Source organism: Peromyscus eremicus, chromosome 3 (genome assembly GCF_949786415.1).
Source record: "Peromyscus eremicus chromosome 3, PerEre_H2_v1, whole genome shotgun sequence".
In the NCBI taxonomy this organism is placed as follows: domain Eukaryota; kingdom Metazoa; phylum Chordata; class Mammalia; order Rodentia; family Cricetidae; genus Peromyscus; species Peromyscus eremicus.
In genome coordinates this window covers 20,595,910-20,667,998 of record NC_081418.1, presented here as the reverse complement: position 1 = coordinate 20,667,998, position 72,089 = coordinate 20,595,910, and positions in this window count along the sequence as shown.

The following is a 72,089-nucleotide window of genomic DNA, read 5'->3' as shown; positions in this document are numbered from 1 at the left end:
ATAGACTTTTGAATCATGCCACTATTACACTATGTCTTAATCAATGTTCTATTACTGTGAAGAGACACCATGACCATGGCAACTCTTATAAAGGAACCCTTTTAATTGGAGCTTGCTTACAGTTCAGAACTTTAGTCCATTATCCTCATGTTGGGGAGTATGGTGGCACACAGACAGACATGGTTGCTGAGAGTCCTACATCTGGATCTGCAGGCAACAGAAAGGAGAGAAACACTGGCCCTGGCTTGAGCATTTGAGATGTCAAAGTCCACTCCCAGTGACACACTACCTCCAATAAGGTCACACCATTTCCAACAAGGCCACACCTCCTAATAGTGCCACTCCCTGGTAACCAAGCATTCAAATCTATGAGCCTATGTGGGCCATTTTTATTCAAACTACCACATTCCACTCCCTAGACCCCATGGGCTCATAGCTATATCATAATGCAAAAATGATTCAGCTTAACTTCAAAAGTTCCATACTCTATAACAGTCTCACCACTGCTTAAAAGTCCAAATTTCAAAGTCTCTTCTAAGACTCATGCAGTCTCTTAACTGTAACCCCCTGTAAAATCAAAATCAAAAAGCAGATCACATAATACAAACACACAGTGACACAGGATACACATTACCATTCCAAAAGGGATAAAGGGAGCACAGTGATGAAATATTGGACCAAAGCAAGGCCTAAAACCAGCTCGGCAAACTCCCAACTCTGGATCTCCATGGAGATCTTCAGATCTCCAACTCTTTTCAGCTTTGTTGACTGCAACACACTTCTCTCTCTTGGGTTAGTTCCACTCCCTGTTAGCAGTTCTCTTTGGCAAGTATCTCACAACTATGGCATCTCTAACATCTTGGGTTCTCCAAGGAAATCCAGGCTTCACCTCCACAACTTCACATAATGACGTCCCTGAATCTCCAGCCAGGGATACCCCTGACACACATCTGGCCTCAGCAGCTTTCATTAGCCATGGAAGGAGATTCCATAAACCCTTTCTTGTATCCTTGACTCTGAAGCTAGAACCATGTAGCCAAACCTGCCAAGTTCTTCTACCTGCTGGGGCTAGAACATGGCCCTTTCATTCACACACATGTTTACCAACTCTCTGATGTAGATGGTTTCCTTCACTACCTGAGCTTGATTGTCCTGGAACTTGCTCTGCATATCAGGCTGGCCTTGAACTCAGAGATCCACCTGCTTCTGCTTGCTAAGTGCCGGGATTAAAGGTGTGCAATACTATGCTCAGCCATAAGTTTTTCTTTAATTCCTTTTCACAAGTTGGAAGTTTAGCTGGGCTTGCCTTGAAGTCACCCCACCCTTTATTATATTTATTACCAGGCTTTTCTTTAACTGTTTATCTCCTTGAGCACAGGAGTTAGCACCCTTACACTTTCTGGTGCCACTTTTCTCCTCAAACTGTATGTTTTGTATTTTTCCTTATTCAGCTTGCTCCTTTTCATCGTAGATCTGCATAAGACTGGCGACTAATAACCAAGCAACACAGTCAGTACTAGGCTGTTTTTAAATCCCCCTTCACTGCCATTTAGTTCAAAACTCTTCAATTTAGCCAAAAAAAATTTGACAGATTTTTCTTGGACAAGGGCAGAAAGCAAATATCTTGTGATGTTCTTCACCAAAATATCACAAGAACAGTCTCTAATAAGCCAATTTCTAATATTCTCCTCTGAAACCTCTTAAGCCACAAAAGGGTGGAGTTTTTATGGCTGTTCTTGGTTGTCAACTTGACTACATCTTAAATTAACTAAAATTTAAAAATGGAGGGCACACTTGTGAGGAATTTTTACTTAATTTGAAGTGAGAGATCTACTTCTAATCTAGATCTTTGAGGTAAGAAGACACAAACCTTTAATCCAGATCTTGAGGTAGGAAGACACACCTTTAATCTGGGCCACACCTTCTGCTGAAAGCCTATATAAGGACATGAAAGAAGGAAGCTTTTGCTCTTTACCTGCATGCTCTGGCTTTGCTTCACTGGCATTAGAGCCTACTTCTCTGGGATTCCAGCATACACTGAAGACTAGCTGAGATATCCAGCCTTGTGGACTGAAGAACTACTGGATTCTTGAACTTTCCATTCACAACAAGCCATTGTTGAATTAGCTGAACTGAAACTTAGCCATTCTTATAAATTTCCTATGTATATTATATGGTATAATATGTTTTATATATATAGTGTGTGTACATATGTATAAAGAGAACTTATTAGAACACACACACATATATCTATATCTATATCTATATCTATATCTATATATATAGAGAGAGAGAGAGATAGAGAGAGAGAGAGAGATAGATAGATAGAGAGAGAGAGAGAGAGAGAGAGAGAGGGGGAGAGAGAGAGAGAGAGAGAGAGAGAGAGAGAGAGAGAGAGAGAGAGATTAATTCTATAAATTCTGTTGCTCTTGAGATATCTTGCCTGGTAGATCAGTATTGCTGCATTCAAAGTCCCAGGCTGGGTAATACCATTGGTATCTTTTCTCCACCAGCAGCGTGCATAGCACCTTCTGGTACCATGAAAGCTACAAGCAGGAAGGAAGTTTCTGACATGGTTTGAGATTTATTTATCTATGTCCCTTCAGCAATAGGGTCTTACCTTGTAATAATGTTGGGAAACCTAGGGCACTGGCAATAGCCTTTGTTGTTTTGGAGAGCTATGGAGACTGCCTGGTCAATAACTTGTAGGGAAAGATCCCATGCCTTGTACTGTGATTTTCATTTCATAGTCCATGTCTTCTAGAAGCAAGAGAATCCATCTGTGCCAGGTAACTCCATTCAACACACACCTCTTTTAGTTGTGTTTTGAAATTATAGTGTAGTACAGTGACTAGTGGGTTTCCACAAGGTTTTTCTAGGATCCTAAGTTTTGACAACCCACCCACTACCTGCAGTTCCTCTCCCATCTCTGCTTAATGTTTTAACTTTCAATATTTCCCCCTCTTCTTTCATTTCACATATATTCTACTATCATTCCACTTATTTTTTTTAAGTTGGACTATGGATATGTATCCTTGTGCTTTTTCATATGCCGCCCCCCTCTGAGTTAGCTCTCCTCTTCATCCTTGACTTCCCCATACTCCCACATACACACATCCCTGCTTAAGCCTTTCACCTCCAGTATTCAGCCTCATTATTCTCCTTTAACCTACATTTACCATTCCCTCTCTCTTAACATGCCCCTCTCAAAAAATACCTCTTTCTAGTTTGCTGACTTCCACTTATGCTCCAAGTTAAACACAAAAAACAATGTTTTGAAGTTAGAATCCACGTATGAGACAAACATATATTTGTCTTTCTGAGTCTGAGTTACCTAACACAGCATGATTTTTCCAGTTTCATCCATTTTATGATTTCATTTTTCTTTACAGCTGACTTATTCCACTGTGTATCTGGACCACATTTTTCTTAGTCGTTCATCTGTTGGTGAGTATCTATTTCATTTAATTGATTTCATTTCCTAGTTATTGTGAATAAAGCAGCAATAAACATGGATTTACATGCAAATGTGTTGAGTATATGCCCAGGGGTTACACAGCTGGGTCATATGGCAGCTCTATTTATAGTTTTGTTTTTTGTTTGGGTTGGGGGTTTGCTTTTTATTTAACTTCAAACTGATTTCCAAAGTCATTGACTAATTTACACTCCCACCAAGGGTGTATAAGAGTTGCCCTTTTACCATATTCATGCCAGTATTTGTTGTCATTTGTATTCTTGGTGATGGACATTTTGATTGGGATGAGATAGAATCTTAAAGTTGCTTTAATTTTCATCCCTATAATGACTAAGGATGTTGAGCACCTTTTATGTGTCTTCTAGTCATTAGCATTTCTTTTTTGAGAACTTTCTGTTTAGTTCCATTTGTTTTTAAAATTGGGTTGTTTATTGCCCTAATATTTAGTTTTTTAAGTGCTTTGTATATGCTAGACACCCTCAGTCTGATCAATAGCTGGTAGAGATTTTTTACCCATTCTGTGGGCTGCCTCTTCATTTACTTCATTGTCTTCTTTACTGGACACATGTTTTGTGAACTCCCATCTGCTGGTTGTTGGTTTCCTATGTGAATGGGGTATATTCAGAAAGTGCGTATCTGTGTTGTAAATTAAGGCATGCCCTCTACTTTCTCCTCTAGATATTTCAGGGTGTTAGGTCTTGTGTTGAAGTCCTTTGTCTATTGGACTTGAGTTATACACAGTGAGACATAAAATCTAGTTTTATTTTTCTGCATGTTGGAATACAGTTTTCCAAGCACCACTTGTTGAAGATGCTGTCTTTTTCCCCCAGTGTGTATTTTAGCATCTTTGTAAAAAATCAGTAGATACTAGTAGTTGTTGTTGTTGTGTGGGATTATACCTGCATTTTCAGCTCTATTCCGTTCATCGGTGCATCTGTTTTTGTGCTAATCCCATGCTGCTTTTGTTATTTCAGCTCTGTAGTATAGTTTAAAAGGGGATATGGCAATAGCTCTATGGTATCATTTTGGTCCAGGTTTGCTTTGACTATCGTTGGTCCTTTGTGCTGCCATGTAACTTTTTGGATTGCTTCTTCTATGTTTATGAAGAGTGGCATTTTAATTGGGATTGCATTGAATCTGCAGTTGGCTTTTGATAAGATGATCATTTTGAAAGTAAAGCTAATGAGGACACCAACATCAGAAACTACAAAGGCAGCTCTTAACAATTATAACACCCGAAAAGGTAAATGTGCCATATAAAAACATTAAAAGATTGAAAGACGAAGCAAGGCACAGATTTGGGTCAACACAGGATTGATAGCCTTGACGGGTCAAGAACTATTTTTACTATAAATAAAAAGCTAAACAGGAAAGGATATGATATTAATTATACTTTTATAAGGAAATTTTACACAGCCAATAAATATATGAAAGGAAGTTAACTGTTGTTACCAATGAAAAACAAATTCCTTTAAAATATTGGTTACTGAGTAGGATTTTTTTTTACTTTTTTAATTTAAATTTTATTTTATGTATATGAATGTTTTGACCGCACATATGTCTGTGCATTGTGTGTGGGCCTGGTGACCACAGAGACCAGAAGAGGGTGTCAGATCCCCTGGGATTGGAGTTACTGAAGATTGAGCTACCATGGAAGTTTTAGGAATCAAATCCAGGTCCTCTGGAAGACCAGACAGTGCTCTTAACCACCAAGCCAATGTTCCAGTCTCCTGTGCACTTTTTCAATGTATAATAAATGATGTTATACTTTGGGTTCAAGCACTATGGTTAATAAATAGGGATCAAAAATTAAAAGGTACAATCCTTTTAACCAGAACTTCTATTTCCAGGAGTTTATTCTAAGAAAATAACCAGACACATTTTCATATCCACAAAAGTGAAGACATTCAATACAAATTGTCTATAATAAAGAAGCATCTAAAACAACCCTCGTTCTATCCCATAGATCTGTCCTTTCTATATAATCCTACTCTAGCAAAAAAGGGGTTTGTGAAGACACCACTGCTCAGCCACTGCATGAAAGGCCTCAGCTCTACTTGAACTTGCCAGAACCAGTCACATGACTCTGCTGAGAGCTATGTCCTTCCCTGCTTAGGAAAAAGAAATCCAGATGTGGTCAGCTTTCGAAATATTTGCCATAAGTAACCATTAAAAGTGATCTGGAAAAAATTGTCTAAAACCCATTATTTTGGGAGAAAAACATTTTTGGAAAATCCATTTATTTGGACATAAGAGAAATAAGACAGGGGAAACATGCATATACATATATACGAATTGCAAACTATACAAGGATTTATATACTAAAATCCAGTCATAAGCATGTTTGAGCGATGGGATTACAGGCACCTTAGGTTGTTCGACTCAAATTTAGATGATACTGTGGAGCTCCACAAAGTCTGCTGTGTCACATCAGATTTTACACCGTGGATTAACTGTTCTGAACCTCTTAAATCTCCCAGTAACTGACAGATATTTTATCACCCTTTTTACACCCTTTTTAATGGATAACAACCTAAATCAGAGTGAGCAGTTTAACCCTATAGTAGTCGAAGAATGGTATCATGAGAGTCTACCAACTACAGATAACTGATGTCTGTTGTTTTCTTAATAGGCACAGCAGAGCTTCATTTTTTATATCCTAACAAAATCTTTTTTTAATTTAATTTTATTTTATTTTACAATATAATTTAATTCTACATATCAGCCACGGATTCCCTTGTTCTCCCCCCACCTGCCCCCTCCCCTTCCCCCCAGCCCACCCCCCATTCCCATCTCCTCCAGGGCAAAGACTCCCCCGAGGATTGAGATCAACCTGGTAGACTCAGTCCAGGCAGGTCCAGTCCCCTCCTCCCAGGCTGAACCAAACGTCCCTGCATAAGCCCCAGGTTTCAAACAGCCAACTCATACACTAAGCACATGACCCAGTCCCACTGCCTGGATGCCTCCCAAACAGATCAAGCCAATCAACTTTCTCACCTATTCAGAGGGCCTGATCCAGTTGGGGGCCCCTCAGCCATTGGTTCATAGTTCATGTGTTTCCATTCATTTGGCTATTTGTCCCTGTGCTTTATCCAACCTTGGTCTCAACAATTCTCGCTCATATAAACCTTTCTCTTTCTCGCCAATTGGACTCCCAGAGCGTCTATTTTTCCTGGGAGACTTTGCTTCTTCTTGTTCTAGAGCTTTCAGGTATGCTGTTAAGTCACTAGTATGAGATTTCTCCAACTTTTTTATGTGGGCATTTAGTGCTATGAATTTCCCTCTTAGCACTGCTTTCATAGTGTCCCATAAGTTTGGGTATGTGGTGTCTTCATTTTTGTTGATCTCTAGGAAGTCTTTAACTTCTTTCTTTATTTCTTCCTTAACCCATTGGTGATTCAGTTGAGCATTATTCAGTTTCCATGAGATTGTAGGTTTTCTGTAGTTTTTGTTGTTGTTGAAATCTAACTTTAAACCATGGTGTTCTGATAGAACACAGGAAGTTATTACAATTGTTTTGTATCTGTTGAGATTTGCTTTGTGGCCAAGTATGTGGTTGATTTTAGAGAAGGTTCCATGGGGTGCTGAGAAGAAGGTATATTCTTTTTTGTTAGGATGGAATGTTCTGTAGATATCGATTAAGTCCATTTGGGTCATCACATCAGTTAAGTTCTTTATTTCTCTGTTAAGTTTCGATTTGGGAGATCTGTCCAATGGTGAAAGTGGAGTGTTGAAATCTCCCACTATTAATGTGTGGGGGTTTTATATGTGGTTTAAGCTTTAGTAATGTTTCTTTTACATACGTGGGTGCCCTTGTGTTTGGGGCATAAATGTTCAGAATTGAAACTTCATCTTGATGGATCTTTCCTGTGATGAGTATGTAATGCCCTTCTTGATCTCTTTTGATTGATTTTAGTTTGAAGTCTATTTTTTGGATATCAGGATGGCTACACCCACTTGTTTCTTAAGACCGTTTGATTGAAAAGTCTTTTCCCAGCCTTTTATTCTTAGGTAGTGTCTATCTTTGAATTTGAGGTGTGTTTCTTGTATGTAGCAGAAAGATGGGTCCTGCTTTCGTATCCATTCTGTAAGCCTGTGTCTTTTTATAGGTGGATTAAGTCCATTGATATAAAGGGATATTAATGACCAGTGATTGTTCATTCCTGTTATTTTTTTGGTGGTAGTGTGTGTGTACTTCTCTTCTTTGGGGTTTACTGCTGTGGCTTTATCTATTGCCTGTGTTTTCGAGGGTGTATCTGACTTCCTTAGGTTGGAATTTTCCTTCTAGTGATTTCTGTAGGGCTGGGTTTGTGGATAAGTATTGTTTAAATCTGGCTTTGTCTTGGAATGTCTTTTTCACTCTGTCTATAATGATTGAAAGTTTTGCTGGGTATATTATTCTAGGCTGGCATCTATGGTCTCTTAGTGTCTGTATTACATCTGTCCAGTTCCTTCTGGCTTTCAAAGTCTCCATTGAGAAATCGGGTGTTATTCTGATGGGTTTGCCTTTATAAGTCACTTGGCCTTTTTCCTTTGCTGCTCTTAAAATTCTTTCTTTATTCTGTACATTTAGTTGTTTAATTATTATGTGGCAAGGGGACTTTTTGGGGGGTCTAGTCTGTTTAGTGTTCTATAGGCTTCTTGTATCTTTATAGGCATTTCCTTCTTTAAGTTGGGAAAGTTTTCTTCTATGATCTTGTTGAATATATTTTCTGTGCCTTTGAGTTGGTATTCTTCTCCTTCTTCTATTTCTATTATTCGTAGGTTTGGTCTTTTCATGGTGTCCCAAATTTCTTGGACATTTTGGGTCATGACTTTGTTGGCTTTAGTGTTTTCTTTGACTGATAAATCTATTTCTTCTACCATATCTTCAATGCCAGAGATCCTCTCTTCCATCTCTTGCATTCTGTTGGTTATACATGCATCTGAAGTTCCCGTTTGTTTACTCAGATTTTCTATTTCCAGCATTCCCTCTGTTTGTGTCTTCTTCATTTTTTCTATTTCCCTTTTTAGGTCTTGGACTGTTTCCTTCATCTGTTTCATTGCTTTTTCATGATTTTCCTTCAGGGCTTTATTGTTTTCTTCCAGGGCTTTATTATTTTCTTCTACTTTATTTGTCCTTTCCTCTAGTTTTTTATAGCATTCTTCCCATTTTATGTTTGTCTTTTCCTCTATATAAGCCTCTACCTTCTTCATGATGTTATTCATAAGGCTGTTTTCTTCTGCTTCTTCCAATTTTTGATGTTCAGGTCTAGATGTTGGAGGAGGGCTAGGTTCTGGTGATGCTGTATTGCTCTTCATTTTGTTGTATGTACTTCTGCCTTGACGTCTGCCCATCTCCTTGTGGTTCGTTCTTGGTCTTATAGTGCACTTGGTCTAGACAGAGCTGACAGATTTAGGAAGTCTCTCTCTCTTGTCCAGATGGGAAGTCCAGGGCAGGATGGGAGCTCTTGTCCAGATGGGAAGTCTGGGGCAGGATGGGAGCTGGGGGCCGGTCTCTAAGTCTCAGGAAGTGGCTGGGGTCTCGGGTGATGATGGGCATGGGGGCAGGGCATGAATATTGTAGGGTCTGCCGGGGGTCTTGGAGAAGGGGATCCTTCCCGGTAGGGGTGGGGTAGAAGGGATCCTGCCCAGTGGCCAGAACCTGAGGCCAAGTTGGGCAGGTCTTCCCCGGAGTGGCTGGTGCCCAGGGATGGGATCTAGGCTGAGCCCAGGCACTCACCTCTTGTCCAGAAGGGAAGTCCGGGGCCCTAACAAAATCTTTTCATCCCAGCAGACCAGGGTTCCTGGAGTCTTGCCAGGTGAATCATAGCTCTGGTCTGAGGTTACTCAGGAGACGCATTTCTGAAACAATCCTGTGTGCTTGGGAAGAAGTCCTGAGTCTGCCTGTTGAGTGCGTTGCTGTCCCTGTACAATCTCTTTCTTCCTGTTCACTCCCTTTTCTGATGTATCTTTTTCTTTGTGGACAGTTCTTCAAGATGCAACTAGGCCAAAGTCTCCACCCCTTTACCTTTGCAGCTGGTCCTTCCTGGGCTCTGTGCCTGCCATCCCTCCGTTCATCCTCCTTCCTGGATGCTGATCTCCATGGACCTCAAGTTCAGCTAAGAAGCCTCCTTACATTGAACTCACCCCAGGCAGATTTTTACATAGTTCTGTGTCTCCCTGCCTGCACTCATACAGTAGTGATTTTGTTTTATCACATTCCTTGCTTATATTCCCATCTGAGCAACATCTACTGATTTACCAACTAAGCCTCAGCAGAGCAAAGCCCACTCTCTGTCCTTTGCTTCTTCTCATAGTGTGGCAGCCATGGTGCACCAAATGATCAGAACCCTCTGGTACCACTGTCCAGTCGCAAAGAGGCCAAGCTTGCCCAGCTAGTGACTGATTGATGCAGAGGGTTGGTGTTGGTCCATCGTGTGGGGTGCAGGATTCTAAAATGCACCTTCTCTTTTTCAGCTCCGTTTCTGTGGCTGCCAATGCAAATGACCATAAACACCATGGGTTGAAACAATGGGAGTATATTCTCCCACAGCTTTGAGACCAGAAGTGTGAACTTGAAATGGTGGCAGGCATTGGCTCCATCCCAAGGCTTTGAGGGAAAACCCAATTTACGTTTTTCTCCCAGTCGCTGGTGTCTGCCAGAAGTCTCTGTTGATCCCTAGCTTGTAGATATATAATTGTCTTCATATGTCCCCCCCCCATACTCTGTGTGTGTGTGTGTGTGTGTGTGTGTGTGTCCCTGCCTGTGTGCACCTGTGTGCCTGCATCTTACTACAAAGACACTTGCCATTTGACTTAGGGCCAATGTTATTTCATTCTGAGACCTTAGACTAGACGCACAAAGACTTCTTTTTCCAAACAACGTCACATTCACAGGTCTCAGATAAATGTATATGGGGCAAGGCAGAGGTGAAAGCATTCAATCCACTATGTTCAGAGACTTCAGGACAACCTGGCCAAAACTTTCCCAGAGACACACTGTGATTAGAGACCTGCCTGGCTAATCACTGTCCCTCCCCTGTCTCACATGTGGCAGGCCTTCGTGGTTCCAAAGATTCTACCTGTCTATTCTCACTCTTTTTGTTCTTTGTATTTCCTTTAATAAATCTCTGCACGTCTGTGCAATCCACCGTGGTGATTGTTCTTTCAGAGGCCTAGGATTTGTCCCAGATACAAGATCTGATGCATGCTTAATCTGTTTCTTACTGGACATTAATGCTCATCCTTCTTCTTTCCACCCTTGAGTACAGGAAGAAATGGGGTTTACTGTATGCACTGGCTAGGTTTTTGCCAACTTGATACAAGGAAGAGTTTTATAGGAAGAGGAAACAGCAATTGAGGAACTGCCCCCCATCAGATTGGCCTGCAGGCATGTCTGTGGTATATTTTCTTGACTGATGTGAAAAGACCCAGCCTACTGTGAATGGTGCCAACCCTGGGGCAAGTAGACATGGGTGATATGAAAAAAACAAGCTGAGCAGACCACAGGGAGCAAGTCAGTAAATAGCATTCGGGTTTAGTTCCTGCCTCAAGGTTCCTGCCCTAGCTTCTATCAGTTACATGGAACTGTAAGATGCAATCAACTCTTCCTCCCCAAGTTGGCCTTGGTCAGTGTTTTATCAGAGCAACAAAGATACAAACTAAAACAATACACAATATTCCACATTTTCTGTATCATTGTTCCTTTTTTGTGGTTGCATAGGGCAGTCTTAGCATGTTTTTCCCATTTTCAACGTGTTGCCAGATTGCTTTACAAAAACAGACTGATGTACTTGATAAAGTTTACTAGTTCAAACCCTCCTCCTCCTCTTTCCCTCAAGGAAGGACATCATAAGACGACTTGAAGAATCAGGAGCTAGTGTATCCTAAAAGTCAGTAATATGTAACTTGGACCCTTTCTTCTTACCAGTACCACTTCATTCTTAATTCCTTCTCATGTGTAAGTGTTGCAACATCATAGTTAACACATTACCATAAACACAAAAATTGACAGGCCACAAATGTGTCCATCTGAGGGATGCAAAGAATAAAATCATGCTTTATGAATGGAATCCCAAACCGTTTTGCAACCACAGTAATAAATGCGCTTCAGAACATATTAATGCACTTCAGCTGGTAATTGCATTTGCCATTATCAAGTGCTCAGTAATATAGTGCTTAGCTGTTCTAAAGTCACTCAGGTATGCTAAACAATTACACATGGATCTGGGGGAATTGCTGTATTGAGCTTTCCTCAATTATAGACCTGTGTATTGTTTTCAGGTATTTTCTACATCAAGTCCATGAGACAAGAGCATCTTATTTCATTTTTTGGAAAATTAATGCTTTTGATTGACAAATCATAATTGCATACATTTATGGGATACAGTGTCATGTTTTGATATATGTAAACAATGTGGCATGATTAAATCAAGGTAATTAACATATCTATCATCTTACTTACCTATCATTTTTTATGGTGAGAATTTTTAATTTGATCTCTTATTTTGAAATATATAATATATTGTTATTGCCTATAGTTGCCCTGCTCTGCAAACTTTCAAGCCTATTCCTCCAGTGCATCTGAAATGTTGTTGTCTTGATCAGTGTCTTGACACTCACTCCGTCCCAAACACTTCCTCTCCAAGCTCTAATTGGTTAAAGTCCACACGTAAGTGAGACCATGCAGTATTTGCTTCTGTGCCTTGCCTGAGTCACTAACACAATGTCTCTGGGGGCTCAAATAGCTTCCTTTATAAAAGCTGACTATTATTCCACTGTGTGAAAGGCACTCCATGTTTCATTTTTTTATCCTCCCATTCATGGATGGATATTTAGGTTGATTCCATAGCTTTGCTACTTTGAATAATTTTGCAGTGAACGTGAGGGTGCAGATAGTCCCTTTGAGGTATTGATTTCAGGCGTGTGTGTGTGTGTGTGTGTGTGTGTGTGAGTGTGTGTGTGTGCGCGCGCGCGCGTGTTAGCTAGAAATGCAATTCTAGGTCATTTGGAGGTACCATTGTTAGATTTCTGGGAAGCCTCTCTTTTCCATAATGGCTGTACTAATTCACTTTTACACAAGGACACATGAGCTCATTTTCTCGGTGTCTTCCCTAACACTTTCTACCACTCCTCTTTTTCAATATAAAAGGCACCCTAATGGCTATAAAGGTGATGTCTCATTGCAGCGACTTCCTTTTCTCTAATGATTAGCCAGAACTTTTTCATATTAAAACCCTATTAGATGCTGGTCTGTCGGTGTTTTCTTACGTCCATTAGTCATCTCTTCATTTTACTGAATCCTCACTTGCCCACAGCTTTTTCAGTCTGACGTGGTCCGATTACTCTAGTCCTGCTTCTCTTTTGCCTGTACTTTAATTTTCTTTTGTTGTTGTTCCAGGGTCTTGCTATATAGGGCAGGCTGACCTAGAACTTATGATCACCCTGCCCTTGTCTCAAGTGCCGCTTTGTGGGAATGTGCCCCAATATCCCAGATCCACCCCCATAGTGGTGTATGTTTGTGCCTTTGTCCAAAACCCAACTGACTGTGAATGTGTGGATTTATTTCTCAGCTTTCAAGTGTCCATTACTGGCAAGTGTGCCTGCTTTGAAGACAATGCTGCCTTGTTTTGATCCTTATCACCTTATGTTTGGAAATCAGGAAGTATGCTGCCTCTATCTTCATTTCTTTTGCTTGCAATAGTTCTAGTCACCGAGGGTGTTTTATGGTTCCCCAGGAATTTAAGAAGCCAGTTTTGCAATTCTGTTAAAAATATCATTGATAAACCAGTTTTGGTTTGGTGTACGTCTGGAGTCCCCACACTCAGGAGGTGGAGGCAGGAGGACCAAGAGTTCAGAGTCACTTCAGCCACATAGTGAATTCAAGGCTGGTCTGAACTTCCTGAGACTCTTACCTCACAAAATAAACACACAAAGCCATTCACACTTTGACTCACATCATACTGAACCTGAAGATCCCTCCGGGTGGCAAAGCCCTTGTCCAATCCCTGACAGGATTTTTTTTATTTGTGTTCTCTTCAGCTTCTCTCATCGATGTGTTATAGTATAGTGTGGTCTTCTTGACTGAATTCACACCTCAGTCTTTAGTTTTCACTATTATAAACAAGATGGCTTCCTTAATTGAAAATAATCTCTTCATATCCCTTTTTAAAGTGATTCATCTGCTTTCTACCCACTTAGACCCAAAGCAACTCCCAAAGGTGCGGCTTTGTCACGTCGTTTTGTGCTTGCTTAGGTTGCGAGCAGGAATTTTTCCTCTGCCCCTGGCTGCTTTGGCTGTCTGATGGCTTTGCATTCTTGTGCAGTCTGAGCCTTTTCTTTGCCATACAGCTTCACCAAGGGTCTTGTCCTACTACTAACGGTCAACTGAACTCTCGCTGTGTTTTGTGATTTTGATGCAAAATTTGCTTTTGTACTTTGCACCCTTTGACTTAGCGTAGCTACAGTTGCTTTTAGAAGTATTGTCTTTTAACCCTCAAGGTTGAGATGAAAACTGTTTTATACTTCAGCCTTACAGCACTAGGGAGTTCTGAGCATGACTGTCATTGCTTATGCCATGTGGGTTTTTAGATTTTCACATGGCCATCTTTATTTGTTGCTGTCATAAACAAATAATTTTTCACTTTAGCCTGAAAAACTCCCCATAGCAATTCTTATGAAGCAGGCATAGTGCTGGTGATGGTTACTGTTAATTGTCGGTTTAGCAGGATCTAAATCACCCAAGAGATGGTGGTGGTGATGGTAATGGATGGTGGTGGTGGTTGATGGTGGGTGGTGGTGGTGGTGGTGGTAATGGATGGTGGTGGTGGTGGCAGTGGTGGTGGCGGCGGCGGCGGCGGCGGCGGCGGTGGCAGCGGTATTTAGCCTCTCTGTCTGTGCCTGTGAGACACTATATTGATTAAGACTGAAGAAAAATGAGAAAGTGGGCTGAAGTGTCATGTTTATTGCTCTCTGCTTCCTGTTTGTGGATGCGATATGACCAACGGCTTCAAGCTCCTTATTTCCCTGCCATGATGGACTATATCCTAAAACTGTGAGTCAGAATACGCCTCATCCCCCTTCCATCGCCTTCCTCTGGGTATTTCATTAAAGCAACTAGAAGAGAAACTCAGACAATGGTGATGAACGTCCTTAGATTTAGTTTGTCTGGGGAAGTTTTTATTTTTCTTATCTCTAAAGGACAGTTTTGCTGGGTAGCCCTGATTGCCGTCTTGTTTCCCTTCAGAACTTTGCATGTGTTGCCCTAGCATCTTCTAATTTGAACATTTTCAGTGGAGAAGTCCCCTAAGTCATGCTGGATCTCCCTTGACCGTGATAGTTTTTGCTACTTTGTTGTTGTTGTTGTTGTTGTTGTTTAGCATTGGGCTATGATGTGCTTGGTGAAGTTCTCTTTGAACTGAGTTTGACAGCTGACTTCTGAAAATTCTGTACAGGTCATTTTCCTCTCACAATCTGGGAAATGTTCAGTCCTTATGGCTTTAAATGTGACTTCTAGTGTGGGAGTCTCCCAGAGTCCAGCTCCTACCTGTCAAAGGGTTCTTGGGGGGAGGAGAGGGGAATAAGGAAATGATAGAAAGATAGAAAGAGATGATAAGAAAGACAGAGACACAGGATAGCTTCGGGAGGGCCCTGGGTCAATATCCAGTCACCCAGTGGTTTATTCCAAAGGGCCTTTTGTACAATGCCAAGGGGCGAGGCAAAAGACCTCTCCCTATCAAGATCAAAACATAACATACAGCCATGTGCAGACACTTCCAAACACTTGGTAACCATGCCCGTGGCCAAATCATCCCACTATGGGTAAAGAAAGCTCAGATTCTCTGACCTTGAGTAATTCGGGGCCCCACATTCTAGCCCTTTACCCACCTTTTCCTTCTTTATGTGAAGATTGGTTCAATTATTAGTGCCCCATAATAGTCCTTTTTCATTCCCTTTCCTTTTGCTTCTCTGGTCCAGAATTTTCATAATTTTTTTTCCCTCAAGTACCTTACATATGAGGAGATGATAATCTATTCCAGCCTTTTCAAGTATTGTTTGGAGACAATAGACTTTTGCTACTTAGTTCTGCCTGGGGGAGCTGGCTGGTAACAAATAATCCTTGGGGTTGAGTTCTACTGTTGTGCTGGATTGCCTCCTGTGCTTTGAGGTCCAATGGGAATATTGGCTCTTCTCTATCATCTGGTGAGACCATTCAGACTTTGCCATCAGATATTATTGCTGACTGGACTTTGTGACTGCCTCTGATCAGGAGTGTTTCCCATTGTCTTCCTTATCTGGGAAGCATGCTCTTTGAAATCTGTAGTTGGTGAGAGCTATGTCATGGGCCTAGAGGTTATGTAAGGTTTCTGGGGTTGCCTCTTGACCACATGGAATAAGCACAGTTAGACATAGTATTCTATAGATACGTGCCAATTATGGTTTGCTTCTTGGCCTAGAGTATTCTTAAGCAGGACACCAAATTTGACTGGGCTGCTATGAAAGTGGGGCCAGTGGCATTTTCTATGCCTAATCTCTGGTCTGCAGTTGCTTCCTGACATGAGAAATCAAGAGCACCAGGGCTTGGGTAAGCTGTGGGCAGGGCCAGTGACCTCTGGGTGGATAATTGTTATCTGCAGTTGCTTTCTGGCCTTGGCAAGACTTAACATGTGAGTTGGATCTGTGTTGAATCCCATCTGGACTAATGTTAGAGCTGATGCTCCTGCCACTTGTACTTGCTGACCCTGTTACATCTTGATGTAAGGGAGACTTTATAAGAGTGTCCCAGTCATCAAGGAAAGCTGGCTAGACTGGAGCCTAGAAGTTCCATGGGTGGTTTCCTAGAGCACAATGCTACTGGCTAGTTTCTCTCATGCAGCTGCACCATTGGCTAGGGTGCAGAGTAACTATCACGATCTGAACTCTCATTCATATGAACTCTGCCTTCACTGTCTGTTTCTAATTGTTCTTGGGTGGGCCAACCTTTCCAGGAATCCACAAATGTCTAGTGGTGTGAGATAGAGGTGGACCCCCGTGAAAGATCCATCGTGACAGACGCTGGGGCAGCTGAGTGCCTGCCTACAGCTCCTTGTTCCTTGGTAGGAACTGTGTCCAGGAAAATCTTCTGCCTCATGGAAGGATAAAGTGTTCAGAGAGACCTGTTCTTGCTATCATTTGAGCATAGGCTTCTCTCCTACAGTTCAAAGGGCAGCTTGGCTTCACTCCTGAGTCAGGGATATTCCAAGTTATATTCTTGCCTAGAGATAATTGCCAGTTAGATTCCAAGTGGATAGAGGTCTGGAGCCAGAAAACCTCTATTCTTCTGTCTTACTGACATCATTCTCCTTGTTGATAGGGATTTTAGAATATAGAAAACAATCCTTATATTACAAATCTGTAACACAACTGTATAAGTTATATAAGTCTCAAAAAAGTTGTATTAAATTAATTCCCTTCCCATATTCCCCATTTAAAAAATATTTTCCTGGGCTTATTTTAAGGGGAAAAGTTAAGGTGTTTAAGTCCAAGATGGTTTTCATTATTTACAATATTTTTTTTCTGGGGTTGAAGAAATGTTGTGTGGGTAACATGCTTACCTTGCAAATGTGAAGATCTGAGTTAGAGGCCAAAAACTCACATCCAGCTGGTCATGGTAGCATGTGTCTGTGACTCTTGCTCCTGTGCTGACATGGGAAACTGAAGACTGGAGAATGTGGCAGCTCACAGGGGAGTTAGCCTGGCATATGCAGCAGCAAATCTTCAAACAAAACAGAGAGCAAGAACTGGCACCCAAGGGCTTCTTTTGTTCTCCACACATGCCCAGTGGCATGCATATATCCACATGCACACATTAATGTACATGTCATATGTTGTGGGATGTTTGTACACTGTGAAGAGGTGTTGCTGTGATTGGTGTAATAAAAAGCTGAATGACCAATGGCAAGGCAGGAGAGATAGGCAGGACTTCCAGACAGAGGAAGAGGATAATTGAGGAGCGTTGAAGATGCTGGGAGAGAGATAAGAAGCATGTGGTAGAACATAGGTTAATAAAAATATGGCTTAACTGAAGTTATAAGAGCTAGTAGGACAAGCCTAAGCTAAAGCCAAGCTTTCATAATTAATAAGTCTTCCTGTTATTATTTGGGAGGTGGGGGCCCAAAGAAAAATCTGACTACAGTCACACACACATATATACACATACACAATTTATCTTTTTTTTTTTCAATTCAAGGCAATCTAGGTTTGAATACTCCTAAGTGACAGTGACCATTGTTCACTCTGACCAAAGCTTTGTGGTACAAATGCTAAACTCAGACCGCTTATAGATGAAGTGATCACTTCAGTCACAGCCCAAAATTAGTGTGCCCATGGAAAATGATTCAAACGGAAATGAACTTCTAGAGTGTAACAGCATGATCTTGATTGGATAACCCCACAGTCCTAGTCTATCCTATTCATTCTTTTGTTTATGTTTAGGAAGGAAAAAAAACCTTAAATGGATCGTATTCATAAACGTCATTCAAATTATTTCTAAAAAACTTGATCTTTTTTAGACACTATTCCACATGCTTGAAGTTTCGATGTATGGAAATATGTTTAGCTCAGGTCTGGGAGCAGTGTACCTCAAACACATTTCAAACCTTAGTGCCCTGAGGGTAGATGTATAAAAAATCCTGAGAGCCCTAACTCAGTGCTTTCCAGTAAAGCAACCTCCTTGGGTGAAAAAGTCTGTTCATACCAATCAGAAGGTAGAACTTAAGAACTCTTTTAGGAGTCAGGGGTTCCATTTACAATCCCATGAGTAAGCTGAAAAAATCTGCCTCAGTAAGTTCCACTACTATAAAGTCTTGGTTGGATCACAGTAGTGCCCAAAGAGTCAAAATGTCAGCTGACACCCTCAAGCTCTCTACCCATTCAACAGATATGGCACTCCAGGCAGGACTCAAGTAGCAGACAGGTTCTGTGGTAGAGCCGGCTCTTGCTTTGAGGGAACAAATAGAAGTGTTCTAATATAGATTTTCTTATACTTAGCATGCATAGGAACTGCCTGAGGGTCTTATTAAAATACAAAATTTGATTCAATGGGTCTGGGTGATGTGTGAGGGACCAGCCCCCACCTTTTACAGGGTTCCTATGAAGAGGAGAGAGGAATAAGAAATATTAGGTAGAATGATAGGCCTAGCCAATGAGAGGAAAGACAGATACACATGATAGCTTCCAGAGGATCTGGGTCAATACCCAATGGCCCAGAATTTTATTCAAAAGGGCTTTTTATAACAATGCCACAGCGTGAGGCAAAAGAGCTCCCCCTTGCTAGACCCTTCCAAACACCTAGTACCCAGGCCCGTGGTCCAATCATCCTCTTATGCAGCCCTGCTGGGTAAAGCAAGCTCAGATCTCACTAGGAAACCTCTATGGGCTCCCACAGTGATGCTAACACCTTGGTCTATAGATCACACTTAAGTATCAAGTTTTTTGCAGGCACAGGGAGTTATACTTGAAGGGGAAGCTCAAACATCAACCCTCCTTAGGGAAGACAGACTCAGCATAGCCATAGTTAGAGGTCTGCAGCAGAATGCTTGGTTTCAGAAAGGAAGAAGGGACAAGAGAAGGACATGGAAACTGCTGCAAGGAAGGATGCTTGGGAAACAGCAGCAGCCAAAGCATGTGTCCACACCCTGGCTAGCTGCAGATGGTGAGACATTCTTTCCCGTTCGTTTATCGGTATCTGGGGTATTCAAGTTTTGCCGTGGTTCTCACAACAGTCATAACTGAGTGCCTGAAAGTGAACCAAATACGTATTCCTAAACCTGCTTAATAGACCCCCCCACCTTCGCTTTTCCCTAACGTGTCACTTCTTTATAACCAACAGGATGGCGAGGGCACAGTGGCTGTTCACCAGCCTCCACAGGGTCTGTCTTTCTTCACCGCTCTCAGCTGAGCTGGGAGAGTTCTCTGTAGGGTAGTGGTGAGTAAGCAAGAGTCTTGTGTGCTCGGATGGTCCTGACCCACGGTGGCTCACCTAGGTACCACTTTACAACTCCCATCGTCACATCAGCAGAACCACAAGCCCTGTGACAGCCGAAGGGGAAAGCACCATTGTAAAACTGAAGACAGCTGCTTCCACAATAGAGCTAATTGCACGCTGCATCACAGATCCAAATTAGTAGTGAAAACAGTTATAAAAACCGACAGACAGTGAAACATGACTCACTTGGAAGCTGCTGCCAGCCAGGCACACTGTCCTTGGCCACTGTTCAAAAACTCACACCTGCATTTTTTGAATAGTAAACACAGAAGATGTAATTACCAGGAAAACATATGCCGCTTCCCCAATGTGACACTACTATTTTCTTCCTTGCAACCATGAACGGTGTGATTCTAAACTGACCACAATACCTATTGACTCCCAGGAGGGTCCACAGAGAAGCTGAACCCAGCAAAGGCTTGGGATGAGTTACCATCCGCATGTTAGAGACGGTCTTTAGTTTGTACAGTTGCCAATGGTGGGTTGTGCCGACAAGAAATTTCTCAGTGTCTTCTCAACAATCAAGGAAAACTTCAATTTTGATCCATGAGAACTAGCCATTCCCAGGTGCACACAAATGTACGACTCAGCTGAAATACTCAAGCAGCAGTGAGTTGGGGCGTCTTCCCTGGCTCTCTTCTCAGCTATCCAGTAAATTGCTGTCTCAATAAGAAACAGATGGTCCCAGAAGACTTCCTCTGTTCCTGCAGCCTAAACACATTTCTGCCTTCTCAGCTACAATTTGCTGTATAGTCTCTGGGTTCCCTGCATGGTACACATGAGTCCCACCAGGTGCAGCCAAAGGGTGACACTTTCTCCCTCATAGTAGGTAGGTGGTTAACAGTGGTAGAAAACTCCTTGGTTTCTGGTCAACTAAGAATAGGTAATAACCCTTGGGAAAATATGCTTTGGACAAGTTGCCCAAGATAATTCTTCTCCATCGAAAATAGCCCAGAGAAGCCAAAGGGTCAGCCACCCTAAGCCAAAGCATGTGGTGACTACAGTGTCCTTGGATATTTTTGCATATGCAAATTGTGATGCACTGTCTTTACCAGCAAAATAGAATTTCATTTTGAGACAAATCACAGAGAAGTTCTTTAATGTCTAGGTGACAACCCTGCCTTTGGAATGTTCGAGCTTTGCCTAATGGAAAATTGGCATTGGTGATGAGGTGTGAAGCTACACATTGACTAATCCTGTTTCCTCCTGCTCAACTAATCAGTCAAACATAAACAAGTCCAGAACCACTTCTGAGGTTTCTACTGGATTTTTCAATATCTAAGATTAAGCACACACACACAAAATAATACATAGTGTTTCTTCATGTACAAGATGGCAGGGGATTATATGAATACTTTTCATGTCATATTACTAAGTAAGATGCTTATATAAACAAAAATAAATAAAAGTCCTATTAGTGTTAACTTGAGAATCTGAGAAATTTGTATTCAATTCTGAATGAGAGGCCTGTGTTTCATGTTTATAACTTGTGGTTATCTCTCTGAATCTCCCTATCTTTAAATTTTTATTTTATTATTATTTATTTAGTTCTTGCTTTTTCGACACAGGGTTTCTCTGTGTAACAGCTTTGGCTGTTCTGGAACTTGCTCTGTAGACCAGGCTGGCTTTGAACTCACAGAGATCTGCCTGCATCTGCCTCGTGAGTGCTGGGATCAAAGGTGTGCGCCACCACTGCCCGGCTTGAATCTCTCCAATGTCCTGGTGGGACTCATGTGTACCATGCAGGGAACCCAGAGACTATACAGCAAATTGTAGCTGAGAAGGCAGAAATGTGTTTAGGCTGCAGGAACAGAGGAAGTCTTCTGGGACCATCTGTTTCTTATTGAGACAGCAATTACTGGATAGCTGAGAAGAGAGCCAGGGAAGACGCCCCAACTCACTGCTGGACATGGCAGCCTAGAATGAGGGAAAGAGTCCCAAGCACAGGCAAAAGAGTCAGAGACATATCTACTCCCACTATTAGGAGCCCACAAGAACACCAAGCTACAAAACCATGTAGAAACCTAGCGCAGTGGAAATGCCCTGGAATCTAGAAGAGTGATCCTGTCTGCATTCCTTTGCCTGGGGTGTATTTGAGCAGCATTTGGAACAAGTACTGAAATAGTCCAAGTTCAAGGCTGTATATGTGACTCTAACCGAATTAAGAAGCCTAGACTTTTTATGGAGACATTTACCGCCAAAGTAAAAACATATTAAACTGCTCTAGAAAGCAGTGGCTTTGGGATCAACCTCATTTTAAATAACTGAAGCATGTGTATTCTCTCTCACTAACCAGTGAATGCTAACTCAGATCACATCTTTGTTCAGTCACATCAATATTCTTTCTCCAAGGTTGCCTTGTTTGACATACCATCTGTCAGTCAGTTCCTCAGTCATCTTAATGAGTCGCCTCCCCTTAAAAAAAAAAAAGTTTATTTCTTTGTCATTGCATGTTTTAGGGTGTTTTGCCTGGGTATATGTCTGTGTACCACATGCATGCAATGCCCACTGAGGCCAGAAGAGGGCGTTGAGTTCTCCCAGAGCTAGAGTTACAGACAGTTGAGATAGGAATTGAACCTAGATCCCCTGGAAAAGCAGCCAGTGCTCTTAACCACTGAGCCATCCTTCCAGCCTCCTTCCTCCTTTTTATTGTTGTTTTAATGGCATTTGTTTTGTGGATTTTAGATGTGTTTTATGATGCCTTAAAATGAATTCTAAGAAAAAGAGTGGAAAAATACAATATTTCCAAAAATCTGAATTTATTTCCCAAAATGTGGAATGTGTAAGTAGCAGTTAAGAAGACAGAGGGATCATAGTTGAGCAGGATAAGGCAAAAGAGGGAATGGAGCATGGAGAAGAATAGAAGAGAAGCAAACTATTGAATATTCTGAGTGGAGGAGTTGGAGATGTGGGTCAGCAGTGGAGAGCTTGCAAGGCTGTGGTTTCCATTCTCAGTGTTGTAAAAAACCAAAAAGAACAAAATACAATGAAGTGAATGTTTGCCTTCCGTGGAGACAGTAAGCCACACAGTAAAAGTGGTAGTGTGGCAATCAAATTTGTTAAGCATCTGGGAGTAAGGAAAGCCAAGAGCTGGAAATAACAAAATTGATTGTGCAGCTTTTAGAATGGTGAACGAGCAGAGAGCCCGCAGCAGTAATGGAACTAGAGGCTAGTTTACTTGCATTCATAATTCAAGCCTTGATAACCTTTTTAGTGATGTTGAGTCCTTGGGATTTTATGGAGAAAAGAGTAAAAAATAGGAATAAGTTCATTATCACACATACTCATCAACATTAAAATTTTGAGACAATTTACTAATTAAAACTGTAAATGGTACTATTTTAGAATGATTTATTAAGTCTCTATAGTGAAAACACAAATGGAATTTATTTTGGGAATACTTAATGCAGGTGTGCAGTTCCTGGTCCATGTGTGTTGGCCTCACTTGATCAAAGAGCATCTGAGTTTGTGAAGATACTAATGTATATTATTCATTTTTATCTCAAGTAATTTGGTGAAATGGGGTAATTAGGACTTTATGAAAATAGTATTTTGTGTTTATTTATAAAATTGTAGACATGATATCAACAAACTTCAGTCAGACTGAAACACAGCAGGTGCTTACATCAACTGGTGCATCATGATTCTACTGCTGGAGGAAAAATATGTTTTTCTGGAACTGAAGTGTTTACATTAACCTTATAGGAGATTTGTTATACAAGAAATTGGGAAACAAAGGCACAGGCTAGTAAAGGTAGCAGAAGACTATGTTTTCTAGAGGTCTTTTAAAATATAAGAGACTGTGACTGTGGAGGATTAAAAATGATGAATTTGAAATATAGGAGCTAGAGGTAAACCACCACATTTGGATAAAAACAAGAGAATAAATAGAAAGTAGCTGGTAGACAGAAGCAGTGGACAGACAGTGAACATTATCAAAACAGGTGCTATGTCATCCAGCAGAGACTAGAGGGGAGAGAGGGAGAGAGAGAGGAGGGGGGCAAAGGTAATTCTGTCAAATCATACTAACAACATTCAGCAGATCAACTGAGAAAGAAGCCACGTGCTGGATTTCCCACTGAGAGTCTCTCCGTCAGGGAGTGGCTGGCTTTCCTTTCCCTCTTCAGGCATTTTTATAGCATGAGATAAATAATACTAAAATCTGTTATCATGGATCTCAAGGATGCAGTGCTTTTAAACATCTTTAGTTGCTTACTGCCCCCCTACGCCCGCCACGTGCCATCACAGAGCTGGGGTGAGGAGAGCCTGATGGAGGACACTTGACATAAACATGATAAAGTCTAAGGTAATGGAGGGCCTCCTCAATTCCATGGTCTTCCTTCAGCAAGCTTCAACAGCACATGATGGTTTATCAGTACCATGTATATTACAGCATATGCCATGCACATAGTCTCTCTCTCACACACATACACCTATACATATACAACAACAACAGAGATCATGATAGTCTTTGGCTTTAAAACATTTCTTCACTATTGTCTCTGGGCTTGTGGGGAGAAATGTACATGGTAATAGGTGGATTGATGGATGAATAGATAGAAGATGGGCAGACAGACAGATAGATATCTGTCAGATACATACTGACTTCTTTGTACTTAGTGCCACTCTTCGGGTTACTACAGCTTTACATGGTTTAAAAGTGTGTTTAATTTATATGTATATATAATATATAAATTTTTATATAGATAATACATACTTATATATGTATATAATGAGTTGTAAATATATATTCCTGGTGAAGTGTTGAATTGTTTTAATAAAATCCGATCGCCATTACCAAAATTACATTAAATCCAGGAATTTGACAAGAATTTATTTAAGAACACACACACATACATGGTCTGAACTATTTATTCCTTCCCCTCCCCATTCATTCCATCTGAACATCATGTATTATAAGCATTTTATGTCATCATTGAAATCATTACTCTCAGAGGTTATAAAATAATTCAACAAATTATTCAATTATTCCCATGCTCCTAGAAATTTTAGTTGTAGGGCTATTTTGGCATTATTTCATTTATTGGTTTTGTCGTCACAACACAGGAATGAGCATCTCTTCTTGTGTCTTTGTCCACATGAATTGCCTAACTTAACCAAAGAGCCTCTGGGTTCATGAAGACACTGATGACCATTACTCATGTTCTGCCAAAGTTCATAAAAATTTCAACTCTAACAAACCACATATGAATGTGCAACTATTATGGCCTCCCTGATGATTGCATTATGCATAATGATAAGCATTACCAGGTGTTTTCTTCAATTTTGCTAATTTCAGAGGAAAAATACTTCTATCGTTATTTAATACATCTTTTATTGGTACTTAGATTAATCATTTTTTGTTTTATTCTCCATTTCCGTGTCTTCAATTATGAATCATCACTCCTTTCTAGTTTTAAGACAAGGTTGAAATGAAAGAGATGTTTTGATGGGGGGGCATTTTGGGGTTAGGGAGAAACCTGATGCCAGGGAAACTCCCAGGAATCCACAAGGATGATCCTAGCTAAGATTCATAGCAATAGTGGACAGGGTGCCTGAACTGGCCATCTACTGTAATCAGATCATAATCACTACCCTAATTGTCATCAGAGATACTCTATCCAGTAACTGATGGAAGCTAATGCAGAGATCCACAGCCAAGCACTGCGCTGAGCTCCGGGAGTCCTCCTGAAGAAAGAGAGGAGAGATTGTACGAGCCAGGGGGGTCAAGGTCATGACAGGGGAACCCACAGCGACAGATGACCTGAGCTCATGGATTCTGCATGTGTGTGACAGTTGTGTAGCTTGGTCTGTTTGTAAGGCTCCTAGCAGTGAGATTAGGACCTGTCCCCAGCACTTAGCTGGTTTTTGGGAACCTGTTTCCCATGCTGGATTACCTTGCCCAGCCTTTTTGCAGGGAGAGGAGCTCAGTCCTGCCTAACTTGATGTGCCATGCTTTGTTCAAGCCCAATCAGAGGCCTGTCCCTTTCTGAATAGAGACAGGGTAGGAGTGAATGGGGAGTGGGGCAAATGTGAGTGGTGGGGAGGGAACAGAAAGAGAGGAGTGGGGGGGTAGTCAGTATGTAAAATAAATGAAAAAAAGTTAATTAATAAAATAAAAAGATAAGACGACAAGGATGATGTGTTTTCCTTCTTTATACACAAAGACCAGGGTGATGGACTCTCCTTGATTCACAGAGTTCTGTGTCCATGATGTCTACCTATCCTTGCCATTTTTGGATATAAATATTTGATTAATTATGAAGTTTACCTTTACTCTCATTTATGATTATTTTTGTGTTTGAGAATATTTTATTTTTACAAAGGTATATTAATTATTTTCAATATTGCTTCCCTACTTATTCTATTAATTTTATTATGAGAATGCCATTATACATACTTAAAAAAATTAAATACTTTTCTCTTTTAAAATTTGATTCCTTCTTATGCTTAATTTTTTGTGTATAATTTCATGTATATATGAGTGTGTGTTTATATGTGGGTGACCATGCCTGTGTGTGAAGGCTGGAGATATTGTTTCTCAGGACGTCCATCTACCTTTTGTTTTTTTGACAGAGTTCCACAGTAGAACTAGAAGCTCACAGATCCAGGTAAGCTGTCTGGCCAGCAAGTCCCAGGACCTGCCTGTCTCTGCCTCCCCTGTGCTGGGATTACAATTAAGTGACAGCATATCCAGCTTTTCTTACATGGGTTCTGGGGATTTCAATCCCTGTGCTTGCAAGTTACCAGGTAAACTATCTCTCCAGCCCTGTGAATATATTCTTCCTAATAGATTTTTGCATTTTATAAAATCCAATGGAAGTTTTTATAAAAATTATTTTAAATCCATGAATTCATTTCTTAGCATGTCATTAACTGAACAAGTATTTCTTGAATATGTACCATGAGAGAGGTGCACTTTGGAAGACTACAGTGTGGACACATGCAAACTTCTTGCCCAAGAAGCTAAGTTCTGACTTGCTACCCAGGGACGTCAAGTGCCTCTCAACATGTTATTTGTAAGCCATGCTTTCCAGACATTAGTAAGTTATTTATTTTGGAGGAGAATGACTATGCAGATAGATTCCATCATTTCTAGTTGGAGCTAGTTAGAATTTTACAGTATGTCTGTTTTCGCACAGCATCTCAAGTGCCTTACCCAGTGACCCGGCATGGGAAGAATAAAACCAACAAATTAAACATTGTTGACTATATCAATTCATATTTTGGTCAAATATTTAAAAGTGGATTTTTTACACCATGTTTTTCTTGTCATTTTGTATTAGTTATCTATTACTGCATACTAAATAACCCAAATAACAGCTTAAAACAATTAGTATTTCATAATTTCTCTAGGTCCCAAATTGATCATGGCTCATCTGAATCTTCTTCAGGCTTTTTCAAATGTGTTTACAATCAAGTTGGTTACCTGGTGCCTGTGTTCTCATGATGGTTCCACTGGTTGAAAGATCAACTTCCTTGCTAATTCACATGGCTGCTGGCAGGAGTCATTTCCCTACAAGCTGCTGCCTGGAGGTGACCCTCAATACTGACCACAGGGAATCTCCAACATAGTAGGTGGCTTTAATAAACAAAACAAAAGAGAGAGTCTGCTAGCATGAAGGGAACCATGGTCATAGATGTCAGAGGATTGTAGAATTTATCTCTAAGGATACTACCAGGTAAAAAATCTAAGAACTTTCTTTCATGGTTCCAATATAAGAGTAGGAATAATGTTGTAAGGATGACCAGTGTGTCTATCACAGAAAAGAACTGCTTTCTAGTGTGAAAGACCTTGTGAGAGCTGTATCCCAGCTAAAGGAGAGCCATCTTCTCCACCCCAGGTTCCTCGAAACTTAGCACCTCACCAAAGTGATAAGTGAGGCCTGACTCTTGTGAAGTGCACAACTCAAAGAGTCATGCCTACAGATGGGAGTAAATTATGACATGCCAGAATGTTCTCCCCTCTACAGGCCACTGCCAGGCCCCAGGATGAAAGTACATGGGAGCTGCAGGAACTTCAAGACCTGGGTGGTCTCTGAGTGTGGGAGGCCAGCCATGGTCAAATCATCCCTTTATGCAGCCCTGCTGGGTAAAGCATGCTCAGATTCTCGGACCTGAGTAAGTTCTCACTAGGAAACCTCTGTGGGTCTCTACAGCTCCTACTTCTTAATATATTAAAGGGCCCCTCAGACCCCTCAGATAGACTGTGTCATCCTTCTTCCCTAATCAGCCTTAACCATCATGGAGATACACTTTCCATCAAGCATATTCTCTCTTACATTGGCAGCTAGCAAGAAGAACTTTACCTGTCACTGACTATCAGCCTCTGACAGGGGAAAGTATCGACCTTAACTCAGCTCTGACTCAGGTCCCTACTAAGAGCTTGCAAGTATCTGGAACAACCACAGCAATCCCTAAAGGAGTAGAGGATGACCAAGATGGAATGTCCTTTTTGGATGGGTCTAAGATGTCTATTACAGCCTTAGCTATGCCAAGCCCTTTTTTAAATCAATAAACTCTTGATGCAAAAGCATCAAGTAAATCAGTAAACTCCTGATGCAACAGCATCAAACAAAGACTCCCTTAGCTTCACCAAACCATGGTTCATCAATATCAACAAATTAACATAATTCTAGTATGAATATTGTCATAGATATTTACAATTCTTATAAACTTACATTCTCTATAGGACTATTTACACTTTACAAACTTTAGCAAACATTCAAAAGAGATCTCTTAACAGAATTATTTACATTTTCTTCCAACAAGACAGAGGGTACATGAATCATGAGTCACCACAGCTAAAATTGTAGGTGAACTCAAAGCTGTTCCATTTCTGAAGTTCAAAGTTCAAAAAAGTCAGTTTGAGTAACAGTCTTAGAGTTCCCCTGGAAGTTTGAAATCAGAACCTAATTTGTCAGCAGCTCTGATGTCTTTGTATCTGGCTCCCTTGGCCCCAGGATTCGGCAAGTGCTGCTGCCAGGGGCCTGTAACACTCAAGGTGGTTCTGTCCCCCCTACCCCCCACCCCCAGCCACCTTCCCCACCAGGCCCTCCCAGCCATCCTAGAGCTGGTTGTGGCACACTGCCAAGGTGGAAGTGCACCCAGTGGCGGCCAGTTCCTGGCTGGGGGGTGGGTGGTCCCTTTGCCCAAATTCATTGCAGCTACCCTGAATACAACAATTCAACTAAGTTCAAACAATCATCTCTGAAACTTTCATTCTCAGTTACAACAGCATTTTATGGCAGTCTTTCCCAAGGAAGCTTGCCTTGGGATGAAGGTAGTTGCCAAGGTAACTGAGCTGCTATAGAGCTCTTTGGAAAGTTGTCTGCTCCTCCCATCTCTGGACCTGCCTGCCTAGAGTCCCCAGCATCCTGAGGCCCTGAAGGCTTTCTCACACCTTGTGCTGCACAGCTGAATGCTGCCCTGCTGCTACAAGCTATGGTTCCCAAGCAGCCTTTCCAGGTCTAGGAGGAAACCCAGTTGCTAAGAGCTGTGTTTCTCAAGCAGTCCTTCTGGGTCTGGGAGGAAACCCAGCCATAGTCAGTCACAGCTGCTGCACCTCCAGCTCCATTTACATTCACTCCCACTATATTACACTGGGTATCTGGCTGTTCAATTATGGAGAACATTTGAAATCCTTGCACCTCCTTCCCTCTGCTAGCTGCTTCTCTAATACTAGCTTGAAAGGGAGATGCAGGACTAGCAGCAAGGGTTTGTCATGTTCTGGGAGGTTTTTTGCACCAGAGCAATTATGGGCAACTTTGCCATTCTGATAGCCAACTCCCCAGTTAAGTCTAATTCCACCCCTACAAAAGGAAGAGGAGTATCCTTCTGAGAAGGAGAGACCTGAAGAGCCTCCAGTTTTTGACAAAGAGAAATTATTAAGTTTTTCAAGCCCTTCAGTTTCTCCCTTGTCTCGTCCCAAGACTTCTGTTCTTTAAACTTGGCTTCATGACCAAGAGGGAACTGACACTTGTAAAAGCATTCTCATCTGGTGGCAGCTCTGGCAGAGTGGAGGGTTTTGTTCTGCCCATATCTACCTCAGGGAAAACTCCTGCTGCCACTCAGGACTTAGATCTAAGCTGTCCTGAACTAATGCTCCAGGCCAAAAGCTTCCATGGGAATCTTTTCTGGCCCATGTTCCTCATAATATTGTTGTGTTTTAGCTCTGATTCTCCCCCAGGAGTCTGCATCCAGAGTCCCATAGTTGCGTGGCAGCAGTGGTACATACCTTTAATCCCAGCACTCAGGAGGCAGAGCTGTGAGTTTGGGGCCAGCCTGGTCTACAGAATGAGATCCAGGACAGGCACCAGAACTACACAGAGAAACCCTGTCTTGAAAAACAAAAACAAACAAAAAAAGAAAGAAAAAGAAAAGAAACAGAATCCCATAGTCAGAAAACCAAGGACACAGTTCCTCTATGAACTCCAAGAACCTCTGAACTTGTTAGTATTCTACCTTAACTCCCCTAGTTTTCAAACTTTCTACAAGTGAATATACAAACATCTGCTTACTGTTTCCTGCCCCATATCAGCTTTTCTTTCTCAGACTGCTAAGTCTGCAGTGGCTGCTTATTCCTGGATGCCATTTTCAGGTCCAACACTAGAGAAATTCTACTCTTACTCTAAATTTCTTCCTATTAAACCTACACAATATCCATATACTTAACCCTATTTTTTACCTAATTTTATAGATAGAAATTGAGAGAGAGAGAGAGAGAGAGAGAGAGAGAGAGAGAGAGACCTAGACAGAGAGATACTTGTTGCAGCCTAACTTTTCTATATACAGTTTTTGCTCCTGAAGGATAAAATACCACCACCTTAACCTTAATACAAAACTGGACATGTCCAGCTGCTTCTGTGGTGCTTCCTCCCCCATGTACTTCCTCTGCACCCAAGTTCCTAGTTCTGGCGCCATCTGTGGGAGGCCAGCTCCCACCTTTTTAAAGGGTTCCTATGAGGAGGAGAGGAGGAGAGGAGGATAAGAAACTTTTAGATAGAAAGATAGCAGGGAGGAGAAAGACAGAAACACAGGATAGCTTAGGGAGGACCTGGATCAAAACCCAGTGGTCCCTTCTTCCACTTCAAAGGGCTTTTTATAACAATGTCAAGGGGAAGGGCAAAAGACCTCCCCCTTGCTAGACCAAAGCACACCACACAGCCAAGTGTAGACCCTTCCAAACACCTGGTAACTATGCCCGTGGTCAAATCATCCCCTTATGTAGCCCTGCTCGGTAAAGCAATTCTTAGACCCTGAGTAAGTTCTCACTAGGAAACCTCTGTGGGTCTCTACTTCTGAGGAGGAAGCAGCACTGAAGGAGACCCTCAGTCAGATGTGGAAATAGAAGATGAGGCTTCATATCCATAGGTGCAGAAAACATCAAACATAGCCACACTCCTAACCAGGGTAATACAGGTGAATATTCAAGCCATTAAAAGAAAAAGAAGAAACAGCAATTGACATCAATGGGGTTTCTACATCCAGAAATACTATCTTCCAAAAATACAGGTGTAGCTAAAGTTTTCTTGCCTGGCCCACAGTCAGGACAAATCTGTCTCACCTGCCAGTCCCACAGATGCTCAGACCCAACCAAGTAAACACAGAGACTTATATTGGTTACAAACTGTATGGCCGTGGCAGGCTTCTTGCTAACTGTTCTTACAGCTTAAATTAATCCATTTCTATAAATCTATACCTTGCCACGTGGCTCGTGGCTTACCGGCATCTTCACATGCTGTTTCTCATCATGGCGGCTGGCAGTGTCTCTCTGACTCAGCCTTCCACTTCCCAGCTTTATTCTCCTCCTTGTCCTGCCTATACTTCCTGCCTGGCCACTGGCCAATCAGTGATTTATTTGTTGACCAATCAGCAACACACTTGACATACAGACCATCCCACAGCATACAGGTGAAGCACTTTCCCTGGTAAACAAGAAGTGAGGGAGTCAGCCGCAGTGGATAACCTGCAAGAAGCATTATAGAGTAAGGCAGTCTGTACAGCATGGGAAAGTCATATATACTTGAAGAAAGGAAGGGTACCAATGGAGCAAGAAATGAAAGTTAACTGGTTTGCTTGTGATTGCTTTAAATAAAACTGTTTAAGTCAGTGTGTTAATTACTTTTTGGTTGCTGTGACAAATAGCATGCATAACCAAGGTAACTTAAAGAAGAAAGAGTTGATTTGGGTTTATAGTTTCAGAGAGAACATGCCTAATGCTGAGGGCAGGATGGTAGCAGGCCACCTGAGCAGGAAGCTGAGAGAGCATATCTTCAAACACAGATCCAAAGCAAGATGGGAACTAGGTAAGGCTAGGCTATGAGCTCTTAAAGCCCACTCTAGGTGTGTGCTTCTGCCAGCGAGGCTGCCCCATCTCCCTAAACAGTTCCCCCGCACCACCTGGGGACCAAGTGTCCAAGTACTTGAGCCTATGGGGGACATTTATCAAACCGCTATGTTAAAAATGCATTGTTGTAAGAAATAAAGGACATCAATATCACAAGAGATGGAGAAAATTTGGGACTAATTTCTCACAGGCACCTGATCTGACCCTTCACTGTGGTGTTCTTTGAAAGTAGCTTATACTACTTAAAAGAGAATGTTATATGGGACTGGGGAAAGGACTCAGCAGTGAAGACTGTGTGTTGCTCTTCCAGAAGACCCAATTTCACTTCCCGGCACCACATTAGCACCACAACCATATATAACTTCCGCTCCAAGGGATCTGCTACTCCCAGCCTCTTTGACCACCTACACTTACGTGTAAACACACACACACACACACACACACACACACACACACACACTATACATACACTTAACTAAAATAATTTTAAAATTCCATTATAAATTTAGTGCAGCCATTACATTTTTTAGAATAAATAAAAATTATATATTAACTTATTAAACAAAATGTAATTAATCATAAAATTAAAACCAAAGGAGTCAGAAAATAGGGGACATAAACAAAAGTAAAAGCAATAAAAAGAAGTTACAATTATAGTAGATTTCGATTCATCTATGTTAAAAGTCTCCTTATATATGATTGGTTTAAATATATGATTGAAGACAGAGATTATTGAAATGGTTTAAAAGCAAGATCTAGCTACATTGTATATCTATGAGAAATTAGTCTTAAATATAAAGATTTACACAGATGTAAACAGGAAAGGTGTAGAGAATGGCATTCCATATGTATACAGATTGTCAACAGGAGGCAGGAGCAGCTTTGTGGATTTCAGATTAAGACAACTTCAAAATCAGGAAGGTCAGCAGAAATAAAGAAGAACATTACATCATGCAAAGGCTCTTTCCCCAAGAAGACATAATCCTTAATGTAGATTATATTTAACAAAGAATTCAAAATACGTGTCACAAAAGTAATAGAAGCAGACCATTTTACGATTATAGCCGAGACTCCTGTGAATAACTTCCAGACAAAGCAAGAAGAAAACGCCAGCATGACACACCCTGAACTTCAGAGCTGTCCACTGCTCTCATTGGTTCCTCTAGACGGCACTGTCAGCAGGAGCAGAATGCCCATTCTTCTCAAGATCGTGAAGAACTTCACAACAGGAAAAGGTTTGGGGCCAGAGAGAACTTGAAATCATACAAAGTGCATTCTCGTAACACAATAGAAATCAATAATAGATAGCTGAAAACATAACCAAATAAATCTATTGCCATATATAATTTTTCCCCAAACACCTAGTATATTGACCACACTTAAAGGAAGGTCCTACAAGATAATGTATACAGATGGCAAAGATGTAAGAATACAGCTTCAACAATAGCCATGAAAATTTTCTATGCTAATTATGACACAATATAGAAGTCCTTAAACTTTTTGATTTTAGGATCCATTGGGATTCTTTTAAATTATTGATAACCTCAAAGAACTTTTTATTTGTATGGATTATATCTACTGGTACTTAGGATATTAGAAACTAAAGAAGTTTTAAAGATAATTGTTTATTCATTTTCTTAAGTGACAGCAATAAACCTCCACTATTTTAGTAAAATGCATTTAAATGCAAAATAATCATTTTCAAAACCACAAGAATTTAATAAAAGTGGCATTTTATTTTTGCAAGTCTCTTCAATGTCTGGCTTAGCATAATGAATTCTCACATACCCTTTAGTAGCTTGTTATCGATTGTTACTTTATATATGAAGAAAATCTAGCCTCATACAGATACTTAGTTCAAAAAAGAAATATGGTTTTTATTGCCTTTTGAATATTTGTGGTTATTCTTTGATATCACACCAAAACTCAGCAAGTGGCAGTTTTACAAAGAATCCTTGCAGTAAGAAATCTGCAAGTGTGTCCATGAACTAGCCCTGTTCTTTGTATTAACATATTACAGCCAACATTTTGCATGTTGAATGAACCTTTATTCATCTTTGCTTTTCTAACACCATGCATTGGTCATTTGGGAAACATCGCCCTCCTGGATCACACAGAATTTCCCGAAGTTGACACATTTCCCAACACAGCATCACAGTCATTAATATCACACCACTCTTATCAGAAAAGCCTTTCAATATTGGGGAGCTGTCAAGCTCACAGTGGCAGATAGGAATTTTCCAAAATTCTAATTTTTGCTTGATAGCTTAAATTTTATTGTTGGCAACAAATACTGTCAGTTGTTTTCCTTGAAGTGACAAGTTCACTTTGTTCATTTTTGACAAATGTCTGCCACACACCTAAGTATGAATAACCATAGTTTGTCAGTCATTCTTTCAAGTAAAAATGACTTTCAATGAAAAGGAAGGAAAAAAAAAACCTAGCTAGTTCTGCTCTCAAGTACCTGTACAGAGCCATACTGTGCTTCAGGGTACAGCAACGTAGTGTGTACCTACACCCCCCGTTTTGTCCACTCAAGAATTGAGATTGATCCAGATTAATAATTATTGCTCCTTTATCCAGGCCATTCTGAAGTGACACTGGCTTTTTTCCCTTGTGTGTACACAATAGTTTAAAAAAAAAATACGTCTACTGGCCAAGTCTGATGCCACTGACTCAATCTGAAGTAAGTCACACTGCTTTTTCACCATGGCTACCCATCCATCAGTTCACATGCTAACCAAGCGAACTGCAGATAGTACCTTAGTATTTTATAAAATACCATTGACCCAAGGGTATCCTTAAAGGTTCTAGAGGATTCCCCAGCGAAGCTCAGGGACCTTGAACATTATCCTGTAGGGAGATCAATGAGGAGACTAGATGGCCTCTGTCACCACTGTAAGTGGATGGTGACCCTGAAGAAACTTACTATGTACACTTGGCTAAATTGAGATACTGAGAATGAAATAACCTTAGTACACAAAAGTGGGTTATTCTAATGATATCAAAGAAAAATTCCAAATAATCAATATAAACTAGGAATTGATTCAGGCTCTCTATAGATCTGGGGATTTTGCAGGTGACACTTGTGGAAGGCAGTAGCTAATATTGACTGTATTTTGCTTCCTATCATTGACTGAGATGGTGTGGAGAGCATGCAGCATTTTTAGGTGGAATGTGAGATCACCTAACAAAGGAGCTGAGACCTGCACAGGTCCTACTCTTCTGATTATACACAAAGCTAGCATTCAATGCAACGTTAGCAGCATTTGTTTTGATGAAGAAGTTGGTTTTCAGTATTCATATGTAGTTTGTTCATATATGTTGGGCAGGAATACCAGCTGGTTTGGCACAGCAATCACATGTTGTGGAGATGTAACGTCTCAGGAAGTGAGCATTGTAGGTGATAAAAAGACATTTTCTGAGAGTTTGAGTCCATTAGAACAAGTAACTTAGGCAGAGAGCAAACGACGTTTCTTATCAGCAAGTGTTATTTGGGGACTGTTAACCAACCATACCACAGCCACCTCCCACAGTCTTCACTCTTCTGAATTTGATGGGAAAGATCAGCTTTTAAGGGGTGAAGCAAAGGCAGTAGTAGACGTAAGCAGAGTTAAAAAGTCAGGTTCTTTTCAGACTATCTCTGACAAGCTTTCAGCTGGAATGAAATGTAATTAGCAAGTTCCATAATGTGGTTTGCTTCACTTAGCTCTTCATTGGCCGTCTAACAAATTCTATCAGTTAACTTGTAAAGCAGATGTATCTGCTGCGCCCTGGCTGAGCCCATTATGGAAGGCAGCCTCAAGCAGGTGCAAGCCGCACAACGGGGTGGCCTTTAATTAGTGGGCCAGCCTTCGACTTGGCAGCAATGGACATGCATCATTGTCTAGCGGCTCCCCTGTGAAGACGGTTGAGAAATGTTTCATGTGAGGGATAAAGAAGCCGAAAGCCCAGACTCAAATCCTAAAGGTAAGTATTGATGTTTACTTTATAATCTTCCCACAATGACCTCAAGTGTCTTGTGGGGACTGAGACAATATTGAATGCTGATGACTCCTACCAAAATATTAGCAGTGACTATGAGATTTTTTTACTAGGTTTTTTATGTTTCTCTACTCTTATATTTTACCCACACTACTTTTACTTAAAAAAATTAATGTGAAAAAGATGAATAAAAACAAAATCTGAGATCATCCCAAAGGGAAAACTGAAAAGATGAACAACTAATTATTTAAAACATATTTTATTCTGTTCTGATTTGGTGAACACAAACCCTACATATTATGTGCTGAGTTTTATGGATACACAACACAATCTGTATTTAAGAACTCAATGACAAGACATGCAGAAATGACAGACCGAACACTGCTCAAAGAGAGTTGAGCTGGAGTGGGATCCCCAAAAGGGGAGAGAGACCTTCCTGGAAGAATTAAGGAAGTCTTCACAAAACTAAAGGGTAAACCAAATGCTGGTGTTTTAATTAAACCTGTGGAGATGTTTGCAGGAATAAAAATCCAAGGTAATTTTAAAAAATCTCATACTAAGCATCTGGTTCTTATAATTCAGAACACATAGGATCACCATTCATAATAGTTCCCAGAAATGCACAGAGAAATGCTGAAATTCTAGGTATTTATCACACTATCATATTAGTTTATGTTTTGTTTTATCTTAGATAGGGTCTCACTATGTAGTTCTGGCTAATGTGAAACTCACTACATAGACCTGACTGGCCTCAAATTCACACAGATCTACCTGCCTCTGCCTTCCAAGTGTTGGGCTTAAAGGTATGCACCACCACACCCAGCTGCTAACATATCAATTTAATATTAAAATTCTTTATCACTGCTCATCAAGGTGCTCTGAGTCTTATCATAGTTTCTTGTTTCAGAAAGTTTTCATTTCAAGATTGGTAGACATATGAACAACTATTGTGATTTTTTAATGCAAAACCATTGGCCCAGATCACATGCAAAGATCTTCACTAATATTTTCCTGTGAGATGAATTTCCATGTGTATAACATATAGAGATTTTCAAAATGACTTTATGTGTTATATGTTCATTTTTTTATACCCTATGACTATTCAATCTTTATCTCCAATACACCTTTGATTGCCCTTATTAACACATAGTAGTTGTATGGATGAGGGGGGTTGAATGTTATATTTTCACAACATATCATACATCATGAGTTGATGGTGTCTGTCAACCTTCCAATCTCTTTCTACTGTCCTCCTCTTCCCTTCCATGTCCTGGTCATTCCTCTTTGCTTTTGGATGAACTGCTTTATTTTGTTTAGTCTTTACAGGTGAGAAAAAAAAAAGTTGACACTTGTCCTCCTGTTTGGCTTGTTTCACATTTGATGTCCTCTAGTTCTGTCCCTTGCCTGCAGCTGATATAATTTTACTTTTCTTTTGGGCTGCATAATACTCCACTGTATGTATTAAGTTTGGGTAAAAATGGTGTGTATACATATGGGATATATATATCATATGTATTTATCCACTCATCTGTTGATGGACATGTAGGATGTATATATAGAGAGAGTAGTCCTTTTCACTTGGGAAGGATGACATTTCATTGTGGCTGTCATTTGTGTTTGCCTGATGTTAGTGATGCATACTGAGCATTCATCTCTGTATCTGTTATTTATACATTATACTTTTGAGAATTGTCTACCCAGATCATTTCCCCACTTTATAGTTGGGTTGCTTGGTTTCTTTCTTCTGGCTCAACTCTCTATTATTACACTGAGTGAGAATAATGGAATACACATTTCCATCTTGCTTCTGACATTTTTTGGGTTCCTTCCATTCAACAGAATGTTGACTATGGGTTTATAGAATGTAGCCATTATTATATTGAGGTCTCTGTATATTCAGGATATTAACCACCTGGAATCTAGTAATTCTACTGAAGATTTTGTCCCATTCAACAGATTTTTTTTTCTTCACTCTGATGACTATTTTCTGTACATAAGCTTTTAAATTTTGTCCTCTTACTGAAAATAGATATTTTTCCTCACACAATGTATCATGATTAAAGTTCCCCCACCTCTACTCCTCACAGTTTCTCCCCATAACTCCTCCAATCCAGATCCACTCCCTTTCTGACTCTCATTAGAAAACTATCAGGCTTCTAAGGGAAAATAATAAAACAGGTGGTGCACGCCTTTAATCCCAGCACTCGGGAGGCAGAGGAAGGTGGATCTTTGTGAGTTTAAGGCCAGCCTGGGCTACAGAGTGAGTTCCAGGAAAGGCACAAAGCTACACAGAGAAACCCTGCCTCGAAAAACAACAACAACAACAATAATAATAATAATAATAATAATAATAATAATAATAATACAGAATAAAATATGATTAAAAACAAAGACAAACAAAGAAAAGGAAACGAGCCTGAGAGAAGGCACAAGTATCAGAGATCTACTCAATCAAACACTCTGGAATCCCATAAAAACACTAAACTGGAAACCATAATACATATGCAAAAGATCTGATGCAGATCTGTGCACACCCTGTGCATCCTGCCTCAGTTGCTGTGAGTTCATATGAGCTTTGCTCATGTTGATTTAGAAGGTGTTGTTTTCCTGGTGTCCTCCATCCCCTCTGCTCTTAGACTTTTTCTGCATCTGCTTCCCTGGAGTTCCCTGAGCCCTGAGGGGAGGGATTTGATGGAAACTTTCCATTTAGGGATGAGTGTTACAAAGTCTCTTACTCTCGGCATAACGTCTTGCTGTGCATCTCCATATTTGTTCCCTTCTATTGCAAGAGGAAGCTTCTCTGATGATGGCTGAGCAAGGCACTGATCTACAAGTGGAGCAGAAGGTCACTAGGGATTACTGCCAGTACAGCCTGGGTTGTTTGGGGATTCTCGGGGGACCACTTTGGCCAACAACTCAATTAGGTGTAACCCAATCCCAGAACTGGAGGCTTCATTTGAGGACAAAGGATGGCCAGTAGGGACTTTGTCCCCCCCATTTGGCAGTTTCTTTTATATCCTCCTCACGTATGTATATCTTTGAAAGCTTCAACTGTACTAGATTTCCATACTGTTATTCAATTGTTACCTAACTTGAACTGTCTCTCACCATATTCCTTCCCTTGTCCCCCACTCCCCTAATCCTTCTCACTTAATCATCCCTTCCTGGCCCCCAATTCAACCTTAACTGTTCTATTTCCCTTTTCTAATAAGATCTATCTGTGTCCCATAGTTCCATACTCCATACCTAGCCTCTGTGGTCTAAAATTATAGCACGGTTATCATTGACTCTTAAGTTAATATTCACATTTAACCTATACCTACTATATTTGTCTTTCTGGGCCTGGTATAACTCACTTGTGATGAATTTTCTAATCCCATCCATTTACCAGCAAACTTCATTTTCTTAATGGCTGAGTAATACTCAATTGTGTAAATGTACCACATTTTCTTTATCCATTCTTCTGTAGAGGTACATCGTTTGTTTCCAACTTCTGGCTATTGTGAATAGAGTAGCTGTGAACGTGGTTGAGTAAATGTCTCTGTGGCAGGCTGAAGTATCCTTTGGGTATATGTGTGAGAGTGGTATAGTTGGATCTTGGGAGTAGATCAATTCCCATCTTCCTGAGGAACAGCCACACTGATTTCCATAGTTACTTTCCCAGTTTGCATTCCCATCAGCAGTGAATGAGTGTTCTCCTTACTACACATGCTCTCCAACATGAGCTGTCAATCGTTTTATTGGTCTTAGCCATTCTGACTGGTTTAAAAGGCTACCTCAAAGTAGTTTTGATTTGTATTTCCATGATGACTAAAGATGTTGAAAATTCCTTTGTTTCTCAACCATTTAATTTCCTCTTTTGAGAATTCTCTATTTAGATCTGTACCCCATTTTTTAATTGGATTGTTTTCTTGATTTCTAGTTTTTAGAGTTCCTTACATATTTTGGATATTATCACTCTATCAGATGTGCAGTTAGTCAAAAATCTTTTCCAGTTCTACATGTAGGCTGTCACTTTGCCCAAATGATGGTGTCCTTTGCCATGCAGAAGCTCTCAGTTTCATGGGGTCCCTTTTGTTGTTGACCTTAGTTCCTGTGGTAAAGAAGTTCTGTTCAGAAAGACTTTTTCCTGTGCTAATAAGTTGAAGGCTGTTCCCCACTTTCTCTTATCAGGTTCAGTGTGCCTGGTTTTATGATGAGGTCTGTGATCCATTTGGACTTGAGTTTTGTGGAGGGTGATAAGTATCTATTTGGATTCCTCTACATGCAGCACTCCAGTTTGACCAGCGCCATTTGCTGAAGATGCTATCTTTTTTCCAGTGTGTATTTCTGGCTTCTTTATTAAAAATCAGGTGTTCATACATGTGTAGAATTATGTAGTTGGTTTTTTTACTCTTTGGGGGCCCACCACCCAGCTCCCAAATAAATACACAGAGATTTATTCTTTTGAATGCCCGCCCTTAGCTTAGCTTGTTTCTAGCCAGCTTTTCTAACTTAAATTAACACATTTCTCTTTAACTACACCTTGCCTCTGGGATTTTTTTTACCTTTCTTTATTCTGTATGTCTTTCTTCCCTTCTTACTCTGTGGCTGGCTGTGTGACAGGGTGGCTAGCCACTGGTGTCCTCCTCTCCTTCTCCTTTTCTCACTCCTCCCTCTTCTCTCTTTTTCTATTTATTTTCTCTGCCTGGCAGCCCCACCTATCCCTCTCTCCTGCCTAGCTATTGGCCATTCAGCTCTTTATTAGACCAATCAGGTGTTTTAGACAGGCAAAGTAATACAGCTTTACACAGTTAAACAAATGCAACATAAAAGAATGCAACAAATATTTACATCATTAAACAAATATTCTACAGTATAAACAATTGCAACACATCTTACACTAATATTCCACAACAGATTTATGTCTATGTCTTCAATCCAATGTCACTGATCAACGTGTATGTAATGTGCAATACTATTCTGTTCTTATTACTATAGCTCTGTAGTACAACTTGAAATCAGGGATAATGATACTTCCAATATGTTTATTATTATTATTATTATTATTATTATTATTATTGTTTTAGCTGTTCTGGGTTTTTGTGTGTGTGTTTCCATATGAAGCTGAGAATTGTCCTTTTCAGGTCTGTGAAGAATTGTGTTGGAATTTTGATGGGGATTGTATTGAATCTGTAGATTGCTTTTGGTAGGATGGCCATTTTTGCTATATTAATCCTACTGCTTCATGAGCATGGAAAGTCTTTTCATCTTCTAATATATTCTTCAACTTCTTTCTTCAATGTCTTGAAGTTTTATCATACAAGTCTTTCACTTGCTTGATTAGAGTTACCCCAAGATATTTTGTATTATTTGAGGTTATTGTGAAAGGTGTTGTTTTCCTGATTTCTTTATCAGTGTCACTTATGTGTAGAAGGGCTACAGATTTTCATGAGTTACTTTTGTATCCACCTACTTTGCTCAAAATGTTGATCAGCTGTAAGAGTTTTCTAGTGGATCTCTTAGGGTCACTTATATATACTATCATATCAACTGAAAATAAAGATACTTTGACTTCTTCCTTTCCAATTTATATCCCCTTGATCCCTTCAGTTCTCTTATTGTTCTAGCTAAGATTTCAAGTACTATATCAAGCAGGTATGAAGAGAGTGGGCAACCTTGTCTTGTTCCTGATTTTAGTGGAATTGCTTTGAGTTTTTCTCAATTTAAGTTGATGTTGACTATGGGTTTTCTGTAAACTGCCTTTATTATGTCGAGGTATGGCTCTTATATTCTTAATCTCTCCAGGACTTTTTTTTATCATGAAAGGGTGTTGGATTTTGTCAAAGGCCTTTTCTGCACCTAATAAAGTGGTTGTGTGGTTTTTGTTTTTCAGTTTGTTTATATGGTAGTCTATATTTATCAATTTACATATGTTAAACCATCTCTACATCTCTGGGATGAAGCCTACTTAATCACAATGAATGATCTTTTTGATGTGTTCTTAGATTCAGTTTGTAAGGATTTTATTAGGTATTTTTGGATCTAGGTCCATAAGGGAAATTGGTCTGCAATTCTCATTCTTTATTGGGACTCTATATGGTTTGGGTATCAGGGTAACTGTAGCCCTACAAAATTATGTGGGCAGTGTTCCTTCTGTTTCTGTTTTGGGGAATAATTTCAGGAGTATTAACATTAACTTTTCTTTGAAAATCTGGTAGAATACTATACTAAAATCATCTGGCTCTAGGGGTTTTTGTGGTTTTTTTTTTTTGTTTTTGTTTTGTTTTGTTTTGTTGGTTGGGAGATATTTAATGACTGTTATTTCACTGGAGGTTATAGATCTGTTTAAATTGCTTATCTGACCTTGATTTAACTTTGGTAAGTTGTATCTATGGATAAAATTATATACATTTATTTTAGATTTTCCAATTTGAAGGAGTACAGGTTTTTTAAGTGTGTCCTTATGATTCTGTGGATTTCCTTGGTGTCTATTGTTATGTCCCCCTTTTCATTTCTGATTTTGTTAATTTGGATATTCTCTCTCTGCCTTTTAGTTAATTTCAGTAAGTGTTTTTAAACCTAATTGGTCTTCTCAGAGAACCAACTCTATGTTTCAATGATTTCTTTGTATTTGTTGTTGTTTCTATTGATCTCAGCCATGAGTTTATTTCTTGCCATCTACTCCTTTGAGGTGTGATTTCTTCTTTTTGTTCTAGATCTTTCAGGTATTCTGTTAAATTACTAAAGTAAGATCTCTTCATTTTTTTTTTTAATGTAGGCACTTGGTACTATGAACTTGCCTCTTAGAGCTTCCTTCACTGTGTCCCATGAGTTTGAGTATGTTGCGTTTTAATTTTCATTCAATTCTAGAAAGTATTCAATTTCTTTCTTGATGACTTTTCACTGAATAGTGAGTTGTTCAGTTTCCATGAGTGTGTAAGTTTTCTGTTATTGTTTATATGCAACTTTAATCCTGGTCTGATAGGATTTGGGGAGTTATTTCAATTTTCTTGTTATCTGTTGAGACTTGCTTTGTATCTGAGTATGTGGTCAATTTTGGAGAAAATTCCTTGAGGAAGATGTTATTTTATTTTATGTTTGAGTGAAATGTTCTGTACATACCTGTTAAGTCTATTTGGTTTATAACTTCAGTTACCGCCAGCATTTTTCTCTCTAGTTTTTGTCTGAATAACCTGTCTATTGGCAAGAGTTGCATATTGAGGTCTCCCACCTCGGTGTGTGACGGTCAATATGTGATTAAGCTGTAATAGTGTTTTTTTCTTTTTTTTTTAAGATAGATAAAATGTTTTCTTTAATTTTACAAAATGCAAATGGACTAGATATTGTAGCTATACTTCTTGCTTGATAATTGTTTTTTAATAAATATTTTTATTTTATAATTAATTTAATTTTACATATCAGCCACGGATTCCCCTGTCCTTCCTCCTCCTACCCGCCAGGCTTCCCCCCAAATCCACCTCCCATTCCCACCTCCTTCAAGGCAAGGTCTCCCCTGGGGATTCAGCCCAGCCTTGTAGATTCAGTTGAGGTAGGTCCAGTCCCCTCCTCCCTGCACCAAGGCTGAGCAAAGTGTCTCAGCATAGGCCCTAGGTTCCAAAAAGCCAGCTCATGCACCAAGAACAGGTTCCAGTCCCACTGCCTGGGGGTCTCCCAAACAGTTCAAGCTCATCAACTGTCTCACTTATCCAGAGGGCCTGATCCAGTTCCATGGGGGCTCCTCAGCTATTGGTTCACAGTTCATGTGTTTCTACTAGTTTGGCTATTTGTCCCTGTGCTTTTTCCTATCATGGTCTTGTTTCTTGGCCTTTTGGCTAAGATCAAGTGTAGTAGTGGGTTGTTTTTTTTTTTTTTTTTCACAGATTTGGTTGCCCTTGTATTTGGTGTAGAGATGTTAAGAATTGCAACGTCTTCTTCCTGGATTTTATTTATTTGATGAGTATATACTGTCCTTCCCTGTCTCTTCTGAATAGTTTTGGTTGGAAGTCTATTTTGTCAGATATTAAACCAGCTTGGTTCTTTGGTCCATTTCCCTGGATTATCTTTCTTCCATCCTTTTAGCTTGAGGTGTTATCTATCCTTGATATGAAGGTGTGTTTCTTGGATGCAGCTGGATGGATCCTGTTTGTGGATCCACTCTGTTAGTCTGTGTCTTTTTATTGGGAAATTTAGACTATTGGTGAGAGATTATAAATGAGCAGTGTTTGTTGATTCCCATCATTTTGTTGCTATTGTGGCAGTGGTGTGTGTGTATGTGTGTGTGTGTGTGTGTGTGTGTGTGTGTGTGTGTGTTTCCTCTCTTTTGATTATTTATTTCCTGTCCTTTTGGGGGGTATAGCTAACCTCCATAGGTTGTAGCTTTCCCTCTAGACCCGTCTGTAGGACTGGATTTGGAGAAAGATATTGCTTACATTTGATTTTATCATGAAATGTCTTTTTTTATTAACAATTTTTTTATTCATTCCACATACCAACCACATATCCCCCCTCACCCTTCCCCCCACTACCCCCCCCAAGCCTTCTCTCCCACCCTACCCTCCATCTCCTCCCTGAAAAGGTAAGGCCTCCCATGGGGAGTCAGCAATGCCCAGCACATTCATCTGAGGCAGGTCCAAGTCCCTCCTCCTGTATCAAGACTGTACAAGGTGTCCCACCATAGGCAATGGGCTCTAAAAAGCCAGTTCATGGACCAGGGGTAGATCCTATTCCCACCTTCAGGGGCCCCTCAAACAGACCAAGCTACACAGCTGTCTCACCCAAGCAGAGGGCCCAGTCCAGTCCCATGCAGGCTCCACAGCTGTTGGTCCAAAGTTCATGAGTTCCCACTAGCTTGGTTCGGTTGTATCTATAAGTTTCCCCATCATGGTCTTGATGCCCCTTGCCCATAGAATCCCTCTTCTCTCTCTTCAACTGGACTCCTGGAGCTTGGCCTGGTATGTGGCTGTGGATCTCTGCATCTGCTTCCATCAGTTACTGTATGAAGGCTCTATGATGACAGGGCATTCACCAATCTGATCACCTGAGTAGGCTATCTCAGGCACCCTCTCCACCATTGCTAGTAATCTAAGTTGGGGTTATCCCTGGGAATCCCTGGGAACATCTCTCACACCAAGTTTCTCCCTGTCCCCATGATGTCTCACTCTATCAAGGTATCTCCCTCATTGCTCTCCCACTCCACCCCTGTTCCAGTTCAACCATTCCATTCTACCATACTCCCATCCTCCATTTCCTGCTGGCCTGCATCTGGGGCAGTGATAGGTGGGGGAAGAGGAAGCATGGGCTTTGCCCCCAAGGCCTGGGTCCTACAAACAGAGCTGGGAGAGGAGACACTCACCTCTTGGTCCAATTGGAGCTGACAAATTCCGTGTCTCAGGGAGCTGCTCTTCGTCCAATTGGAGCTCATGGAATGTCTTATTTTCTCCATCTGTGGTTATTATTTGGGGTTCCTGATGGGTGTGACCACTGGGGGTTCTAGGTAAAGTGTGTTTCTGGGTATTAAGAGCTGACACTAAGGAATGGGGATGGCCTGGAGGTAAGGGCTGTGATGGGGTTCATAGGATCAAGGAATGCAAGGTGTCCCACCAGGATCTGCTTAGTCCCCTGGGAATGGAGGCAGTGAGTGAGGTGAGGTCACAACAGAAGGTCTACTACAGAGCTGGGGATGAGACTGGAGGATTTGACTTGGAGGAATGGAGGGAGAGATGAAGGTCTGAAGCTTTTCATTTATAACCTTTATTATACTGGTGTATGATCTTTTTATACCTAATCTTGTTGGGGCCTTTATCGTGAATACATGTTGGATTTTGATAAATATTATTTCTTTATCTATTGAGATGATCACGTGATTTTATCTTTGACTTGTATGTTTATTGACTTTTGCATGTTGAACTATCCATCTCTGGAGTGAATAGATAGTGTGCTCATGGTGTATGAGAATTTTTAATGTACTATTGAATTCAATTTGTAAGTGTTTTGTTGAGGATTTTTGCAACTATATTCATCATGAATATTAACATGTTGTTTTATCATGCATCTTTGTCAGGTTTTGGTAGTAGAGCAATGCTGGTCTTCCAAACAATGAGTATGAAAGCATCTCTTCCCTTTCGATTGTATGGAACTGTTTGAGAATCCAACATGTCTTTTTATGTTGTTGTTTTTGTTTTTCGAGACAGAGTTTCTCTGTGTAGCTCTGGACCTCCTTTGTAGAACAGACTGTCCTCGAACTCACAGAGATCCTCTCGCCTATGCCTCCTGAGTGCTGGGATTAAAGGTGTGTGTAACCACACCCATCCAACATGTTTTTTTACTCCCCAGTACTAGACTCTCGAGGAAGACAGGCCCTCTTCCTCTCCCTGCTGACTAAATGATACAGATCCGGAGTGTGCTACAGTGCGCTTATTTTAAACTTCTAACGCCGTAACTAAGGATGAACTAGGTACTAAGTAAAGATGCCCTTTACCCTTCCTTTCATGTGTGCCATGTTCTTTAAGATACAGGTCAACTTAGCAGGATGAAGACTCACTTTTTTCTCCACTCTATCCACATCCATTTCTCTCTTCCTCTTATATGGCATTAGCTCTTCTCTTTGTTCTTGTCTATGGCACGTAGCTTTCTGGAGTCTCTTCTGGACAGCCAATAGCTCTATGGTGTACTGATTTCTCTTCAGATTCACCGTATTTGTCAGTCAAATTCAAGAGGTTGTTATTTACTCAAGAACACTGTAGTGGGTAGCCATTCCAGCTTTAATCTGGAAGTTCCAACACCCATTGAGGCTTCGGCAACTGTCACACCTACAAGGGGGGGCCAAGGGAGGACCCTGGAGACCCGAGATCAGGATGGGCCAGATCTCTCTGTTCCTGGACACTGGACGGTGGAGATTGACTGAGCAGAGCTCCAGAGAACACTGCCGGACTGCGACACACCTTCCCCAGACCCCGTGACCTACCTATCCCTTCATTTGTAAGTTACCCGCTAAATAAATCTTCCTTTTAACTACGTGGAGTGGCCTTAATAATTTCACCAATAGAACACCATGCTAGATTGTTAACTATCAGGAAAAAAAAGATATTGAGAATGGTGGAAATGGCCAGGGAACCAGCATGATCCTCAAGTTCATGCTGATTCTCTGGCCATTCTCACCCTCACCTATTGCCAGCTCACCCAGTCTAGGTAGGCTCTGGCCCTTCCTCACCATCTTGCCCCTCCTCAGTCCCAGAGGCTTAATTCAGGATGATCCCAGCCTCTCCTCCCTGCCAGGCTGTACCCATAAAACCAGCTACAGCCTGAAGGAGCAACCACCCTAAAACAAATCAAGCTGTGACATCCTCCCATAGCCAGAGAGATATGCAGGAGAGGTTTTTGCATTAGTTAAGGACCCTCTTCTGAGAAGTATTTCAGGAAGGAAGTAGAAAAACTATTTTTACGCTGGGGGTTAGGGATTCCTGGAGCTCCTCCGAAGTAATTGAGAATGCATTAGTACCCCAGAGAAGGCTCTTCCTGCACACCTCACAGAGGGAATTTTTAAACCTGAAGTGTGTGTGTTTGTTTTTAGAAAGGGATCACAGTTACTATATACGAAAACCATCTTATTTATATCTCCACAAAGATGGTTGAAGTGAGTGTAAAACACCTGGAAAACTATTTCTGTGAATTGATGGTCCTTTTTAGAAATGTTATATTTCCATGCTCAAAATAATTTCAGCTGAGAAAACTTCTTGCCAAGAACCTCAGTTTCTCTTTTATCAAACGTGTCAGCAATGAGAGGACTTACGTTTTATTCCCAGTGCGAAGAACCTGGGCATACTTATAATTATTGAAAATCCTACTTGCTTTGCACACATACCTTGAGTAAGGGAGAGATAATTGATTTTTTAGTTTAAGGTTCAAAATGAAAAGAGTAGCTGGGGTGCTGGAGAAGGAGTCAGTCCGGAAATTGTCTGCTGTGTAAGCATCAGGACCAGACTTCAGTCCCTAGTACCTGCATATTAAACCTCTGCATGAGGGCTGGGGAGATAATTCAGTGGGTACGACGGCTTGCAATGCAGTCTGACTTTGAGTCCTCAGCAACCAATTAAAAACTGGGCATGAATGCGCATTACTGTAACGCCGGTGTTGGAGGGCAAAAACTGGGACCCTGGGAGTTCTCGGACAACCAGCCTCGTGGAAACAGTTTCAGGTTCAGTCACAGACCTTGTCTCAAAACCAACCAAACAAAATGGTGGAGCAATAGAGAAAGCCATTCAACATCCTACATGCACACACATGTGCACGAATCCAGGCATCATAAACCCAGTAAGAAAGAGGCAGAGTCAGGAAGATCTCTGGGGCTCACTTGTCAGTCATTCTAGCTGAATGATTGAGAAGCAGGTTCAATGAAAGACTGTCAAGAAATAAAATGGAGAAAGAGACATTTAACAGTGACTTCTGGCGTCCACATGGGAATGCATGCGTATGTGCATTCAAGCCGCATACACATGAGTATGTGCAGTGGTCCACACCTATAATCCTAACACATGGGGGCCAGAGGCAGGATGATCATCCACAAGTTCCAGCAGGAATACATAATGAGACCCTGATCCCCACTCCAGAAATAACCCTCAAAAAATGAAAGAGAAATGTCTTTTTCATGGCAGAAGAACTTGGCACCTACATCCACTAAACATTTACACATAGGTGCTGCTGATCTATGCTCCTTTGGCACTGTACGAAACTCAAGGAAGCCTTCATAATACGGAAGAAGAGAGATTCTAGACTGGCATTCTAGACTGCCCAGCCCAGGATTATGTCCAACTCAGGATTCTCCTGCCTCAGTCTCCTGAGTTCTGGGATTACAGGCTGTTAGATGAGCTAAACACAAGAAAAATGACCCTACCAAGAAATGATGCATGAACGGTGTATATTTGTTTGTGAGAATTATTGGCAAAAGCCGAAGGAAAACTCAAAGCCCTCATAGATTTTAATTATTTCCAAAGAGTAACAAAAATAACTCAGACTGCCTAGGGGTGTATAGCTTCCTGCAAATGAGGCTTGCTTTCTAAAAATGGTAGCCATGGAAGAACCAAACGCTAAGCAAGATGTAACTGAACACTCACAGCCCAGCCCGTTCTGCTATCTCATGGAAAGCATAATTTACTAGTAGTGGGAATAATGATTCGAATTAATAAACTTGCTAGTGAAACCACCATTCAAACACATGCTGAATAATTTAGTTAGCCCTGGCTGCACTTTCTCTGTCAATCCTGAACTTGGGCCGATTGGATTGTTAAGTACATTTTTCACTCTGTGAGTCTGAGAAGTTTATTTTTACCTGGCAAATTATTTTAAACGTGAGACAAAGCAGGGCAGCATTGGTGAAATCACACAGGAAGCCCATGCCCCTGGTCCCCAGGCCTGGGCCCTAGCAGCCTGGACCCCTGTGCACAAAGAACTCGTGTGAATTTGAGACCCTGGGCCTGCTCTAAATCAAGGGGATGGGAGAAATTGGAAATGACATCGTTTACCCAGGGGCCTTTGCCACGGAGTTTTTGTTTGGCTTTTTTTTTTTTTTTTTTTTTTTTAACTTTTACATGGAACTCAGAACTCACTGGCTTCATTAAGCCATGTGTATCCCTGTGTTAGGCAGGAGCATGTCATTAGCTAAGGATAGTCTCCCCCACCTTTTTTTTTTTATTTCATTTGCTTGTGGTTTCTCTCTCCCTCCCCCCAAATATCCATTATATCTTTCCTCTCAAGACTAAGTGGCATCCTGTGCTGACTTTCTTGTACACTCCGGGGAAATACATTTCTTTATGTGTCCACTTTTGGAAACAAAGCCATGGCGCCATTGAGAATGGTTAGTACATTCTTGTCTCCTACTTACCCTACTTAAGTTTTAGAGCAAAGGAGAAAAGGAGAGAATCATGAAAGATAGCCGTTCTCTCTCTCTCTCTCTCTCTCTCTCTCTCTCTCTCTCTCTCTCTCTCTCTCTCTCTGGGAAGCTGAGGTGATTGTCCCTGAAACCGATATGTCTATCTGATAACAAAAACTGTCCCAGCCTCCCACAGAACTCAAGCCCCTGGGGCTGGGAAGAACAAAGCGTCTGCTGAGAGAAGTGGGGAGTGGGGGGGCGGGGGTCATGTGCAACCTCTCATCTCTGTGGCACCAGCCAGAGCCCACAAACCATTTTATCATCCTCTAGCCCTCCCAGATCAAGGGAGGCTGTGTTTGGAGAGTTGCCCTCAAGGCAGAGTAAAGTGTTTGGTCTTTTGTTTGTCCCAGGGGCTTCCTTCCCCTTGCCTTCTCCTAGGACACACTGGTGAACGGGCTGACTCAAGGGTTGCTCCTGGACCCTGTCGCTGCTCTTCCCGATCTGGTTTGTAGGGAGGTCTTCGCTAGGATCTATTATCCCCATGGATCTCGGTTCTCTGCTCCCTGCGGAAATTCAGAGTCTTCTATTGGAAGCTGTATACAAGAAGAGATAACTTTTTCTTTTTAATGTTGAGATTATGTTTCACCTCCGGATCAATAGCAGTTTTAGCTATTGTCTAGAGAAAGTTTGTATACTGTATGTATTTTTATAAAACTTTCAAAATAACATGTTGGTCTCCTGGGGAGACTTAGGACCAGAGAACTACTTCAGTATTGTCAAAATTAATATGAATATCTGCAAAATAGGCTTTACCCAAATGTGTAATGCTTAGTGATATATCTTCTAAGTTACTAGCAATAAAATATTCATTGTAAAGTAATAAAATTTGGGGTGGTGGCTGGTGGCAAGGTAGTGGGAGTGATTGCTAATGCCACAAGGTGTGTTTTGGGGGAAAGATGATGAAAATGATTTAAAATCAATTGAGATGATGGCTATGCAACTCTAAATATTACTAAAATCTTTTTAATTGTGTGCTTCATTAGATCATCTGGAGAGCTTCAGGATTTTGCCAACATCTAAGCCCAACCCAGGACCAAACGAGTAGGCAGAGAGAAGACCATCTGTATAGTCTAAGGTCCCTTCCTTCTTGAATACTAGTTGAACGATTAAAGCATTAAGTGAATGACAATGAGGATATGACCCCTCTAAGGTATGGTTGAGGAGAAGGAATTTATTGAAGATATGACAGAACAGTCAGAGGCTTCTGCAAAAGGCCAGACTGAACCCGGCCGTGAGAGGAGAGATGGGAAGAGGGAACAAGAGAGGAAGAGAGAGAGGGCAAGCAGGCCAAGAGAGGAGCAGAGGACCAAGAGAGCCGTAGCTGAAAGGGCGGGCTTATGCAGGATGAGAAGCTGGGGAAGGAAGGGCAGTCCCGCCCTTGGGCTGAGAGGTTTAGGGTAGGGGTGGGGTGAGAAGCGCTGGGAGGGGCCACAGGTGCTGGGTCAGCCTTGTCCAAGGGTTTCTGTGGGACCTGACATGAAGAGTCATCACTGGTAGAAAGCCTTCCTTCTGCCCTTCTGTCCACAAACCATGTGCCCTCGGCCCGTCCAGAAGGAACACACTTCCTGGTGTTGACCTCACTCTCTCTCAAGCGCACTTGTCTACAGGCCAGAGGGTCTCAAACTCTAGCAGGCATTAAGATCATCTCCAGTAATTCATTAAATCAAGGCATCTGACTTGGTAGACCTGGACTGGGGCCAGAGGTTACTTTTCTAGCAAGTTCCCAAAGGAAGCTCACACTGATAAATGTGACCAATGAGACAAAGAGGCCAGGTAATAAACTAAACAACCTTCTTGAAGTTATCAGAGGTCGTAGGTGAGGGGTGTGTTCCCTGGGCATCTAGCAAAGAAAACAATTGGTTCAAAATAGCCAGCAGGAACCTTCCAGCACTTGAAATAAAGGCATCATGACTGAGGACATACACTTTAAACTTGAATTTTAATTAAAATAAAAAAACGGATACTTGATCTAGCTCGGGAAAAACTTTAAGAACGGGAAAACATATGGTATGTCTTCAACTATAAATTTTAGAACGTTTTAGTACAGAGCATATATTTGCTATGAAAATCTACATGACAGATATTAAAATTTTAGCATGAGCTGGTCACAGTGGCACATACATGTAATCCCAGCACTGAGTGGACTGAGGCAGGAAGACTTCATTTTCATTTGAGGACAGTTAAGGCTACACAAACTTTGTCTCAAAAAACTAGTGTAAAATGGAATCTAAAGTTCATCAATAATTCTCATGTATGTCAAGACTGTTGGTGCAGGTCTATGATCCCAACTACTCACAAGACTGAATGGGGAAGATCTCAAGCTGAAAGTTACCTGGACTACAAAGTAGTTTAAGGCCAATGTGAATGGTTGGAGCTGTAGTTCAATGGTAAATGTCTTTCCTTGTGTGTTCAAGGTCCTGGGTTCTAGCCTCAACACCACACACACACACACACACACACACACACACACACACCATGTTGAAATAATTTTGATATGTTTGTTTAAATATATTAATTCTATAAAAAATAATATTAACTGTGTAGAAATAATTTGGTTTTACTTGTTAATGTGCCTACTAGAGAACTTGAAATGACCTATAACAGTCATAGTCCTATTGGAAAGCATGGTGTATATGAACAGTATCCAATAGAGCAGTCACAAGATACATGTTGCTGCTTAATTTTAATCAACTAGAATTACTTAAAATTATAAGATAGTACCTCTGTAGCTACATTTTCAGCTTTTAATTGATGTGCCTGCCTGGTGGATAGCACATCTTATTCCATAGGTAGAGACCATTGGCATGTCACAGGAAACTCTATTGAACAGCCTTGGCCTTGTACTTTCAATAAGTTCAGAGGTGAGATCTTTTCCTGGATTAGGCAGAAGATTATTAAAGCTTCCTGGCGATGGGGCAGCAGAAGACTGTAAAGGACACACACAAAACCAAACCCAGAATAGACAGAGAACGGCTGTTTGCTAAACTGAAGAAGACGAATAGAAGGTCCAACAGAAAACTGTCTAAGGTTGTGGTGTTGAAGGAAAATGCCCTCTCCTCCCTCCCTCTTTCCATTCTTCACCCCTTCTGAGACAGGCTCTCACTGTGACAGGGTGGCCTCAAGATTACAGTGCTCCCACCTCAGCCTCAGAGCCGCGTATTACAAGCATGCCCACAACACCTAATATGTGCACCCACTTCAGGCAGGGAAAACTGAGGTCTGACTGCATCAGTGGGTACATGAATTTGGAGCTGACCCTGAGAGTGGAGCTATCAGAATCTTACTATCATGAGTGAGTTTTTGAGAATGAGAGCGGGTAACAGAGAAAGAGGTCAGTCACAGGATAGATGTTCAAGGCCAGGAGCTGGTAGATGACTGCGGTCGGAAGAGGTAAAAACTGACAGAACCTGATGGTTAGAACTCCAGGATAAGACATGGATGAAGGAAGGACAGGGAAATGCTTGCCACAGCGTGTTGAGAAAAGAAGGAATGTGCTGCTTCATGAAGGAGCCTTGGACTTCCTCCGAAAAACACAATCCTTCCCTCTTTGATCCGTGAGGTACCGTGTACTTCTTTGGTGAAACTTTGTGGCTTTAGTCTATTGGTGTTTTGTATCCCTAACAACCTTCCTCCAAGTGGGCCCCTCAGTTCCCTCGAGTGCCACCCTGCTCCGTCCAGGACACAAACATGCCTGTATCTTCATCACACAGAGAGCTCTTTGATCATTGGAATCTTTCTTCCTTTTTTTCTCGTTTCCAAATTTCAAGAAATTTATGTCAAGTTAAGGTTAATGCTCTTGTATGCCAAAGCACAAGAGTAAAGGAAACTTTGGAGCCACACATACATAGCTCAGCCAGGCAGTGGTGGCACATGCCAGAAGCAGGCAGATCAAGGCCAACTTGAGTTCAAGGCCAGCTTGAACTTGGTCTACAGATCAAGTTCCAGGACAGTTAGAGCTACACACACAGAGAAACCCTGTCTCAAAAACAAAACAAAACACTACATAACTCAACCCTCTCTCTTTTCTTGTTCATTTTTTAGTCAAAAATTTGAATGAAGGTATCTTTGGGGCAAAGTCACAAAGCTGAGGCACATCATTACACAGAAGAAATCTGAATAGTGTTAGGATGGGTCCGTGATAAAGACGAAACAAAAGGAATGGAGTGAGCATTTCAACATCATTCTCCCTGCATTGACTGTGCACAAGGCACTGTGCTCAGCTCTATATGTGGGCAGTCCTGGCAACAGTCTCCAGGTGGAATGCTAATAGGAACACCAAGGGGAAAAGCAAGCAGGATCAGTGAATTCCAAAGACCTGGTCCTCAGACCAGAGCCCACTCGGCGATGGAAGCATTGACTGGTCAGAGCACAGGGAAAGCCTAGGTTACAGAAAGCCAAACAGGAGAAACTGATATCCACCTACATAAGGACAACAGTCGGAACACCGTGACTGATAGTTTAATCCCTCGGTACCCAGAGGTCAGGGATTTTTGTGCCAGGAGTGGATCAGTTACGCAAATATAATGGTAATGTAGAGCCTGTGCCTGGGGCAACATGTCAGTCTGTGTCATCTTGGATGTCCCAGACACTACACATGACATACACCAGAATATCCGAAATGCTAACATCCACTTCCTCCTTACTGTGCTTTACATCCTTTCAGGGATAATTAACAATTTGGTGAAATTGATTTTGAAAAGAGGGGAAACAAAGAACACGTTTTATTTATTTATTTCTTCTCTTTCCCTAAGATCTATTTCCCCTCCGTATCTATACAGTTCAAGTGGGTGATGTAAACAATTGAGTCTCATTTTGTTCTTGAATTTTGGGTAACTCTATAGTCAAAGGGCCATCTGGATATATTCCCTGTAGCTCTCCTATCTATGTTTCTGGACCATCAAGTGGAGACGCGCAGCCTGAATTCTGCATTGCACTCTGGGAAAAGCGAAATGGAAAAACTTAGCCTGCCCAGAAAGGCATCCATTTGGGGCTGCACATTTGGATACGTGAAGCCAAATCTTCATTCCATGTGACTCTGGGGGAGCTTTGGTCAACATGTAATCCAGTGTGGGTTGGGCAAAGAAAAGACAGGAGAACCCGAAACTGCCAACTTTGAGGCCTGTTCCACAGTTGTGACCTGACCTAGAATGTGGTGCCGAGTTGTGTGTGGGGAGCTCAACCATAAAGAGGCAGCTGTGGTCTTATTAGTCGTGAACTGGAGATCAGTTTTGCAGAAGACGAATTGCCCCTAAATGATTGACCTGGTATTTGCAGGAAATGCTGCTCTCTGCCTCTTCCAAATGGAGACACTAACCAGACTCTTGTCCCACACCCAAAATGGGCATTTGTGGTGTGGCTCGTACCATGGTCTGTTGGAGAGTGATGACCTTGGACTGACAGTTCCTCTTTAAGTAGCAGACTTGTGTTTTTCATCTTAACATGATATGCCAGAGGCACCGAAGAGCGACCTCCATCCTTCCAGAAACCACATGTTGGTGCCAGGTTTAAACTGAGAAAAGCTGCGGAGGAGTGATTTCTTAGCGCTCTGACTGAAGCTGGACATGGGAATATTCAGTAAGAGACAGTAAGCCCTCCTGTTTTGACCTCAGACCCTCCAGAAGAAACTATAGACATGCTCTGTGAGCATGGACTCCATATAGTTTAAGATTTTTAAGGCAAGGAACACACCCCTCCCTTTGTTTTGTGAGGTTTTACAGCAATAACTTGTTTGGCTGAAAGATTGGATTTGCCAGGTGGAGGATCTAACCTGGAGAATTAGGGGGCTCACAGGAGAATCAGTAGTGGGGAGAAGCAAGCCTCCACCCTAGACGAGTTGGCCAAACTCAGAACTGAGAAGCGGGGAAGGGAGATGGGGCACCAGCGGGCCCAGCATCCTGAAGTGCGAGTCGCAAGACCTGCCCACAAATGGAGACATGGCAGCCTCTTCCTTCTGTCCAATGTCAAAATCAGAGACTGGATTTTCCTCTTTGTTCTTCCTGACCTTTACCACCAGACTAGATATTTTTCCCGACCCTTCTGCCTTGTTCTTGGCCATTTCACCCTCAGTAAGGGGAGAAGGGATAGTTCATCACATGACTGAGGTGTCTTTGGTCTTGGACACACAGATTATTTCCAGGTGTGAACTAAAAGGAGTCAACTGTTAGATCAGCTATTTGGTGAGACTAAAAGCCTTGAGATTAAGCCCTCCTGTTCGGATCGCATTTGATGACGACAGAGAAAATTGTGCTCCTAGCTCATTTCATTATCACAGAAGCGCTATGAAATAGGTCAGGCGGGCATTCATTCCCAAGGCTACAGGTGAAGAAACTGATTCGCCAGCTGACTCTGTATCCCATCAGAAGTCACACCACACACACACACACACACACACACACACACACACACACACACACACGAGAGAGAGAGAGAGAGAGAGAGAGAGAGAGAGAGAGAGAGAGAGAGAGAGAGAGAGAGAGAGAGACTTGATCTAGGGGAGTTACCATTCTTCCTGGTCCTGTTGTACAGAAGAATATGGAATGATGAATGACCCTTGCCATCCTCTGACTTCATCTATTCATTACTGACTCCTCCTTCAGCTGCGGTTTCCTCCAATGAGATCATCTTACCGTTTTTCTTCTGGCTCCCTGAAGTTGGACACCTTGGAAAGCATTGAAGTCTTTCCTGACAGGATCTTTTTACCAGCACAGTCGGGCTAGGAATGGGTTTCAGTTCACATCAGATAGAAGCCAAGCGTGTGATTACAAAGCCCGTAAAAGATGTCCCCTTCCCTCTGTCTGCTTTCCGTGCAAGCAGACAACGAAAGGCAGTCCATCCTGCTTTTCGCCAAGAAAACACGCTTGCTCTTTTTAGCCTCTGCCTGTGGCCCAGGTCTCTGGAAGAACTGGATACAGGATGTGCCTCTATACTCCTGTATGTTTTCAGGCAGCGTAGAAAGGCTTTGGAGAGGCCAGCCTGGGTCCTCAAGGCCCCGGGCTGACAGGAAGATGTCCACGGCCCAGGCGGGTGGGTCTCATTATGATGAGCAAGTACGTGGTGGAGAAATGGGGGAGAAAGAGAAGCGGAACGGTTCATGTCCTGTGGAAAGAGGCAGAACAGAGGTGAAGATGGTGAGGACTAGGCTGATATTGGAGATCTTCTTGCCACCCGGGGGCCATGGTAATGGCCCAGGCTGCTGCCAAGGGTCCGTGGTTTTACCACAGCCAGAGTTTGTGTGACCATCCGTGGTCCACACTGCCACCAAGGGCCACAAGGATCCCCAGTGTCTGGGGCTGCCACTGGTGGGCATGTCAGTGTCCAAGAGCTCCTCCACTGCCAGAGCCGCTCTGCTCTTGGTGGCCTGTGTTGCTAGGTCTGTGGTCCTTCAGCAGCCGGGGTTTGAGTCCTTGTCTGTGGCTCCTGTTGCAACTGAGGGCCGTGTGGTTTCCCCGGGTCTGATTGGCCCCCTGGAACCATGTTGGTGCTCAGGGGCCATGCTGCATCCGGGGCCGTATAGACCTAATGCCATGGTGATATCTGGGCCAGGGCTGCAGCTGGGGGTCATGTCTCTTGTCTGTGGCCCTACTGAAGCCAGGGTCTGTGTTGATGTCCATGGCTCCTGTTGCCAGGAGGGCCATGCAGATTCTCAGGGTCTGGGCTGCCACCTGGGGCCATGTTGGTGTCCGAAGGCCACACTGAGTCTGGGGCTATGCACTGAGTGGCCTGCACTGCCACCTGGGGCTACGGTGACATCCAGACCTAGCTGCTGCTGAGGACCGCGTCCGGGTCTCTGGTCCCACTGCAGCCAGGGTCTGTGCTGCCACCAAAAGCTATACGGAAGCCCAGGATTGGGGCCTCAATTTGTGGCCTTGGTGGTGTCCAGGGGCTGTGCCACCACCAGAGCCGCCATCCTGTCATAAGTGTCCCATGCTTCCACCCGGAGCCAGGATGTCATCCAGGCCTAAGCTGCTGAGGAGGGCCATATCTAGGTCTATGGTCCTGCTGGGGCTGGCTGGGGTCTGTATTGATGTCAGTGTCCCCCAATGCCTCAGATAGCCATGGGAACCATGTGTGATGGAATCAGAGGGCCATGCTGAGCCAGCCCTGTCCTTTGCTGGCCCTGGGACAGCTGGTCCTGCATCTCGCTGGACACTGCAGCAAGAGAGCTAGCCCCAACTTACATGGGACAGCTGGCCCTCCACATTCAGGAGAGATGGCCCCACCCCGCACCACAGGCGGGAAGAACTGACCCTGATGGCACGGGTATAGGGGAGCTGGCTCTGTCCCTTGCCTGAGGGGATGGCCCTGGTAGCCGGACTAGCCAGCTCAACTACCACCCAGGCCCACAGTCGGGCCTGGGGTGCCCACCCTAACATCTGCCTCATATAGTACTGCCGGAGCTTGTGAAGGGACTCGCCCTGTGGAACAATAAAGGCAAGAGCTCCATAACACAGAGTGGCGGATCCCAGAGGAGTTTGGGTGACGATCCAGTGATTAGGGCATACCAGAAATCAGCAGCTTTGAACCCCAGCAGTAACTCATTGCAATGAACATTTGCCAGTAAAGCTGATTGGACAAAAGAGTCTACTGTGTGACACACCTCGGGTCTCAGTGCCACCAGGACAAATGAAGAGGTGGTGGAGAGGCGGAAAGGATGGATGGATGAGCGAAGATTTTCTTTTTTCTTTCTTTTTCCCTTTTTTGCTGTTTTTTTTTTTTTGTTCTTGTATTTTTGTGAGTTTTTTTATTTCTCTTTGTTTTTGTTTATTTGTTTGTTTGCTTGTTTTGTTTTGACTTTTTTTAAAATTTTTGTGGGGGGAGTCTCTGCAGGGGGGAAGGGAGGATATGGAGTAGTACTCATAGGACATGAGCAGAACTGGGGTGCATTGTATAAAATTCCCAAAGATTCAATAAAGAGATTATGTTAAATATATTTTAAAAAGAAAGGCTTTGGAGATATTTTCAGGACAGAGTTTTGTTTTCTCTTGAATAGTGGAATCTTTATAACTATCTCAGATGCATAGAGGGTCTTGTATGATAGCTCTTTGCCTAGAATACCCCGGTGGCTCGTTCCCTCATCTCCTTTGACTACTCACTCCAACCTCATCTTTGGATGAGCCGTCCTCCCCATCACCAGCCTGTTTAAAACTCTCCACCTACCCACCGCCACTCCAGGCTGGCCCCCACATCGCTCTACCGCTCCTTTGTCTAAAGCACGCACTACCTGAAACACCACATAACTTACTTATTTGGTGTGTCTCCTCTTCGTTATCTGTCTCTTCCTTCTTAAATTAAGTTCTAAGAGGGGATGGAGTTGGGTTTTTATTGCTAGCTAACATATCCCAAGTGCTTCAAGCAATAACCACTCAAAATACTTTGTGGAATCACCAATGTTCTTCTTCTCCATGCATCTTGCCTCCCTCTATAGCTTCCAGATTGTTCATTTTCTTGTCTTCAGCAATGACTAATGATTTTTATGTAAAATAACTCCAAAATCCCTGATTTGCCTCTACTTGTAAAAATTTCTCTATGTATTATGCACTATGCCAATTGATCATGGTATCTTTAGAACTAAATGAGACATTTATAGAGGGTAAAGGCCCAAGATTATGTCTCTCAGATATAAGAAATTGTTATTCAGCCACACTTGGTTAGTTCTTTTATAATTGCCTATAGATTACCAAGTCAAGTGAGACCAAGAATTATTTCCTGTGCATAAAAAGTATGTGGGCAGTTTTCATATTTTGATAATTATGAAATGCTCGATCTCCTCTATCATTGACTATGCTTCTCTCCATTTTCTGTCACAATAATGGCCAACACATGTGTGTTACATGAAATGCATGGAGGTCAGCAGATAACTACTGTGTACAAGTAAAGAAAAGAAATTGTATTCAGAATAAAATGTGGTGGAGACAGACCAAGCATAGGAGCACATAATCGCCCATGGAGGCCATTGCATATTTAGCTTGAACTTTATCCTTCTTAAGAAGTTGGTTGCTATTAGAACATATTGTGGGGAGGGGAGTTGATGCAGAACTTCATGTATCAGGGTGATCAGAATATTGATATAGAGCATTGCTTCCCAGTGGATCAAGCTGCTCATGGAACTGCATCATTAACTGAAGGCTGCATAATGAATGTGAATGCAAAGTGAATGAACTCAGTTCTATCTTACCGGCAGTAGTGATAGTTCCAACTCTAGTAAGTAGAGATAGATGGACACTGAACCAGATGTTCATTCTAGCAAGTATACACAGAGTATATGTGTCTGGCTGTCAATCTCTTGTCTTGATTTAGTGATCACATTCTACTTCTGTGCTAATGATCACTCTGACACTTCTCTCACTATAATATACATATGTATAATATAATATAATACATATATATATATATATATATATATATGAAGTTCACGTATTAAAGCATGTTCAGTCTATAAGCTCCTAGCATATTGTAGAGACCATTGTACCTTACACCCATTGCTAATTGGTGACACTAAAAAGACTCTCAGCCTCAACTTTGAGTAAGTAGACTATGGTATAACTTTCCCTCAACACATGTATCTTCATTTATATATTAAATGATGTTAGAGAATGGATTACTACCATGATCTGTAAGATTAAGTAAGCTATGATTTGCCTCAACCCTAAATTTACCATTTTGATGTGAGCCTGTACTATGCTATCTATAATTTCTTTTTTTTGTTTTGTTTTGTGTTGTTTTGTTTTGTTTTGTTTTTTCAAGACAGGTTTTCTCTGTGTAGTTTTGGTTCCTGTCCTGGATCTTGCTCTGTAGACCAAGCTGGCCTGGAACTCACAAAGATCCACCTGGCTCTGCCTCCTGAGTGCTGGGATTAAAGGCGTGCACCACCACTGCCTGGCGCTATCTCTAGTTTCTGATAACAATCCACATGATCAGTGTTCCTCCACTACCTACCTACATGCTTTTGTCACTTAAATATAGTGTAAGTAACTTAGACACCTTAAAACGTAAGCCAGTATGACTTACCATACTTTCAATATATATGTATCCAAATCCTAAGTGTAGGACGAGAGGAAAATATCAAAGTTGTAAAGATGGACAGATTTTACTACATGATGAAAGTCAACAAAGCAGACTCTGAACTCAAAGACTACATTTGCTGCACATGAATAGAGCATACAATATACACATGGGATAAAATGTTCACTATGCCCATTTGTCACTATCTCAAACACATGAAATGGTCTTTTAGCATAAAGCAACAACTCTCAGAGAAGATCAAAGGCCACGAATAGGGAGCTCACATAACAGAACTTCAGATGTCTGGAAATATGAAACCTTTCTCAATCTCTAGTGGCCACAGAGACACAGGTTAAAAATACTGAGATTCTGGTTTCCAGTTTTCAGGACAGCACAAACTAAAAGAAATAAATAATAAATGCTGAGATGAGTTTGAAGAGAGGAATAACCCAGTTGGAGTATAACATCAGAATGCTTTAAAGGTTTATTTTTTTAGAGAACTTTCATAGTTACAGCAAAATTGAGAATGAGGTACAGAAATTGTCCATATTCCCCTTACCTCCATGGAGGCAAGGCCTCCCCTCTTTGAACAACCCCTACCAAAGTGAGACCTTTGTTACAGTTACTAGACCTCCATGGACAAGTCACTAACCGAGATATGGCCACATTAAGATCCCCTCTTGGTGTTGGTCATCCTGTGGATTTGGACACGGGGGTGGGGTGGGGGGGTGGGGGGGTGGGGGTGATGACGACACATATCAAACATCACTGTATCATGAATATTTTCACTGCTCAAAAGCCATATTTACTTGAAGTATTTGTCCTTCTCTCTTCTCTGTCCATAGAAGCCTTTTCCCTAACTTTTCACTGTATCCATGTTTTTCCCATTTCTAAAGTGTCGACATGCTTTCAGATTGGTTCCTTCACTTAGCAATATGCAGTTAAAATGTCTTCTATGGCCTCAGTGGCTTGGTAGCTCTTTCCTTTTAGTGTTGACTACTACTTCACCATCTGGATGCACCACACTCAGGGTGTTTCCTCATTCACCCCATGGAGATTATCTCCTTGAGCCTTCTGGGCCGGGGATTATTGGTTGTTTGTTATTCACCTGGGATCCTTACATCCTCTTCCTTCTCCATGTCCAGATTTTTCACTTGGGTAAGAATAGAGTCATATTGGCTTGGAGCTCATCCTAATAATTTCATCTTTACTTGATCACCTACAAAAAAAAATCTGTTTCCAAAGATGGCCATATTAATAGAAATCGGGAAGTCAGGGCCTCAACCAATGGTGCTAATGAGACCGCCGTGAAGGAAACGGGTTAGAGCTCCACTCTTGGGCTTCTTTTTTTTTTTTTTTTTTTTTGGTTTTTTGAGACAGGGTTTCTCTGTGTAGCTTTGTGCCTTTCCTGGGACTCACTTGGTAGCCCAGGCTGGCCTTGAACTCACAGAGATCCGCCTGGCTCTGCCTCCCGAGTGCTGGGATTAAAGGCGTGCGCCACCACCGCCCGGCTCACTCTTGGGCTTCTTTACAACTGTCTGCCATGCTTCTGTTATTGGCTCCTTGTTCATTAAGTACCAAAATGTGAGCAGCCTTCTGACTCCCCTGCCCATCCCACCAGGCCTCTTCAGGCCTTTTGTGTATTTCTACTTGATCACAATCCCACGAGTGAGCAGGACATGCGGACTTCTACCAACAGTGGTGCAGAGCTGAGGGGGTCTGCTCACTTCTTAAGAGAAAGAAGCAGGTCAAGAAATCACACACACACATTCCAGCTCCCGAGCAAGCTCTGCTAGCGCCTGTTTCTCTGTTCTCACTAATCCCTCGTAATGCCCCTGCTTCATAATGTGATTTAGTGAAATTAAGCTCAAACAGCCCCAAATTATATAATTAATTACATTTGGCTTCAATTACACTGACTGATTGGTCCAAGCCTGCTCACAGGCTACCTGCGGCCGAAGGTGGAGTGAGCAGGTGGTGGAGGCTCATTAACTTAATACTTCATGTGTACTAGCTAATTTGGTTTGTAAAATTGTTGCAGATCTCAGATGGATCATACCATATGTCAGGTGTGTCTCACTCAGCCCAAGTATACCATGCTATAAACGTTTATGTAACTCCACATCAAGAGGCCTTTGCTGTATCTATCCTGATATGCTGTATCTAGCCTCTACCATCAAGCTCTCCACATTCTAATCCATTCCAATAAAGCCAAGTTCCTTTTTCTGATATGGAACCCTAAACAGTGGTGATCTTGGACTGAGAGGCAGGCATTGGTTGTGGGTACAGTAGGAATGATTGCATGCACCAGGAACTCAGTCTCCAATAGGCATGTCTTTTCAACAGTTTGTAATGAATTATGCTGAGAATGTAGGCCTTCAGAGCCCTCTGAGGAGTCACAGCAGTGTCTTAGAGCTTCGATGCAGAATCAAGGACCACACCAAATCCAAATCTGGACTATAGCAAGCTCCCTGGGTGACTTGTATGCAGTTTCGATTTTTGAGAATCGCTACGTTAAAGGAAATGTTGTGAAGTCGAGTTCACTTTCTATACAGTGTGACTTGCACATCAGGGAACCGGGTGTGGGACCTAGAGAGACGACAAACAGAGAGGAATGACCTTTTAGCTCTTTGCTCCCCTGCTTCCATTGCTCTGCAAACCCTCTTCTGGGTTTGTTCCTCAGCATAAAAGCCTGGCTGTGCTCTGCTTGGAACACCTTTCCACAGATTCTGTGTGTGACCCACAAACCTCCAAAGTCACATTCTCGATAATATGCCAACCCAACTTTCTAGCAAGTTTTCTCCTCCGGTTTGTACTGTGAACTCCAGCTTAGTAGGTATGCCTACTATTCCTTAGATAAACACCATGTATTTTCCTCCTTCTGTAACCTGCAAGAATGGCAGTGTGTGTGTGGGGGGGGTTCATTGTGGTATCTATAGATAACATAAAACTCACCGGGCTTTTCTGAGGTATTCTGCACAGTAGGATTATGTACATTCACATTTTGGTGCAATTATCACCTACATCAATCTCCAGAACACTCTCGTCTCCCCCAATGGGAAGTCTGTTTAGATTAGACACCAACTTCCCATTTCCCCAGCCCGCAACCACTGTTCTACTGTCTGTCTCCACGCATTTATCTACTCTAGATGTTTCATATGAGGGGACTCCTTCCGTATGCATAGATGCAACAACGCTTGCAATGTTGATCGTTTATACAGCCACGCCTTCCAGGTTCATCCATGTTATGGCATGCATCAGAATTCCCCTCCTTTGGAAAGCTGAACAACACTGAGCTGTATGCTCCATGTCCTGTTTCTCTATTTACCCTTCTGTGGTCACTTGGGTTGTTTCCACTACTTCTCTATTGTGAAGGCAGCTGTGAAGACAGGCTTATAAATTATAATTTATGTTTCCCCAACAGTTGAGCACGAGGGAGGTGAAGTCAGTCCATCTGAAGAGGAGGCACAAGCTTCAGATGTGTTACTCTATTGACTTGATGTCGGAACTGGCATCATGGGGCTCATTCATCAAACTTCAGATAAGTGGAATTCTCGTCATCCATTCTCCAGTCTCTGTAGCACATCATGCTCATTAATGTGAAAAGGGAATCGGAGCAATGTAAATGGACATTGTAGAAATTTCACCTCAGCATATATGATAATAGAGATTATAATCTCTTATAGTAAGGATTAGCATTTCTTTTAAAAATAAGATTGTAATCAAGCCGGGCAGTGGTGGTACACGCCTTTAATCCCAGCACTCGGGAGGCAGAGCCAGGCAGATCTCTGTGAGTTCGAGGCCAGCCTGGGCTACCAAGTGAGTTCCAGGAAAGGCGCAAAGCTACACAGAGAAACCCTGTCTCGAAAAACCAAAAAAAAAAAAAAAAAAAAAAAAAGATTGTAATCAAATCATTTAAAAAAAAAAGTCCCACTTGATTTAGAGTTGCAAAGGCTGAATGTATCTTCACAGAAAAGAAAAACTGCCCAGCATTCCTTTAGCTCCCTGAAGATTCTCTATAGTAGCACTACCTGGGAGCTTCCATTAGCCTTGTGGTATTTGAGTGAGGTAGATTATCTTCTGATCACATTCTATAATGTATTTACCCACCTTAGACCTGCCACCAGATCTGAACGTGCTATTAATGGGCTGCAGTCTCACCGACAGCAATAACAGCACGGATTGCTAAGCACATGATAAGATCAAGATGCATATTTGAATTGGCTGTATTTATGTTCCAGATGCAAGATGATTATCTCACAGCAGAGGCAACATGATTTAATACATAAGGCACAGGGCCAGAAATCAGGAAATCTGGATTTTATTCCTGGCTTTATCACTTAGGCCATGTACACATGAATGTAGTATTTTGTAATTGCATTGTTCTTCTTGACCCTAAACTGCTTCCTCCTGCCACTAAAAGTACATTACTATGTTCAGCCACGACACCATGGCCTCACCTCTTTTTCCTTCTATTTTTTCCCTTGTCGTCCCTATTTCTTACTAAATTGCAGTAAATTTTTATCATATGAGCAATGGATGACTACATTTTCACCTTTTTTAACATTCGGAAAATAAATGTTGATCCCTCCTTCCTATCATGTTTCCATTTCCCCTCTTATCACTAATCTTGTTTCTTTCTCCTTTTTATTTCACTTATTTTCTGACTGTAGAGTCTCATTCCATTTCTTTCCCATTTTTTTTTAGTAGTTTCACCAGCTTGAGTTACACACTAAATCTTACCTCCAAAAATATTCCTCTGAGATATGCAGTGACAAGCAGAGAAACACGTAACTGTGCTGCAGGACACAAAAACAAACAGAGAAACAGAGGCAAGACTGGAGGAGACCCGGGGATCTGCAGGACAGGATTTCAGTGAACTGAAGCCTGCTGTCAGTTCTGTGCACCTTACTGAAAAGGGGTTCGATAGCAACATATTCGTGATCCAGGAGTTCCCTGGAGAACGAAATGCTTCTGCATCCCTGCCATGGCGTAGTCTTCGTGACAAAGAGAGTCCAGTCCACTGCAATGCTCTTTTTTGCTCATGTGAACAACTAGGAATAACAGCATCATAGGGAATGGAGAAGGTGAACCTACAGCTAGAATTACCAGGGGTGTGGGGCCATAGTCACCACTTCCACCTTTAAAAGAGCGGGTCACTGGAGAGGCCCTGCACGGGCCTATAAAAGAGCTAAGAACAGTCTCATTGCTTTGGACAAAGCTTGGTGTTTTCCTAGGTCACATTGGCAAACAAGCAGGGTAAGAGGCTGGAGAACAGTTACTTTAACCAGAATGTGTTGTTTGGAATTGTATTTTTTGTTCCTTTCAAGTTCCAATAGTTATACATGGAGTGACTGAGGGTACAGTTAGCACTTCGTAATTTTTGCAGCAATAAAATACTATTGGCCAAAATAAAGATCCATGTTTTCTTGACCTGGATACTGCTGCAAAACACAGTGTGCTTTTGATAATAAATGTAAGATCCAACGTTTTTGAGACACTGGGCAGTTTAGTAATCTCAATTGTGTAAACATACACGTTTGCACACATCCTTGAGAATATATATAATCTCTACTTTAAAAAAATGGGGCAGGCAGGCTGAAACATAAAATTACTGACCACTTTGCCACATAGCAAATAGGATAAGTTAAATGGCTTCCTGTGATCTGTGTACTTATAGATTTCCTTACTATCTTTTCGTTTTGTTTTTTCTAGTATTTTCTTTTAAGAAAGCATAAAAGTGTCACTGAAACCCTTGCCACTGCCCAGTCTTCCTCTTTCTAAGGCAGTCTTCTGAAATGAAACAGTAAGTCCTTCCTGTTCAGGCCTTAAGTTTTAACAGTGGTTGTCACCTGAAGCATTATATAACACTGCTAAGTACTTTAAAAACACCGAATTCCTTATAAAAGTATGCCATAAACACAAAAAAGATTTTGTTCCTTTCCAATCAGAACAAATCCACTGATTCACTGAATAAATGACTTTCTTAAATATGTTCTTTGCATTTTTTCAATATTTGGACCAATTCATATTACTTCCAGTAAGCAAGAGCTCCCAGCACTTGACAAGCCTTTCTGTCCAGCACGGGTAGGTACCACTTGATCCGGGGGAACTGCTGAAGATGTAGGTCTCAATAGCATCATTAGCTACAGCCAACGTTTCATGTGAATTTCACAAATGAGATCCACTATCATAATAAATTGTCAAGCTGGACTGTCCGTCAGCATTTGAATTTTGGCATAAACGAAACGAGACTGGCCCTGAGCTTGTTGCCTTAGTTCTCAAGTGCACTGCACGGGCAGTTGTTAGACCACTCTCCTGTCGTACGAGGTTAAAATGTTCCATGGAAAAGAAGATGAGGGACCTAGGTGAAATCCAGATAGCAAGCTCTGTGCAGAGGCTCTTCTTGTAGTCTTTGAAGATGGGAGTTGCAGATTCAAGAAGAAAATGAGTCAGTTTAGAAAAGCATGGGATGTGAAAGCCATTAAAATAAATCCCAGGACCTGCACCTATCCCAACAGCACACTTGTGATGATTGGATTTCAGAGGTTGCCAACACTGACTTCAGAAAATCTTCACATTCCCAAAGGTTGTATTCAGCCTTTGTATGTGTGTATTCCTGAGGACAATGTTCATGGCTCCAACAAAGCCATAAAAGGAATTCCCTTTCCATGGAACTTTGAAAAACTCCTGCTGTAAGGGGAAAATGAGGAAAACTGAGAGCATGTACTAGTGGGTTCCAAGGAAAACCAACAGGAAGTGAGCAGTTGTGGGCAGTGCAGGGCCACTGTAAATCTGATACTTGGACAGCATCACAGTGTCTGGATGGATAGTACCCACAGTGTCTGAGTGGATTGCATAGTACCCACAGTGTCTGAATGGATAGCATCCATGGTATCTGGGTGGATAGCACCCACAGTGTCTGGGTGGATAGCACCCACAATGTCTGGGTGGATAACATAGCACCCACAGTGTCTGGGTGGATAGCACCCACAGTGTCTGGGTGGATAGTACCCACAGTGTCTGGGTGGATAGCACCCACAGTGTCTTGATGGATAGCACCCACAGTGTCTGGGTGGATAGTCCCCACAGTGTCTGGGTGGATAGCACCCACAGTGTCTGGGTGGATAGTCCCCACAGTGTCTGGGTGGATAGTCCCCACAGTGTCTGGGTGGATAGCACCCACAGTGTCTGGGTGGATAGCACCCACAGTGTCTGGGTGGATAGCACCCACAGTGTCTTGATGGATAGTCCCCACAGTGTCTGGGTGGATAGCACCCACAGTGTCTGGGTGGATAGCACCCACAGTGTCTGGGTGGATAGCACCCACAGTGTCTGGGTGGATAGTCCCCACAGTGTCTGGGTGGATAGTCCCCACAGTGTCTGGGTGGATAGCACCCACAGTGTCTGGGTGGATAGCACCCACAGTGTCTTGATGGATAGTCCCCACAGTGTCTGGGTGGATAGTCCCCACAGTGTCTGGGTGGACAGTTCCCACAGTGTCTGGGTGGATAGCACCCACAGTGTCTGGGTGGATAGCACCCACAGTGTCTGGGTGGATAGTCCCCACAGTGTCTTGATGGATAGCACCCACAGTGTCTTGATGGATAGCACCCACAGTGTCTTGATGGATAGTACCCACAGTGTCTGGGTGGATAGTCCCACAGTGTCTGGGTGGATAGCACCCACAGTGTCTGGGTGGATAGTCCCCACAGTGTCTGGGTGGATAGTCCCCACAGTGTCTGGGTGGATAGCACCCACAGTGTCTGGGTGGATAGTCCCCACAGTGTCTGGGTGGATAGTCCCCACAGCGTCTGGGTGGATAGTACCCACAGCGTCTGGGTGGATAGTCCCCACAGTGTCTGGGTGGATAGTCCCCACAGCGTCTGGGTGGATAGTCCCCACAGTGTCTGGGTGGATAGTCCCCACAGTGTCTGGGTGGATAGCACCCACAGTGTCTTGATGGATAGTCCCCACAGTGTCTGGGTGGATAGTCCCACAGTGTCTGGGTGGATAGTTCCCACAGTGTCTGGGTGGATAGTTCCCACAGTGTCTGGGTGGATAGTACCCACAGTGTCTGGGTGGATAGTACCCACAGTGTCTGGGTGGATAGTACCCACAGTGTCTGGGTGGATAGTCCCCACAGTGTCTGGGTGGATAGCACCCACAGTGTCTGGATGGATAGTTCCCACAGTGTCTGGGTGGATAGTCCCCACAGTGTCTGGGTGGATAGTCCCCACAGTGTCTGGGTGGATAGTCCCCACAGTGTCTGGGTGGGTAGTACCTACAGTGTCTGGGTGGATAGTACCCACAGTGTCTAGGTGGATAGCACCCACAGTGTCTGGGTGGATAGTTCCCACAGTGTCTGGGTGGATAGCACCCACAGTGTCTGGGTGGATAGCACCCACAGTGTCTGGGTGGATAGTCCCCACAGTGTCTGGGTGGATAGCACCCACAGTGTCTGGGTGGATAGTCCCCACAGTGTCTGGGTGGATAGTCCCCACAGTGTCTGGGATGCACTTGTAGCCTTGACCTTCTTACTCTTCTGGCTAAAGAAACAGTTCTAGTGAACCTGGGGTCTGCACACCTTAGCAGTGGTTTTCAGTTCAGGGAATTCTAATGGAAGCATACTTGGTGTAGAATATCCACTGGCAGCCGGGCGGTGGTGGCGCACGCCTTTAATCCCAGCACTCAGGAGGCAGAGCCAGGCGGATCTCTGTTAGTTCGAGGCCAGCCTGGACTACCAAGTGAGTCTCAGGAAAGGCGCAAAGCTACACAGAGAAACCCTGTCTCGAAAAACCAAAAAAAAAAAAAAAAGAATATCCACTGGCATTGGAATTTTCTAATTCATCATGAAGGCCCTGGTCAGTAATGTTCCCTCTGATGCTGAAAAATGAGACTAAGAGGAGTTTAGGAAACATTGTGTTATTTCAGCACACCAGACGTCTAAAAGATGAAATAGAAACTTCATTGGATATTTACTTTGGCTGGCCCATCTCAAGGATGTATCTGTCTCAGTGAGTTGCACAATCCATAACACTCAGTCTTCAAGATAAAAACAGCCATGGTGTGTTTCCCTGGACCGTTTTTCTCTTGCAAGCAGTAAGCAGTGCTCTTCGCCTACTGAGCAAGTGGGAGTGATTCTGGCAACCAACAAGAAGAACTTTCAGAAGAGAGAATGGGTTTCTAATGTCGTCTGTGCTATCACGTTCAAATGGATATAGAGTTCTAACTGCTGAGTATTCAAGCATGGCGGTAACTACCCGTTGGGACAGCATGTCACTTTGTTGGTCATGGGAGGTTGTACTGGACATGGAAGAGTTTAAAGTTTCACTCCGTAGGCATGTCTCTAGCAAGTGGTCTGATAACAGCCATTTTAGAGGCCCTTCTTATCTAAAGATAAAAATCATGCTGCCAGTACAGAAATAATGTCCAGCATATTCTATTCCTGACTGTGCAGGCTTGTTTTACTCAGCATTTGGGCAATGCTTGGGGTTAGAAGGCCTCAGCAATGCATTGATAAGGGGCTCTTGTTGCTGGGTCTTAAACTATGGGAGGACTCAGGACAGAGTGAGCAATAGAAGCCATTCCCAGGCCTACATCAGAATGAGCCACTCAGTAAAGCATGCCTCTTGTGCTGAAGTCATGCAGTTAGTCTACATTCACTTGGCCCCTACCCCAGAACAAGATGGCCACAGCTGAGCACATGCCTTACACATAGGAGGAACTCAAGCATATGTTGAGTGACCACAGTATAACCATGAATTTGAGCATGAAATCATCAGCTGGAGAACATTTCTGCTAACCTGGAGTTTATTCTTTCCTAAAGGAGCAGAGAGCATAGGGCTGATACAACTCAAGTAACATGTGTTTGCTGAGCACTTACGCATACCAGGCCATCTCTTGTACATGCTAATTCTCATAACAACCCAGTGAGAAGATTATCACAATCCACTTCTTAAATGGTAAACTGATACCAAGAGAACTTAAGTCATATGGCTTATGAGTGGTAGTCCCTGGGCTCAAACCTAGGATGTTTCATTCCAGGATCTGTCGTCTTAATTATTGTTCCAAACCATTGCCTTTGGAACATAGACAGTGAACAATCGCCTTGTTTTAAAGCATGTGTGTATTTTGAGAGGCTATTTCACGGCAACATGCAATAGTGCACAGTGACTTACAGAGCACTGGCCCTGAAATCAGTGATTTTTTTTTTTTTGCATCATGCATGGCTTACCAGTGGCTCTGAGTAAATTATTCAACCTCTCTAAGCTGATGTAAAACTGAAGATAATACTCCTTGCCTCAGAGAGGGTTTCAGAGGATTAAGTAAAGCTTTTAGTGTGTTTGGTACACATGGTAATGATAAGGATAATAATAATAATTCACATTTATTGAGTATTTGCTATGTACTTACCAAACATCTAATAAATCCTAATTAAAATAGCTTGGTGTGCTCAATATCTACCACATTTGGATGGTTTTTAATCTTCTCTAACAGCAGAGACTATAGTTACCATCGTTGGATACAAGGACTGTGTAGAATAATGTTTACCCACTACAAACTAATAGTTAACCTTAAAAAATAATTCTTTCTATGAAAGTTCTATACAAAGCTGTTTTGAATCAGTGAGTTGAAGGTGGCTAGCCAAATGTTGCTTTGATTGCATCCCTGCTGACTAGAAATTAACATTACCAAATGACCAGTCAGTAAACATTTTAACACCTGCCTTAGCCGTTTCTTTCCATAAATAGAGGAAGACCTAACATCAGCTCTAGGTGTTATTCTATCTTTCAGACATTGTGAGACAATGTAGACATAAGGCAGAATGGAGAGAGCAGTGGGTCAGGACCAAAAAGGACATAGAAGCTCTTTCATGACCCCTACTTAAACTCAGAATACCCACAGTGTTGCTCTGATTTGCAATGAGATTCGAGAAGTCTGGTCTCACAGTAGAAGCACCATGCCAATAGTCCTTGGGCAGCAGCAATCTGTAAAGGTCAACAGATGGTGACATCTTGATTCTTCGGGATTTCATAATACGAGGAAGGATGCTGTTCTGCGTCTCCAGTTGAAGTTGAATAGAAACCTTTGGCAAGTGGATGAAGAAGAGGGACCCCGAGGAAAATACGATAAGAGTTCGGTGGAATTTCAGGATCACAGCCCAATGCAGTCCAGACCTGACAAGGAGCTGGGCATGAAAATGAGCCAAGAGGAATCTCTAACCTTCAGTCTAGGACCATGAATTAGGGAATGTGAGAGAAGACTGCTGCAAGGGTAATAACCCAGGACTTCCTGGATATCACAGAGAAACTAAAGGCAGTGTAAGGGAGTGTGGGTGCCTTGGATCAGTAACCGTTTATACTCA